The sequence below is a fragment of the Vicia villosa genome, linkage group LG7 (genome assembly GCF_029867415.1).
Source record: "Vicia villosa cultivar HV-30 ecotype Madison, WI linkage group LG7, Vvil1.0, whole genome shotgun sequence".
Classification (NCBI taxonomy): Eukaryota; Viridiplantae; Streptophyta; class Magnoliopsida; order Fabales; family Fabaceae; genus Vicia; species Vicia villosa.
Genome location: NC_081186.1, coordinates 94012732 through 94084820, shown reverse-complemented (window position 1 = coordinate 94084820; position 72089 = coordinate 94012732). Strand labels below are relative to the sequence as shown.

The following is a 72089-nucleotide window of genomic DNA, read 5'->3' as shown; positions in this document are numbered from 1 at the left end:
AGAGAAAAAATATCATCAATAAAAGAACTAGAATTAATACTAGGAATTCCAAAATCTCCCCATTCCCACACACCCAACCGCCACCCACTCATACCTCCCACCGAAGCATCCTTCAAAAGAGACAAAGAAAAAAGATGAGGAAAAACATCCCTTAATCTCCCGCAAGACAACCAAGTGGCGGACCAAAAAGAAATTGCATACCCATTACCAATTCTAAAGAAAGATTTGTTGGCAAAAACATCTTTAGAATCCTCTTGAATTAAAGAGATGATATCCTTCCACCAAACCGATTTAGAATACTTAAAATAACCTCCTTTTTCCCCTTGAAAAACAATTAAATTAATGTCTCCATAACGAGCCTTCAAAGTATGGTACCACAAAGCATTTTCTTCCGATAAAATTCTCCACCGCCACTTATTAAGAAGCGCCAAATTAAACTCCCCTATCCTTCTTAATCCAAGCCCCCCTTTTTCAATCGGAAGACAAAGATCCTTCCAACTCACCCAATGAATCTTTTTAACCTCCTTCACACCACCCCAAAGAAAATTACTTTGAATCCTAGTAATTTCCTTAATAATTTTGACCGGAGCTTTGTAAAAAGATAAAGTAAATATGGCTAAGCTACTAAGAACGGATTTGAGGAGAGTGATCCTACCTCCAAAACTAAGCCACCTCTCCTTCCAAGACGATAATCTTTTCTTTATTTTAGACACAAGACTACTCCACGAAGCAATCCTTCTAGGATTAGATCCTATCGGAATACCAAGAAAGAGGAAATCTTTGTCTTCCACCCTACATGCAAGAAAGAAAATTAGAAGCAACTTCCAAGAAATTATAATTAATATTAAAGCCAATAATTTTGCTTTTGTGGTAGTTTATTCCAAGACCCGAAACAAGCTCAAAACCCCTTAGAACCGCTTTAATAGCCCGAATATGATTCCAACTTCCATCACCTACCAACAAAGTGTCGTCCGCAAATTGAAGGATATCGATATTACACTTTCCGTTGATATTAAAACCCATAAAATCTCCATTTTCCACCGCTTTATTCATGATTTTCATATTATCTTATTGTGATGAGAATTAAAATTTCATAGATTGACTATTTATATTGTTACATACATTGAAGGTTAAAGTCATCTGACGTAATACTTTTTTTTAAATTAATTTATGGACATTTTACTTTTTTTTTTTAATAAGCAATTGATTGAAAAGCTCGCACTAGGGGTGCAACCCTTAAAAAAAACACGAAGCACTATAGATTGCTACTTTCTTTTTTTGTATTCTTTTCAAAAAAACTATTTTTTTTATTTTTAAAGTCAATATTTTATTGATGACATAATACTCTTTTTTTTTTAATAATTAATTTATGGAAATTTATCTTCTTTTTATTATTCTTTTCAAAATTTTGACTTTTTTTTTTTTTTTGTTTTTCACCACTTGTTCAGTGTCAGTTCTGACATCAAGTGATTTCAACCTCCTCTCGATCGGAGTTACAGCGATCAAATCTTGATTCTCCCTACCAAAATCAACGTTAATCTCTACTAGACCAACTAACGGTTGGTTCAAAATTTTGATTGTTTCTTCTCAAAATCTCTATCTTATTAATGATGTATTTAGTTTTCTTTTGCGTCCAAAAAAACATGCATTTAATTAATTTTAAATAATTTTGATATTTTTCTTCTCAAACCAATATCTTATTAATTATGCCTTAATTTTCTTTTTCTTTTGTGTCCATAAAACAATTTATTCATGATTTTTATATTATTTTATTGTGATGAGAATTAAAATTTTGCATATTGACTATTTATATTGTTACATACATTGAAGGTTCAAGTCAAATGACCATCGTAATTAAAACCAGTCCGGCCCGATTTAATCGGTTGGATAGGAAATCAGAATGCTGATCGTTCTTTTTGACCTGAAAATCGGCTTACAGAAAAATTGAGATTTAAATTGGAAATCCAGTCAAAACCAGTTAAAAATCGGTGATTTAGGCGATTTTTAGGGTCGAATCAAATTTTGCTTTTGATTTACAAAAATATGATAAAAAATTTCTTTTTGAATCAAAATAATATATGATTTAATTTTCTTTTTCCTTTTCCAATCACACTAGTACTCATTATATAGAAAAATCAAAGTAAAAACTATTTTAATTTTTTATTATTATTCTCTATTCATCTACTATCTATTCATTAATAATAGATTGACCAAATTGCCTAAATTATCCTTTCACCAAAATTTATTTGCACTAATAAAAGGTCATTTTTGTAACTAACAAATTAAGTATTCACTCTTTCAACTTTATTGAATGGATGCCCCAAGTGTTAGCTTTTCATTGGTCCGAATTAAATAACATTTTCCCTACAACTTTATTACATGAATGATGACATCACATGTAAGTCATGGATGATGGAAGTCATATTTAAATTTCTTTTACATTTTATTTTCCCACACTTTCTTACTTTCATTTTAACTAGTAAAGGACCCGTGCGCCCGCACGGGTCACGTAAAGTCGATATAAACAATAAATAAATATATAACGATGGTTAATAAATATATATATATATATAAAAGATACACAAATTAAAAATAAAAAACAATTGAAATTATAATTGTCAAATAAATATTAATTTAATCTAGTTAGAAATATATAGTTTAGTAGAAAAAATAAATAAAATAATTAAGTAGTCATCTACCCGTGCGTTCGCACACATTATACAATATAGCTATAATCTATCGTGAGTAGTCATCTACCCGTGCGTTCGCACGTATTGCACAATATTATAAATAATAAATAAATATAATATATGTGATTATATTTATTTGATTTGGTAACAGGTACCAAACTTTTTTGTCCAAATTTTGTTTATTGTCACTCATACCCCTATATTATTATAAGCATTTGAAATCTTTTTACTTATTTTAAATAAAAATTTCAATATATTTAATAGATTTATTTTTCCAAAAATATCAGTTATAGGTTAATATGTACATATAAAAAATAAAGGAAATAATTAAGCATTTATCTATCACAGTTGTAAATAAATATAATATAATGATGGTTAAAAATGTAAATAAAATATATACACATTAAGTAGATTTGTCCCATCGAAAAATGTATATTTGAGTAGAAAAATAAAGAAAATAATTAAGAAATCATTTACCCGTGCGTTCAGTTCATACACAATGTTATTATAAGAGGTGTGTAGGTTTCCCAAGAAGTTGTGGAGGCAGGTCATAATGAATTTGGTTTTATCAATACGTTAATGAATTGTCTGCAATAAATAAAATTATTAAAATAGGCTTTTTAGTAAAAGGTATAATAGGTTTTTTTAGTAAAACTTATAATAGGTAATCATGGTACTACCTCTTAATGATTACTTTGAAAATAAATATACTATCTTAAAATTTAAGAAATTTTATATTATAGGCTTGTTTATATATTTTACCTATAATATATTAGTTGACATAGTATATTTTTATTTGTAATTGAATTTGGGAAAAAAATAAAATTTACGTAATTGAAATGAATATTATAATTAAAAAAATTATTTAATATTATATTAAATAATTATTTCTCTTAATTTTTTTACAAATAAGATAGTTATTTTATAATAAAGAGTAAGTTTTTAAAGAATAAGATATTCAATACCAACTCTTTCCCGTTTTATAAAAAAAATTATACAAACAGTTGGCTTTTTCCCGTTTATAAAAATACTTATAATTTATTACCGTTTATAAAAAAAATTGTATCAACAGTAAATTATTTCTTGTTTATAAAAAAATTTGTATAAACAGTTGACATTAGTTATTAAATATTGTATAAAATTAATGTCATTTGTTGATATTGTATAGAGAGTTATTTGAATTCCACCTTTTTAGGATTAATTAATCATAATGATTACTTTTAAATATTGGAATTGTGGAGACAGGTCATAATGAATTTGATTTTATCAATACGTTAATGAATGGTCTGCAATAAATAAAATTATTAAAATAGGCTTTTTAGTAAAAGGTATAATAGGTTTTTTTTAGTAAAACTTATAATAGGTAATCATGGTACTACTACTACCTCTTAATGATTACTTTGAAAATAAATATACTATCTTAAATCAGACTATTAATCATGACATAAATGTAATGATGATTTTAGTTTTTGATTTTTTTTAACTTGTCGACATAATTATTTGCCCTGATCATATAAAAAAATGTTTAAGGCAGTAATAACGATGAAGCAAATTTAATTTTTTAAATTAAAATAGTAAATAATAATAGTAGATAATAATAGTATCAAAAGCATAAAAAAAATCAATATTGATTAAAAACAATTAAAGTTAACGAAATAAAATTAAATCAATATATTAAAACTTGAAATTAAATATTTAGAATATCGTAGTAATGATTATATTAGATAAAAAATATTAATCCATTATATTTTAAACATAAATTCAAAAATATTTTAATATTGATTTTCTTATTTTATTTTATAAAATTAAATGACTTTTTCAAGGACGGTGGTTAACATTGGTATTATTAGCCTCTTATTTTATTTCAAGGACGGTGATTTTCTTATTTTATTTTCTAGTTAATATTAATATTAATTTAATTATTATTAGCCTCTTAGTTAGTATTAATATTAATTTAATTAATGTTAGCATTTTAGTTAATTTTGGTATTAATTTAATTTGTATCAGTATTCTAATTAATATTAGTATTATTACTAAATAACTGTGTTTTTTTCATCATCAGTATCATTATCAGGTGTTTATTATTAGTTATTGGGTTAATTAATATTAAGTGGGATTAAGACTAATGAAGCAGAGTGGGCCAGATTGTGTATGCATTCCGGATCAAGGTAGTGGGCCACGGATCCATTTTTGGGCCAAACGCTCCAGGAGTAGTGGACCGGGTCAAACCGACCCGGATCCTGTTCACTCTCCTTCAACCTTCGAAACCCTAACCCCCACCTCCATCAGCGGCGCCGCCCCACACAAACCCTAATCTGATCAAGATCCAAGCCCAAAGTTGAATCAACTCACAATCATAAAATACAATCAAATCAAATAACTGAAACGAAATCAGAATTTAACAAAATAAAAAAAAATTTATTGAAAGATTCGAATCAATTACAAACAGATTGGAAATCAAATCATGAATCTAATCTAACCTAAACAATTTCTAACCCTAGACTATATAAACTAAGGACCTAAACTAAAGAAGAGGACGGAGGAATTAGAGAGAATTTTCTGGAAAATTTGAGGCGCCGCCGTGAATACGCACAACTTTCGATCTTCATCTTCATACCTGCAAATCACACACACAGAAAGAAATCAGAAGGAGAATGAGGAGCCAACACGATCCAATAATTCAAGAATATAAGGTAACTTCTAAATCGAACTTAGCTTAGGGTTGTTTGGTTGCATGTTGTTGTTTGTTGTCTGGGTTTTCAAAGGGGTAGGGTTCTTATTTGGGGTTAGGGTTCTTACTTTCTGGGTTAGGGTTCATCGTAGGGTTAGGGTTCATGTGGTTTTCTGGGTTCAGTTCAAAGTTGGATGAAGGTAGAAGATGAAGATCTTGAAGATCTTCATCTGGATGCAGCACTTTCTGGGTTGTTGGAGGGTGATTTACGGGGGTTCGCGGTTGGGGGGAGGTTGAAGATGAAGATTATCTTCATCTGGGTTTTAGGATGGTTTACGATGGAGTTTGGGGTGGTGTTACGGTGATTCACGGTGGGTGGAGGTGGTTCGGTGAGTTGAGAGGAAGATGAAGGAATATTGTTTGCAGCAGTGGGGAAGAGAAATTTTTTGGGAGAACCGAATGAGAGAGCGAAGGATTTTTTTACTTTTTGTTTTTTTGTTTTGTTGATTGTCCTTCTATATAATGAGAAGGAAGTGTTGGAAGTGATGAAATGCCAAAATAATTTGTTTTACGCGTGAAACAATATTTGGGGAAAACCAACAGTCCAATTATTAATATAAAAAATCTACAAATTAATTAAGTATTGCTGTATTCCATGCAGATTTGCACAACTATCTACAAAAGCATGACAATAATATTAATTATGGAAAAGAAATTGGACAATTGAAAAGTAATGCAATGATTAAGGAATAAATATTTTTAATTAAATTATTGAAGTATATGCAATTACCGTTGTGTCCCCGATTATCACCCTCAAATTGAAAGATTAGAGGGTTATTGAAAGGATTTCATATGTATTGTACTTTATTATATTAAAATTAGATTTTTCTTAATTTATTTATTATCACAAAAAATATTAATAATCTATTTTTAAATTTTAATCTTACTAAAAATTTCAAATTTCTTTTGCATTTCATTTTTTCATACTTTCATTTTAATTTTTCAACATTTATCTATTATCGCAAAAAATATTAATAATCAATCATTTAATTATTGTTCCCAAAAATATTTAATTATTTCACGGGTCATTATCAACTCAATATTTAATTTTTTTTAATTGATTATTACACATTTTCTCTATCTTAATTAAAATTTCAAATTTCTCTCATATTTTTTCACACTTTCTTACTTTCATTTTAATTTTTTTCTCTATTTATTTATTTATTTATTATCTCACGGGTCACTATCAACATAATGTCTATTTTATTTTAATCAATCATTGTCTTTATTTGAGAGATAATATCTTTATTTTTATTTTTTCTCCATCTCACGATTTTTTATCATTATTTAATACAATTAAATTTCCATGATTATTGTTTATTTTACATTTGTTTTTAAATATATTTTATATCGCATCAAATTATTTTTTTATTTCACGGGTCATTATCAACATAGTTGCTATTTTATTTTAATCAACAATTAATATTAATTGAGAGATAATTTTTATTTTTAAATGTTAATATTTCATTTTTATTATCTCCATCTTATAGTATTTTTTTATATGATTATTTAATATAATTGAATTTATATGATCATTTTTCATTTATAATTAAACCATAGTGGGGTATATCATTTTCTTTTAATTGTTGTTGGACCGTCAATTATTAAATTACCTGACCCAATTTTGCTATTGTGTTCATAAACTATCTTAAACATTTTTTTGTGGATCATTGTTTTCTATATAATTATTGTTAAATTTACAATTAAGTAAATTATTTCATATTTTTCATTTATATTTAAAATTTTACATTTGCATTTGTTAAAATTTTATTTTTTCTCCAACTCACATGTCCTTTTTTATATGGTTCTTTATTACACACAAAATTAGCACATGAATAAGATAATAATGTTTAATCTTAAGGGCCAATTTCAATACAATGCCTATTTTATTTTAAACAATAATGACTTATTTGAAAACTAAAGTATTTATTTTCAAATTTCAAAACGATTCCTATGGATATTAGGTTTTCAAAGAATTGGGAGTATAACAGAGCAATCAATAAAACTCTAACTCTATTCAAATAAAACAATTCCTTTTAGTTATGCATATTGCTTATAATTCCTTTTATTTATATTATTCATATCATTACAAAAATACTACACCAGGAAAAAAAATCACCCGTGCGGAAGCACGGGTCTCTGACTAGTTTAATAAATGAAAATGGATTTTGTATAATAATATATAAAAGATAAATACGATAAAATACAATTAAACAAATATAATTTCTTTACTATAACATATTTATTAAATTAATTAAATAAAAGAATTGTAAAGAAAAAGTGAAAATGTTAATAAAATAATAATAATTAATTATAAAAATTGAGAGCGAAGCTTCGTATTAATAGAATTAGACAAGGTATTTCTTTCATTTTGTTAAAAAAATAAATAAATGTTTTCTTTTACTGTTTAAAAATAAAGAGTTTATCTCTTCATATTAACAAATGCCTTGAGATATTGAATGCAACCACACTTTTGTTTTCTATTTAACACTTGAAAAAAAAAATCCAAATAAGTCTTGTTGCTAATGCATATGAAAGAGAAAAAAATTAAAACTTTGTAGTATAACAATTTTTTAAAAACTAGATTGGTCATTAAATTAAATTGGTGAGGATACTAAGTCATTTGATCATCGGTCGAACTATTGGATTATTAGTCAAATCGTATGACCAAACCGGATTAAATTAGATAAATTGATTTAATAGACTTGTCATTATAACAAAATTATATAAATATAAAATCAGTCGAACTAGATCGTATAATCACCCGCCGCTCATATGTTTTTGTCCACCGTATCTTCATTTCTCTCATCGTCTTTATCATACGGTAAACCCTTCTATATATCTTTTCACTGTCTCTCTAGTTCCCTAAATTTTGATTTTCTTCAAATTGGTATTTAAAATCCTAAAATTAATTTGATTTTCTTCAATTTTCTATTTCTAAATTTTAAATTAATTTGATTTTCATCTGACTTTTAGGGTTGAATGACAATTTGAAGCTCAAAAACTCGCTGACAATATTGTATTGTTTCTTCTTATTCTAGTTAATAGTTATATTTGATTCTCCATTCCTTGAGCTAAGTCTACACAAATTCATTGCATGTTAAATCAAATTAATTTTCAATAACATTGCATCATCTTCTCTTATGTTTTTATCTACTCTTAATTTTTCTTAACAAATCCTTAACAAGCCTACACACTAAAAAATACGTATTGTAAATGCTTCCAATGCTAAGGAATGGTGTCATTTTACCATTAATAGCATTCTATGAAACACAGACACCTCTAGGAGTAGGCGTGTCGCGGTGTCCGACACGCAACGGTGTCCGATATTATTCAAATACTATCATAGTGGTATCAATATCTTATGTTTTTTACATTATCGATGTCGGAGTATTTGTGTCGTATCGTATCGTATGCTGCTGTCCCGTGTCGGAATATGTGCTTGATAGCTAGCACCTCTCTTACTAATAATGCATGAAGGAAAGTGTTTAGTTTCTTTGACTTATAACATTTTCATTAGAGATCAAAGAATCAATACAGTAGGTGTAGAAATGAGAATAAAAAATTTGGGGCCGTGATAAATTGCATTAAGGAAAGTGTTTTGATTAAACACCAACTGTTTTATCTAATTATTAGTGGTTACTTAAAATTATTTTTTGGTCTATACTTAAATTGTATTTTAATTGCCATGTTGGAACTTCTGGCGGACAATTGTCTACATAAATGGTACATTCTTATCAGAAACTTTATGCAAGTCTCATTTATCCACAAAGCTTAGATTTAACCCATGCTTGCTCCTGTATTGTTCTCTTGAGAAGTAGCCTATAAAAAGTTTAGCATACTTATACTCAATAGTGTGAAATTGTTAGGGCACACGGATCGAAGATGATCGAAATAAAGGAATAAAAGAGAGAATGACGGCTACACAGAACGATGAAGAATAAATTGTTGTATTTAATGACAGTACACTACTAGTCTATTTATACAAGGTTGCTACATAGGCCCTAATGAAAAACTTAGTGAGCAAGAATAAAAGGTACATAAATAGAAAATACTAAATTACCCTTAATACCATCCCTTAATTTATATTTTCTAAATAAAACTAACTACACCAATTTCATCTCACATTTCTGAAACCCTTGCTTCTTGAAAAAAGAATCAATCCTCAAATTCCAAGCTCTGGGTCCTTGTTTCAGTCCATACAGAGCTTTATGTAGCTTGTATACCATCCCTTCCTGATTCTTTTTAACGAAACCAGGAGGTTGTGACACGTATACCTCTTCTTCTAATGGACCGTTCAGAAATGCTGACTTCACATCCAGATGCATCAGAGGCCAGTTCCTATTTGCAGCTAGGGCAATCACCAGTCTGATTGTTTCATGTCTAGCTATAGGTGCAAACACCTCAAAGTAATCTAGTCCAGGTTTCTGAAGAAAACCTCTGGCCACTAGCCTTGCTTTGTGTTTCCCAACTGATCCATCTGGCTTAAGCTTCACCTTGAAAACCCATCTGACGCTGATGGCTTTCTTCTTCTTCGGAAGCTTAATCAACTCCCAGGTTTTGTTTCTCTCTATAGCCTCAAGTTCTTCTTTCATGGCATTCATCCAGACTTTCTTCTTGAGCGCTTCTTCAATACCCAATGGTTCAGAATCTACTAACATGGAACACTGAATGATATCTCCCTCTGAGTCAACTTCTGTGTCTTGCAACATGTCATAATCTGCAAACCTTCTAGGTATGGTTCTGATTCTTTGTGGCCTTTGAAATTGTTCTGAAAATTCTCCACAACTTCTTAGTACAGTATCTTCTGGACCTTGTCCAGAAACACTATTTTCAGAATTACCACCTCCAGAAGTTTGTCCTCCAGAACTTACGTCTTCAGAGTTTACCCTTCCAGAAGCATGACCACCACCAGAATCTGAATCATCATCAGAATCTGGATCAGAATCAGATTCATCATCTGAGTCTTCAGAATCATCTTCTGACTCTGACTCTTCTTCAGAACTTTCAACTTCTGACACGTCTTCAGAAGTTATCTCTATATCAGAAGTTGGTTTAGACTTACTCCAATCCCAACCTTCTGATTCTTTCACAATGACGTCTCTGCTGACTTCAACTCTGTTAGTTTCTGGACAGTAAGCTTATATGCACCTGTACTGTGGTACCCCACCAATAACATCACTTTGCTTCTGTCATCCAACTTCTTCCTTCTAGCTTCTGGAAAGTGTTTGTAACACACAAAACCAAAAACCTTCAGATGACTAATACTCTGCTTCTCTCCAGTCCACTTTTCTAAAGGAACAATCTCTTTCAGCTTCTGCGTTAGACATCTATTGAGCACATATGTTGCAGTAGCAACAACTTCTCCCTATAGATTGTGAGGAAGCTTCTTCTCTTTTAGCATACTTCTCGTCATATCAAGCAAAGTACGATTTCTTCGTTCAGCAAGACCATTGTGTTGAGGAGAATAAGGAGCAGTAACCTCATGCTCAATTCCATTAATATCACATAACTCCTGAAATTCTGTAGAGTTATACTCACCTCCACCATCCGTTCTGAGAATCTTTAACTTCTGACCACTTTGATTCTCAGCCTTCACCTTGAACTTCTGGAATTCTGTAAACACCTCATTCTTAAACTTAATGAGTGTTATCCACGTCATTCTTGTGAACTCGTCCACAAAAGACACAAAATACCTATTTCCTCCAAGTGAAGGTTTTAGAAATGGTCCACACACATCAGAGTATATTACTTCCTGAGCATGTTTTGCTCTTGAGGCTATCTCTGATACAAATGGCAATCTAGGTTGCTTGCCTTTCATGCATACCTCACATGACTTCTTAGGCTTCAGAATTTTCGGAATGCCATGTAGGGGTGGCAAAACGGACCGCCCGCCCCGCCTTATGCCCGCCAAAAAACGAGCAGGGTGGGCATGTCCGCCAAGTAAAATGGGCATAAAAGTCATGCCCGCCCCGCCAAGATGGCGGGTTGGCGAGCTTACCCGCCTATTTTTATTTATATTTTTTTAATAGATTAATAGGCTTTTTTTACCTTTTAATTAACTTTTTCACTTATTTTTTAAAACAATTTTTTATAAAAGCAACTTTTTAACAAATTTAGTTAAAAAAATATTACATATATTTTTAAATAAATGTTTAAAATAAATCATCAAGAATTACAATTACTAGAATTAACTAAAAAAATAGTGAGTTTTGGAGGAGGGGAGGGCTTTGGCGGGACGGGTATGGCGGGTGGCGGGTTTTGGCGGGGCGGGTTTTGGCGAGCGGCGGGCCTAAAATTCCAACCCAACCTGCCATTTTTTGGCGGGTGCGCGGGCCGAGTCGGCCTGGCGGACCACGACCTTTTTTGCCACCCCTAATGCCACGTACGAGCTTCTTAGAACTTAGATGCCCTAGGCTTCTATAGTTCAGATGCCCCATCCTCTTATGCCACAACTTACTATCTCCTTCAGTGCCTTCCGCACTAAGACACTCTATTTTAGCTGTTTCTACATTCACCTTGAATGTTCTATTGCTTCCCTATTCAGATTGCATAATTAACTTCTGATTAGAATCATACAACTTCAGAAGATTGTTCTTCATAACAACTGAGAAACCTTTTTCAATAAGCTGAACCACACTCATCAAATTGCTTTTGATTCCAGGAACATACCAAACATCTTTGATCAAAACATTCTTCCCATTCTTCACTTTAACTTTGACATTTCCAATTCCTTCTGCATAAAGGTACTTATCATCAGCACATCTGATCTTTTTCCTCCTTTCAGAGTCAAAATTTATCAGCCATTGTTTGTTTACAGTAAAGTGATTTGAACAGTCAGTGTCCATATACCACCAATCTGACAAACATCTTCCATCAGACTCTGAAGCCATCAATAACACAGGTTCATCATCTGAATCTCCTTTGGCTATGTTCGCTTCTTCTGATTTCCTTCCTTTGTTTGACCAACAATCTCTAGCAAAATGGCCAAACTGCTTACAACAGTAACACTGAACTTTCTTCTTGTCAGACTTCTCCTTCCCCTTCAGATGTTTCTTCTCATCAGAAGTTGATGCATCTGACTTTTGGAATCTATCACCACGTCTATTCTTGGCCTCTGACCAAGACTGCTTCTTATCCTTCTTGACAAAAGAAGCTTTCAGAGCTTGCTCAACTTCCTTCTCAGAAGTTTTTTCAGTTAGAAGCAACTCATGCGCTTCTAGACTACTTTTCAGCTCTTCTATTCTCATGGTTTCCAGGTCTTTAGAATGTTCAATTGCTACAACAATGTAATCAAATTGAGTAGTAAGTGACCTCAATATCTTCTCTATGATTACTTGTTCAGAAAGGGTTTCTCCACAAGCCTTCATCTCATTAGTGATCACAATCACTCTGGAGATATACTCTGAAACCTTCTCATTGTTCTTCATGTTGAGATTCTCATATTGCTTTCTCAGGGACTGAAGCTTCACCTTCTTCACTGATGCGTCACCACCATAACATCTGACCAGTGTGTCCCACGCCACCTTTGACGTCATCGAATCAGCAATCTTCTCAAACACATTCACATCCACACACTGATGGATGAAGAACAACGCCTTCTGATCCCTCTTCTTTGTGTTTCTCTGCGCCTCTTTCTCTTCTTACGTCGCATTTACTGCAACCGGAGTATATCCATCCATTACAAGCTCTAGACCATCTTGAGCCCCAAATAACACACGCATCTGAATCATCCATCTGTTCCAGGTCTTGCCATCAAAAACTAGAAGTTTGGTACTCAAACTGCCGTTTCCGTTCATCTTCTACCTTATGCAATACACTCAAATCCTCACTCACAGTGTTTCCCAAACCCACGGAATCAGAAAATGTGATTCTGTTACGATTTTATTCAAAGATTCAACACGAACCCATAAGCAAAATCAAACACACAAACTCACGTTCACTCGTGTTTCCCTGTGTTTCTAACCGGAGCTCTAGATACTAATTTATCAGGGCACAAGGATCGAAGATGATTGAAATAATAGAATAAAAGAGAGAATGACGGCTACACAGAAAGATGGAGAATAAATTGTTGTATTTAATGACAGTACACTACTAGTCTATTTATACAAGGTTGCCACATAGGCCCTAATGAAAAACTTAGTGAGCAAGAATAAAAGGTACATAAATAAAAAATACTAAATTACCCTTAATAGAAATGTCTTCTGTTGTTTGTTGAATTTCTAGGTAGAAGAAGCACTCAAATTCTCTAATGACATTCTTCTTAGCATGGATAAAGATCAGAATGATCAACTAGCATTAGACAAAGATTGTTTTCTAACTAATCATAAAGATCTCATGCAGAAAAGCTTGGGATGGTTGTGTTTCCCATGTTAATTGAGGTTAGCCAAATACTCTTGCATTTTATTACAATCAAATGGTTATCTCATATCTACACAAATGTTTATTTTTGGTGCAGATTTACATGTTTGCCATAGATGTCTAGTAGTAAAGTACTAATTTGTTTGTGGAGCTTCTTATGTTTTAGAGTTTTTTAAATCTCATATTTTTTTTAAAACTTATTTCCTAGGACATTGATTTTGAAGACATATAATCCTCATTGTTTATTAAAATATTGTCATTTTTTAAGCTAGGGTAGATTTTATATATAAAATTATTCTTTGGCTTTTTTAAAAAATAAAATTGAGTTCAATTATATTTTTTTATGCTAGAAGTTGGAGAAGTATAATAACTTTTTTTATATATATTTTAAATTGTTTAACAAGAACCCCCAGAACTAATCTTCCGCATTTTATTTAGCTGGATACCAGCGGTCACCGAAAATCCCCTCAATTAAAATATGGGAATCCTATAAGCGGGAGTTTTTACAACTCTCGCAAAACACCTCGCGGAGGTTTAAAACCCCCGTAAAATGGCTTAAAAACCCCCACAAGACAGGCGTGTGTTTTGTAGTGCTCAAATTAAATATAACTAGCACTTAAATTTTTTGAAAATATCATATCATAAATTCACTAGTTCATAAAAAAAATTAAAAATTTAAACATAGGTATCAAACATAACAAAATAGTACAGAATTACAAAGTCTAATTGCAAACAAAATCTAATTGCAACATAATCTAATTGAATAGTTTATAACAAAATAACTCCAATGTCTACTAAGTTTAGTTCCAAGGAGATAAAATTATTTCAATGTTGGGATCTCCTTCAATATCAAAACCATCTGTAGCAAAATCAATCTCATTTACAACATCTTCCTCATCAATGATATCATTACTTGGATTGTTTTCTCCAGTATTAAGTTATGTATCACCCTCAATGTCAACCTCATCCAAATTTAATTGATCTATAATAACATCAATTTAAAGAGTTTAACAATTTACATATAGTAATAAATTAATATAACAAAATTGCAATCACAATAGCTAATACAGTACCAATATCATTTGAAATAGGTTTGATTGTCATACTAGCAAGATCTTTGCGTAGTGTTTCCACCTACTCAATGGTCAAAAATGGTGGTGAATCCTCCAACACCCAATTGGAATGATCATCAAGTGTTTAAAATTTGATATGATCGTAATTTTGTTTCTTCTTGTTCCTATAAATCATTAACGATAATCTCAAACATAGAACAAAATAACATACATTCTTAACAAACCAAGCAATATCATATATTCTTAACTATAGAACGATAGCATATTCTTAATAAACCAAACAATATCATAAATTGTTTACTATAGAACCAATATTCTCATTTCATCAAGACGAAAACAAAATAGCCTTGTTTATAAACCAAACAATAACATATTTCTTAACTATAAAACTATATAAAATATTCTTAACCATAGAACAAATATTATAATGTCACCTAGACGATAGAAAACCAAAACAATAACATATATTCATGTCATCAAGTATCGAAAAATAACATATAAAGTATAATAAGTGAAATATATACCTTGTATTCCTAAGTTGTATCGAACAAAGACGAGATCATTAAGCTTTTGATGCTCAAACCTATATTTTTTTAATGAATGTGCTCAAACACACTCCAAGTTCGTTCACATCCAGATGTATTACAAGTTTGACTCAAAATCCGAATAGCCAGCTTTTGCAAATGGGGCGCTTCAGTTCCATAAGTGTCCCACCATTGATCTAGAATAATGTATGTGAAATTGTTTTAAAAAAAAATTAAATACATATTAACATTCTACTAAAATGTATAAATTTTATCATGTAATTTTACCTGGCAAAAACTACCTTCACAATTTTTGAATGATCTAAACTCAATAGTTAATTTAGTTCTCATGTCCTTACCATCATAGGCATACATTTTAATGACATTCAAAAGATCTTGAGTGGTTGAGAACACACAATAGTCGAGTCCCGTGGAGAATCCGAATTCCACAAGAAAGTCAAATCATGATGCAAACATCTGTGGCTCGTGTCTTTTGTCCTAGACGTAGGCTTGACCGGGGAAAGATGTTTGGCTGTATTTTTGTATAGTGAATTATTGAGTTGTGTGAAACTCAAGTTTACATGTTCCTATAAAATAAGAAAATCCTATATATAATGAATTACTTCTATATTTTGAAAGAGTACACACATTGATTGTTCCTATGCAATCATATCTTCAAGGAATTAAACCGAAAGCACTGTCAAGATGTTGCAACATCTTGCTCAAAATCAAATAAGAACCATGTTTTAGAAAAATTTATGCTAACTGTAATACGGTAGGAGAACTGACTTTTGTTTTGTTATTTCGTAAAACATGTTGCGGTAAGCAAGAGTCGCCACCGACTTTTATTTTATCAAATTAGGAAAGGAAAAAAGAACAGGAAAGACCTTTTTAAAGATTTTGAGTTCAGGGGTAGGTTATACAAAGGGAAGATGTTAGCACCCTTTGTATCCATGGTTATCCATGGGCTCTTAATTGTTAAGCTCACTTTTGAATTGTTTGATTTGTTTGAAACAGTGTAGTGTGTGTTTAGAAAAACATATTGAAAAAAGGACTTTAACTTTGTAAATAAAGTGTAGCCTTTGAAATTATTTTGAAAAGAGGTGTATGAAGTAATTTTAAACTTTGAATTGAGCAAGCAATTAGGAGTTACCTACCCTAAGTTCGCAAGGTCTATCTTGTTCTTAAAGACTTTCGTTTAAGGGAAAGAGACTATCCACACCATTAGTTAGTGGGAAGTCCTTTCATTGGATGTAAAGGGTAATCGAAAAGTCATAGGGGCTATCCATACCATAAATAGGGTAGGAAGTCCTATGCATTGGATGTGAATAGTCATAAAAGACAATAAGTAAGGATACCTTAGCATTCGAAGGGACTATCATCATTTAATCGAGGGACGAGATCATTTATATCGTAGGCAACATCGAAGGGACCATGATCTTTAAATTGGAGAGACTATGATGATTTAAATCGGAGGAAACATTTGCTAAGGTATCCCTACGCTCGAGGGACTTGACTATTATTCGTCGAAAGACAACATAAGAGAGGATTACCCTAAAGGTGAGTGTGTGAACAAAAGTGGTTGATTTATTTAATCCTGAAAATTAGGGTTATTCTACTTTGATTTTATCTTGCCATACAATCCTATTTCATCTAACAGTTATATAGCAGTTATAAGGGTGCAGAAAGTAAATGCGGAAAAGTAAATCTACGCTATTACAGGGATTTGAAATGGGGGATACATAACCAAAAAACCGGGGGAGTGCGAAAAGTAAAGTGCGGAAATAAAAGCAAATCCCAATTACTATTAAATCAAAAAGAATTTGCAACCTATACACCTTTTAAAATTTAAATGAATAAATAAATAAATAAAAATTAAACACACATGCGACAATTATAGAGTATGAGATGAGACGAAAAGATCGCGAAGAAGAAATAAGGGTTAGTAAAAGATTTGGATTAGTGATTAATTGAAACCTAAACTAAATTATTTATTAAACTAACCTAATTCTAAGTTAATTATTAAATTAAAATTAATTCTAATTAATTATTTAATTAACCTTATTAATTAAAATAATTAACTAATCCTAATGTCTAATCAATTTTATCCTAAAATTTGTCTAAATCCTAATTTATTAAAGTTAATAAAAACTATTTCAAAAATTAAATCCATTAAAACCTAAAAAAGAAAATAATTATTTTTGTATTTTTAATGATTTTTAATGAAAATAATTAAGTGAAGAAAACTAATTCTAATCCAATTAAAATTAAAATAAATTTTAAGAGAAAACAAATTGGTTGATTAAAACCCTAATCCTAGTTTTGTCTATTGGTTAGTAGCTAATTATGTGAATAAATTAGTTTAGTTAAGGTTTCGTTAATAAAATTAGAAAATAGAAAGATAGTTGAAAAAAAGAGAGAAAAAAAGGTAGGCGACGCTGGGTATCGAACCCAGGTCCTAAGAGTTACCAGTAACATCACTTTGCAAACTGCGCCGCATCCGTGTTGTTGATAGTGAACTGAAGCCATACGATTATATCATCATCATGCGTGTCCATTTGGGTTTCAAAGTAGTCAACCGTGGGCCCAACATTGGAAAGGATGGGCGAATCAAGACGCGCGAAGGTGCAATATAACACCCTTCTAAACCCTGCATCAATTAAATAAATAATTCAGAGTAACATGAAAACAAGGGTGCCACAATTAAAATAAATCAATTTATCATAAGTCATTTGTCATGCTTCACTTATAAACGAATCATCAATTTAACAAAATCATGTCTCTACACAGCGGAACATTCATCAACGGATAAGCATAACATCATCTATGCAATATCTTACAAAATTAATCCGATAACAACAAAATAGAGTATCATCATAAACTCTAAACTAGCGTTCCCCCAATGTTACAATATCAGAGCATGACACCTGACGCTATACTAACACACTGACTTATGAGCTAATCCTCACCAAGTCGAAAGCCGTTATCCTCAATCTGAAATAACAACATGTAAGGGTGAGTCTCATCGCAATTAACAAATATTATTGCATCATAAATAATAACACATCATAGTTATATTATTCACCCAATTGTATCATATTCAGACAATTCAACATCATACAACCAACACATCATCAATTCATAACACTGAAACACATTCAATCATGTTGTGAAAATCATGCATATGAATGACCTGACACTATGCATGTGGTACCAAACATCATCAATGGGAATAACCCACCGACCAATCCAACATCATCAAGATACGGCCCTGCCAGCATAAATTCCACACAATGGGAATTATGCCCTTCACTGAATCCACAACATCATCTGGATTCAGCCCTCGACACATGATTATGAATGAATGCAAACATATATGAAACATACTTATACCATCGTCAAGTCTATGAGTAACATCATCTAATACTCAAACCATCATCATCATCATCAAAGTATGTTTATATACATTAGCATCATTCAAATACAATCAATCATCATCATCGTCATTAAGAACATACATGTATTCACATTAATCCTCATCATCATCATCATCCATAAAGGACATACATGTATTCCCATATTCCAAAACAAATCAATCATCGTTATACAATTCTCATCAATCATCACATCACATAATCATGTTTTCAAACACATCTTATATTGTCACATTTCATCATATATGTCAACAATACATCATCCATCAAACTAACAATACATCATCCATCCTCGCATAGAGTATCTTATAAACTTCACCATCCAATTAAACAAATCATCATAGACTCATATTTTAAACATAGCATGTATTGTCATATCTCATCGTATATGTCCATAACACATCATTCATCAAAACAAGCAAATTATGGTTTAAAATAATCAAAAGTTACACCTCATTTCATCATTTAAACACATGAGATATTTTATGAGGTTCATCATACTCAAAACGACACTCAAAACAGGCCAACAATTCAAAAGATACATCATATTCAAGTTTTGAAAATTTCTGCACAGCAAGGTCCGCTCAGCGGACCACTAGCGACCTTTGACATAAGCTAACTAGGTTGGGCCCTCCGCTTAGCGGACCCCCCTCCGCTTAGCGGACGTGCGATTTTGCAGATTCTCAGGTCTGCGATAGACCCTACGATCTCACACATTCTAAGTCCAAAATCGATTCTAAACATCATATACAGCCAAATAATCATCAATTGCATCATCATACATCTTTATACATCAAAACAACACATTATTAACGAATAATCTATGCAATTTCATCAATTATAACCTCCCTAAACCTAACATATAATCCAATTGATCTAGACAATATTCCTAATCAATGTTATCATCCAAAACACGATAAGAAATGTTAACCGGAGAGTCCCCCCTTATCTTAGCCAAGGGTTCTTGATTGGTCTCTCCCTCTACTTCTCCTCTTTCACGTTCTTGAGTTCCCAATCCTTCAGTCTTTTCACGTTCCAACCCTTTTCTCCAATTCCCTTATTATTTTATAAAAATAACATTAAAATAGTAATGGGCTTTACTAACTTAACACATCATTCTTACTAACATCACACATGGCCCAATGCCATAAACCATTCTTTTCCAATTTATTTTCATAAAACCTAAATAAGTCTAATTATTAATTCAATTTCCAATTAAATTAAAAATTAAAATATACGGGTGTTACATGAAACGCGTGAAGTCAACCCAGTCAGCGCTACTGTTCATCATCTTCTTCCTTCTTTCCTGCGGATTCTGCTGCGGTTTTTGCCACGCTTTTACCAGCGGATTTTTCCGCCAGTTCTTCTCCTTTATTGGCAACAATTTGAAACCTGCGAAACAACAATCAAACGAAACAAGAGATAACCCATATCCCCTAATTAGGTCCCTACAAACGCAATGGTGGGGTTTATTTTCATTGAAACTGTCTGTTTGAAGGAAAACAAACACTAAGTGTTCTTGAGCCCTAGCCATGGTGTTTTGTGATTCACACGTCAAACCTTGCAAACGATGGATCAAACTTGTTCTGATGAGTCTCTGGAACACATTAGTGATGTTAGTTTGAATGAAAACGTAGTAAAAATCAAAATACGAAAAAATCACAAGTATGGTGCAATCATGATTCATGATGTGTACGATTCAGGGTGTTTTGGACATGGATAATGATCCATTCTTACCCTATTATAACTCAGGAACACGAATGAATGGCTGGAACGGCTTGAGAATTGCTGAAACTTTGTGATACAAACTTGCCTCAAACCTTGATATTTGAAGAATTCTCTAGGGTTTTTTTGTGGCAGCCTTCCTCTCCTTTTTTTCGTCTGGGATTACCAAGTATATATAGGAGAATGATTAGGTTAACAAAAATGCAAGAATATCCTTGATTGGCAATAGAAAAGATTTGATTCAAAAATCACATGAAAATTTCTAATATTGAACCCAATCTTGCCGCTTTCTCTCTCCACAAATTTTCAATCAAATATTTGATATTTTAGTCACTCCATATGATTGGAAAATAAATCCCCTGATTTAATTCATTATTTCACTATTTTATTTGATTTAATTTGGGTTTAAATGAATAAAATCCAAAATAAAAGAAATAATAATAAAAAATAATGGAATGGACATATGGACGTGGGATAAGCTTAAGATCATGCTTCGAGACCAAAATTTAGGCCCATGGGCTCAAAAGATCAAAATTCTTCACTTTGCACTTCATGCACTCTCATAAAATTTCTCAATTTAGCAATCCATAAATTTCTCAAATTTAGTCCCGTGAAGATGTTTTTGAGCATTTTAGAAAGCTTAGAGTGTCCTCTAAAACCCACTTTAGAACATATTTTTTGTTTGGAGATTTTATCTTAATGATATTGGCTTTGACAAAAGACAGATTTTTGTTGACTTTCAAAAGGACCTGTAATGTTTGAACTCATATCTTCCAAATGATGCAATTTTGGCCAAGTCATGTGGACACAAAATTGTAAAGCATTGAATTTCCTTCAAAATGAGCTTTGGTTAAGAATTTTCTGATGAAGCATGTGAAAGTTATGACCAGACAAAATTCAGTTGACTTTTAGTTCCAAAACCCTAATTTAGAAACTTTGAGTTTTATTGATTTCTAAACTTTCCTTGATGAATCATGATCAACCCTTGATCAAATGATGAATGGGACTTCAAATCCTTGATGTTGACCAAAAATCAGGAGTTTTGACTGTATGTTGACCACATCTAATTTTTAGGTCAAGCTAGTCGACTGTTGACTTTTTAAGCATTTGACTGGGCAATCTTGTGAATCAACGCTTGAAACTTGGTATGAGGATGAAATCCACTTGAGGCCTTGATACATCCATTTCCTTTGAGAAAACCAAAACCCTAATTCTGGAGACCTTGGTTTAGGAAAAGAGTATATATGCTTGCTTCTTGCACTACTTTGAACAATTAGAGATCTCAGTGCTTGAGCCAAATTATTTTGAAATATGGTGGGAAAATTTTGGGGTATGACACTATCCATAAGACCATAGATCTAACGGAAACCATATCTCAAGATTTGTTGACGTATTTATCATTCAGATTTCCTATGACATTTTTAATGGGATGATCCTTCTGAATTCTAATAGTTGGCCCGCTGTTGACAATAATTTCTTTAGAATTTGTGGTTTTAGACTCAATGTTAGACCCCTTGTCTAGGACATCTACTGGGACATCAGTTTGTTAAGGAGACACATCATCTTCTTCTTCATATTCTTTCTTATATTTAGGTGTATCATTAATGAAAACATTTATTGACTCCATCACTGTCTTGGTACATTTTTTATAGACACTGAATGCTCATCTATTGATGGAATATCCTAGAAAAATTCCCTCATCACTCTTAGGATCCATCTTCCTTAGTTGATCACGATCTGTCAAGATGTAATACTTACTACATTTTGTTGAGGTGTGATAAGTGTTGAGAATTCATGACCAATTCCCTCAGATGAACAAAACTCAAGGAACTTAGAGTTTTCAAACTCTTTTCCATGGTCACTTCTTATCCCCACTATCACTCTCCCTTTTTTCTTTAGAGATGTTAACATAGCTCTTTGAACACATCAAAAGTGTCATATTTCTCGTTAAGGAATTTGATCCAAGTGTACCTTGAGAAACCATCCACACACATAAAGAAATATATTTTCCCGCCCAAAATTTCAATTTGCATAAGTCTCATGAGCTCTATATATATGAAGTAATAATAAAACTTTGGTGGTAGCAAGGTGCTGGAGCTTCTTGTGGGAAATCTTGATATGCTTTCCTCTTTGGCATTCACCACATATTTTGCCTTCTTCAATCCTGAGTTTAGGCAATCCCGTGATAGCATCTTCATATATGATATTTCTCATACACTTAAGGTTGAGATGACCAAATTTCTAGAGCCATAACTTAATCTCATCAACCTTGGATATCAAACATGTTGAGGGCTGACTTTTTTTTTAGATAAGAAATATCCACAAGTAACAATTGTCTTTGGATTTGGTTTCTTTTACTAACACCTATTGATCTTTGCTGGAACCAATTCATTCATACTTGTTAAAGTTCACATTCATACATTGATCACGTAGTTGACTCATATTGATTAAGTTTGCAGTCAATCCTTCTACCAACCGCACATCATCAAGACAAGGGAAACCTGGACTAACCAGTTTTCATGTATATTTGATTCTTCCTATAGCTCCATCGTCAAAGGTAACATAACTATTAGAGTAGGGATTTAACTCTTCAATAAAGTTCTTCTCATCAGTCATGTTCCTAGAACATAAAATATCAAAATACCAATATTCTTTGGAGGAAACTCTAAGATATGATTGAGCTATGAGGCAACTGATAGTTTCCTTGGGTTTCCACACTTTCTTTGCTTGAGTTTTCTTCCCTTTATTCTTGTAGAGCCATGGTTGACTATGAGATCAAGGATAACCATATAGTCTATAGAAAAAGGGTCTTATATGACCATATCTACCATAATGGTGACATCTCCTAGATGATTTTTTGTTGCCTCTATTATGAGGGTACACATGTTGAGCATGATGTTGGGACATATGTCCTTCATCATGAACTCATTTTTCTTAGGAGAGAAAAACTTCTTAGTCGGGACTTTGACCTTTTTGTTCTTGGAAATTTTGTCAAACCCTATAGCTTTCATATTTTTGGACTTCTCCCTAACTTCTAATATTTCATCTAGCATATTAGAACCATTGTTCAACATACGTACAAATTTTGTCATATTGTCAAGTTTGAACTTTAATAATGTGACTTCTTCTTCCAGACCTGGAATGGTTGAGCTAAGCTTGTCCTTTTCTTGAAGTAGAGCACTTATGGTATTCTATTATCTTAAGCAAGATTCCTTCCACTGAGTGAGCAAAAGTCTGGAAGTTTCTACTTGTTCTTCTTCTAAGATATCTTCATCACTAGGCTAACTACAAGAGTCATATTTTCCAGTGAAAGCCATCACCTTATTAACTATCTCTTCTTCACTTTCAACATTAGAATCAGACCAAGGTACCATTTGACCTGACTTTTTGTTGACTTATCTTCTACTTTAAAGGTGAAGAGGGCCAAACAATATTTATAAAAAGCTCCTTATAAAAAAATGACTTTTATTTTAAGAAAAAAATATAATTTAAGGAGCTTCTATTAAAGTAGTTGAAAGTAACTTTAAACAAGCGAGATTTGATTTTCTCCCCTTAAAATAAATTTGTGATTCCCCCTTGAGAAATCCAAATTCCAAATTGCATCCTCCTCATCCTGACTTGACTATGGAATCTTCAAATTGCATCCCCCTTGATAAATTTGTTATTTTTTAATAGTTTTTTTATGTTTTTTAAAATTATTTCTATTAATATTTTTTATGAAATTATATTTATAAATTTATTGTTAAAATATTAATTTGGGTCTTAAAGCCCAATATCATTTTATGTAGTCCATTAAATGAACTTTTGAAATGTATTGTGTGAAAGGGGTTTATAAACTCTTCCATTTAGAAATTATTTTTCGATGTGTACCTTCCAGCATACTCTGTATCTCATTTTTACAGCTTGTCTTCTACTTAAAACCTACTGCTTGAATATATATATATTACATGGTGTGCTTGCACTCACAAGAAGAAAGTGATGGCGTTGATAACTGTTTTTTTTTTTCACTTGCAGCTTTTATGTTGCTGGTAGTATTCAGATACGTAAAGCAACATGGTCTGCATGCATCACACTTACATCACTAAAAAAAACCCTATAGTAACTTATACTCCTAATGTTTCTAATCAAACAATCATGAAAACTAAAACTTGTTTGTTATTTTGAAGAGAAAAAAACACATGCAGTGCAAACGGTAACAGAAGCAGTTCTTTAAGTCCGTAGCTGTTGTCCATTGGGACCAGGATCAGTCGCTCTATCATGCCAAGTTGTATTCAATGTTGTTTTCATGATGGGTCAACACTGTTATGGACATATTTTTGAAGTGTTTTCATGTTTTATCTTTATAGCATTAGGCTTCCTTTCTTAAACTAGTTATTGTACCAGTTTTTTTTCCTTGCTCAAAGATGTAGACCTGTATCCCAAGAGCACTTGTGCACTCAGCGTCACTTCCATTGTGTTTGGGTACTTATTTATCAGTATCAGTTGAGATGGAAGATAGGTAATAATGGATACGGTTTTTTTTTTTTTTTTGAAGGGAAGAAATGCTTAATATTAAACAGCAGAAACATCAACAGACATAACAGCAGAGTCCCTAGAGGGAACACCATCAATCCAAGTTCTTGAGCCTAAAGAGTGCCCCAAACCAACAAGGTTGTGAGCATCAAAATTCAGATTTCTACCAATGAACATAACAGAACCAAACTTAAAATTCCTAAGGAGAAACCTACAATCGACCGCAATTGGCTCGATAACCGCATTAACCACTGTGGAATTGACACAATCGACTACCGTCTTGGCATCCGATTGTAGGAGGATAGCTTCAAACCCCAACGAATTGGCAATGTTCAGACTCCATCTCATAGCTAAAGCCTCTGCGACCTCAGGCTGGATATCCAAGACTTCTTTGCGGCTGGCAGCATACACAAACCTGTGGTCACGGTCCTTGAACACACAACCGTAGGCCACACTACTGTCCGGGAAAACACCAGCATCACATTGCACAATGGCCAGGTTCACAGAGCCCTCCGGCCAAACCTGATGCTCCACCGTAGGCAGACTTTCCTCTGGCCTCATATTGCCACTGATGAACTCAGATACGCTACCCAAAGCCTCCCGGGCCACTCTCACCGGCGAGGAAACCTTGTTCTCGTAGACTAGTAAATTCCGAGCCTGCCAAATTTTCATCAGGATCGAACATAGCAGTTGCTTACTGAAAATGTCCCTGCACTTCAGAATCGAATTAATCCAATCCCGACAGTCAGAATCACCAGGGATGCGATACCCCAAGGAAGAAGAGAAGAACGTCTGTTTTGCGAAAGGACACTCCATAAAGACATGACGGGCAGATTCAGGTTCAGTACTGCAAAACGAACACGAAGTGTCAAGCGAGATACCTTTTTTGGCGAGGTTGGTCTTCACCGGTAGAATATCCTTAGCCAAGCGCCAGATGAAATTACGAATTCGAGGATGAATGGGTGCTTTCCAAATATTCTTCCAAAGACCACCATGCTGACTGCTCGAGGTACTTGGAACAGCAGCCCGAGCAATTCTTGCACAACACCGATAAGCTGACTTCACCGTGTATTCTCCAGATTTGTCATGATGCCAAATCAAAGTATCTTGCGAATCCCTTTGTGAGAGGGGAATGCTAACCACCTGAAGAGCAATAAAGGGATCGAAACAATCGTAAACCATCGTCCTATTCCAGCAACCAAGGTCCCTGTCAATAAATTCCCCCACTTTGGTATTCTGATCAACTCCTCTGGCCGTTCCTAACACTTGAAAACCAGAAAGATCTGGCAGCCATTTGTCCCCCAACACCCTGACCCTGTTACCGTCGCCGATTCTCCACCGCGTCCCGCTCTGAACTAGGTCCCTAGCACTAATAATGCTCCTCCATGCGTAACTTGGGCAGAAACCTACAGGGCCATCCTCAAGAGAGCATTTAGGATAATATCTACTCTTAAAAATCTTCCCCATCAGCGAAACCTCGCCCTTCAACAACCTCCAATAATGCTTTCCCAAGAGGCTGGAGTTAAAGTCACGAAAACCTCTGAAACCTAACCCCCCTTCCTCCTTAGCTCGAGAAAGTTTTCCCCAGTTCATCCAGTGTACCTTTCGCTTCCCCTCCTTAGAGCCCCACCAGAAGTTTGCGAGCAGAGACTCGATTTCATGACACACGTTCTCCGGGAGCCTGTAACAACTCATGATATACGCAGGGATTGCTTGCGCCACGGCCTTGATTAAAACCTCTTTACCAGACCTAGACAGGAACCGCTCCTTCCACCCTTTTAGTTTCTTCCACACCCTCTCCACCACCATAGAGAAAACCTCCTTCTTCGATCTGCCCAGCACCACAGGGATTCCCAAGTACTTCCCATGACTCCCAACCGAATTCATATTCAAAATGCCCTGAATCATCTCTTTATCCTCTTCCTTCACGTTTCGGCTGTAGGACACCTCAGATTTGTCGAGATTTACAGTCTGTCCGGACGCCCCTTCGTAAGCAGCCAAAATAGACATCACTCTAGCAGCTTCCCCAACATTCGCCCTAGCAAAGAGCAAGCAATCATCTGCAAAAAATAAATGTGAGATAATCGGAGCTGTACGTGCCACTTTGATACCATGGATCTCCTTTTCCTGCACACCACGCTTCAGCATCCCCGAGAGAACATTTGTGCACAAAATAAATAAATAGGGTGAAAGGGGGTCCCCTTGGCGAAGCCCCCGCTCCGGAACGAAGCTCATGCTAGGCTGCCCGTTGATCATAACTTTATAGGAGACCGTTGAGATGCAATTCTTTATAAGGCTGACCATGTGAGCCGGAAAGCCCATAGCAATCAGAACCTGAACAACAAAGTCCCACTCCAGCCTGTCATACGCTTTTGACATGTCAAGTTTCATCGCCATAAATCCCTTCTTCCCCTTCTTCTTGTTTTTCATCCAGTGGAAACACTCCATTGCCACCAACACATTATCAGTGATAAGCCTCCCCTTAACGAACGCGCTTTGTTCCTCATCCACGATGTCGGGCAGAATGTGTTTCAGTCTGTTGGCAATCACTTTCGTGACCAGCTTCATAACCACGTTACACAAGCTTATCGGTCTGAAATCCTTCGGTCCTGCCGGCTTCTTGCACTTGGGGATTAAAACAATATGGGTGTTATTAATCGGGGACGGACTTTTGTTGGAATTGAGGATGTCTAGCACCAGCTTGCACACATCATTACCCACAATGCTCCAGAATTTCTGGTAAAAAAGCGCTGGAAGTCCGTCAGGACCCGGAGCTTTAAGGGGATGCATTTGATTTAGAGCCTCCTTGACCTCCTCCTTGCTGAAAACTCCGGAACACCACGCAATATGCTCCGGCTTGAGTTTGCCACTCACCACCGAGCACGTCTCCACAACATTGGAAGGCAAACTGGATGAAAAGATCTCAGAGAAATAACCCACAAGAATTCTTTCTAAGTGTTCAAAGCCCCTCCACCAATATCCGTTGTCGTCCTTCAGCTTCTGGATAGAGTTTGTCTTCTTCCTCTGATTGGCCTTACTATGAAAGAACTTAGAATTTTTATCCCCATGTTTAAGCCATAGAGCCCTACTTCTTTGTCTCCAAATGATTTCCTCCATATGCATCAGCTTGTTTCTTTGCCTTTCTAGAGACTGCTGAAGTTTTATACATTCCTCGTTCGCATCCCAACACTCTTGTTGATTTAATCTTTCCTCACATCTCCTAAGCTCTTTTCCAATAGCACCTGCCCTGTATTCCTTAAACAAATCATCCAGGCCCTGCATTGCTAAGAATCTGTTCAGCCCCTGAGCATTTGGTCCGTGCCAAAGTTTAGCCACAAAACCACCACATCTCGGGTCCCTACTCCACACCTCCTCAAACCTGAATATGCGTCCCCTTCGTTCAATAATGCCTCTTGAATTATCTTCTAACAGGACCCTAAGGACCGCATGATCGGAGCCGTGACGAGATAAATGGCTCACCCTGATAGGTGAGAACCTGTTGATGAAGCCCATAGAAGCGACACTTCTGTCCAGGCGGCACTGCACATTATCACGCCCCTGTCTGCCATTGGTCCAAGTAAACCGGTGTCCCTCGAATCCCAAATCGGATAAACCACATGTGTTCAGAACGTGTCTACCTCTGGAAAGTTGAGATAGGGATCTTTCATTACCCCCCTGCTTTTCGTCATCAGCCAGGATATCGTTAAAGTCCCCGAAGCATATAAGTCTTTCTCCACAGCACCTAACCTCATTTTCAATTAAGCTCCAAGTCTGCCTCTTATTCTGTTCCTCAGGAAAACCGTAAACTCCAAGAAAACACCATCCAGAATTATCCCCGTCGTCTGCCACCTCCCCCCGGATGTGATTGAGAGAGAAAGCATTAACGCTAATCTGCAATTGTTCTTTCCACAACAGCACCAGACCTCCCCCACGTTCCTTTCCTTCCCCCCTGCACCCCACCACCTGACAGCCTTCAAAACCACATTTAAACTGTAAATTCAGAACCTCCTCCTCCTTAAGTCTTGTTTCCATAAGAAAGAGCACGTCGGGATTTTCAATACGGATGAGCCTTAACAAGGCTCGAATTGCACGGGGACTCCCCAACCCCCTGCAATTCCAACTGAGGAGTTTCATTGGGTTAGGCGGTGTTGGGGCTCCAACACCACCTCTGGTATCAAGTTTGTGTTCTCCTTCACCTCATTGTCATTCTTTCTCTTCTTTTCGCCACTACCTCCCTCCTCTATCGTACCGTCCACTATCATGACGTCAATGAGTTGTCGCTTACCCAAATCCACGCCTACTTTATCCTTTCTGGCTCTTTCGGTTTTCCTAACGTATGGCTTCCGCGTCCATTTCTTCTTCTTGGTCCCTGTAACATTTTTAGGATCTCCTTTGCCCCCTTCCATCTTAGATAGCTCCACTGCCCCCAAAGATTCCGCCACCGCCTCAATCTCCAGGAAGTTTAAGGGTCCCGACTGTCCACCCTTCTTCTGGGTCTCAACCTTCCCTACCTCCCCACTATCCTTCATCCCGTTCTGATCAACCTCTGCCTCCCCTTCCTTTCCTTTCTCCTTAGATTCGCATTTGCTCTGGCCTGACGAGATGTTGAAAAGACTTTTTGAACAGGAACTCGATGTTGACTCTCTTTTTTAAGTAGAAGACAAGCTGCAAAAATGAGATGCAAAGTATGCTGAAAGGTTTTGCGTAGGGGTGGCAAAATGGATGGATCGGATGGATATGGATTGGATTGCTAATGGATGGATCTAATCAATCCATTAGTCCATTAACAATCCACTAAATTTTCATCTAAAAAATCCAATCCAATCCATCCATTAAGGTTAAAATCCAATCCAATCCATCCATTATCATCTTTTTAGTGGAGGGATATCCATCCATCCAAAACATTTATTTAAATATTTTAATTAACTTTTTAAGTAATTTAGATTTTAAAACTTTACAAAAACTTTTTTTTTTTAATTACTCTAGAATAATATTTTTACAATATATAGATATAATAGATTCTTGTATTATATTTATTCATAGATTATAATATTTGATAGATAAGTTTTTGATAATTATTTGGTAGTTATTCTATTTCATTTTTCTCTTTTTTTTTCAAGTTATTTCTAATTTTTTTATCTTTGTATGAATCTAATTTTTAGTACTTTGGTCCTTCTAATTGTGAAATGACAATCACCATCATCTAGTTACAGTTTCATTTAATAATTGGAATTGATATATTTCTTCGTTGTTAAATTATTACACCCTTGCTTTCTTATTTCTCCTTCATTACCTAACTACTGTATTGAATTGTAGATTTTTTCAATTCTATTATGAAATATGATTTCTAATTCAAATGAATTGAACAAATGCACAGTGCTTTTCAAACTGAAACTCCACCATTTCCACGATTTTCAAATTGACATTCTTTTACTACCACTCTCTTTTCTCTCTCTCTCTACAATATATATATATATATATATATATATATATATATATATATATATATATATATATATATATATATATATATATATATATATATATATATATATTAATTTTTAAAATAATTTTTTCAAGAAAAAGAAAAAAAATTATGAAATTAGAAAATAAAGTCAACAATTTTATATGCAACTAAAAAAATCCATTGGATTTATTAAATGAGATGGATGGATTGAATCCATCCATATAGTTAAATGGATGGATTAAATCCAATCCGTTAAGTAATTATTTGATTGATGGATGGATTGGATGGATAAATTATTGGATGGATTGGATGGATTTTCCCTTAATGGATTTTATTGTCACCCTTAGTTTTGCGTCCCACATCTAAAAATAGTTTTTAAATGGGAGAGTTTATAAACCCCTTTCACACGTACACTTCAAGAGCTTATTTAAGGGAATATATGAAATGATATTGGGTTTTAAGACCCATGTTAATATTTTAATTAAAATAAAAAATGACGTGAATTTTAAAAAACAAAATAATTAAAATGCCGGGCGACGCAATTTTCAACCTGGGTTAATTTTTCATTCCAGTCAGCACGAGGGTATTTTTTAAGGGGGAAAATTGTTTGGCATAAGGGTATTATAAATTTTTCATTCCAATATACAGTCAGAATGAGGGTATTTTTTAAGGGGGAAAATTGTTTGGCATGAGAGTATTATATATTAAATTTTTTAATTTTTCATTCCAATATATATTTTCATAATTCTTTCCATATTATTTATTTTATCTAATTTAAAAGAAAATAGTATTCATTCACGAGCCAACGAGCCAACATTATTTTCAAATATTTATAAAAAAATATTCAGTTCAATTTTTAACATATTCATATCTTTTAGTAGTATAGTAGTATTTTATTTTAATTTGTATCCTTTTTGTGTTATATATATATATATATATATATATATATATATATATATATATATATATATATATATATATATTTGTGTTATATATATATATATACATATATATATATATATATAACACAAAAATATATATATATATATATATATATATATATATATATATATATATATATATATATATATATATATATATAATATAGTAGTATTTTATTTTAATTTGTATCCCTTTTTGTGTTATATATATATATATATATATATATATATATATATATATATATATATATATATATATATATATAAATAAAAATCAGTATTTTCACTCGTAAATATTTTACATTAAACACTATTAAATTTAGACGAAAAATCATATTTTATTATATCCTCACTTTTTTAGATTATTTCATCAATATATTAAATAAAATATTTTCATAGATAAATATCAAATGATATAGTTTAAAAAAATTTTAAAGTTGAAAAATTATAAATATTACCAAACAGCTTAAACTTTATTTATAAAGCTCTTATTTTCAACTTCAACTTAAAAAGTAATTTTTACAACCGAAAAAAGCTCGGTCAAACGTCATCCAAGTGTTTGAAAATTTCTTTTCTGCTTCTTTATAAATGTATGACAATCAGCTTAATGTGTCAAAACCTTTCACATTCATAGCATTGTGCTCCTTTGAATCTATTAGGTTTATCTTTGTTCTTGCTTTGGGGACTGATGTCTGATACCTTATCTGAGGTATTTGTCCTCCATTTTCTGTCCAATTTCTTCAAGGAGTGGTTAAACTTTCTGCCAATAAGTGATATAGAATATGATATATTTTCTTCACCTTGATCTTCACCCTCTTCAGTGTTGGACATAAAAGTTATACTTTTGTTCTTCTTTTCAGTCATATCATTTAAAGCCATCTCAAAGGTTTGAAAAGAGACAACGAGTTCATCAACTTTGATGTTACTTAGGTGTTGTGCTTCTTCAATAGTTCTAACCTTCATGTCAAACTTCTTTGGTAAAGATCTGGGGATATTTATGGTCAGTTTTTCTTCAGACATCTTTTCTCATAAAGCAAAGGAATGTTGGCAATGTCTCGCAGTTTGATGTTGAAGTTTGAAATAGATTCATCTTCATTCATCCTTAGATTTTAAAGAATTTGTAGTAAGGAGTTTCAACTTTGACATTATAACCTTATATGTGCCTTCATGTGCAATTTTGATAATCTCCCAAGCATCTTTGGCTTCAGTACATGTGTTAATCAATCTAAACGTATTTTTGTTAATACTTTCAAGATAGCATTCAAAGTTTTGGAGTTTCCAAGATATTTATTATCTTTAGTATTAGTCCAATCAACTTCTAGCTTTAAGGTTGATGTTCAATATTGATAAGTAATCATAGGGTGTTTTGATAAGTGGTTTTCATATCACTTTTAACAGTTGTTCTACTTTGTTATTTCCTCAGTTTTTCAGTTTTACTTCATTTTATCGCATTTTATTATTTAGTATTATGTTTTTGGTAATTCCAGGCTTTAAGAAATATCTCGAATAAAAGAGGAATAAAAATGAACGAAACACGAAAAAGGGTGAAAAAGCATATTTTCTCCCATACATTGACTAGAGGGCTCCTATGGGTGGTCGTAGCACCTGATACAGGCCGTATCACACAATTTCCTAAGGCCATATGTAGCAGTTGCTACGGACCGTAGCAGGCGCGTGAGATCTTCCCCTGATTTGTTTCCTTTTCCAAATCTCTTGTTGTTTTCGTATTTCTGCAATATTTGATTCTATAATAAACCCCTTTGACGGAAATTGAATGTGATTTATTTTATTTCTCATTTAGAATTAAACTCCTTTGATAGGAATTAAATAGGATTGATTTTTTCTCATAAAGCAAAGGAATGTTGGCAATGTCTCGCAGTTTGATGTTGAAGTTTGAAATAGATTCATCTTCATTCATCCTTAGATTTTAAAAAATTTGTAGTAAGGAGTTTCAACTTTGACATTATAACCTTATATGTGCCTTCATGTGCAATTTTGATAATCTCCCAAGCATCTTTGGCTTCAGTACATGTGTTAATCAATCTAAACGTATTTTTGTTAATACTTTCAAGATAGCATTCAAAGTTTTGGAGTTTCCAAGATATTTATTATCTTTAGTATTAGTCCAATCAACTTCTAGCTTTAAGGTTGATGTTCAATATTGATAAGTAATCATAGGGTGTTTTGATAAGTGGTTTTCGTATCACTTTTAACAGTTGTTCTACTTTGTTATTTCCTCAATTTTTCAGTTTTACTTCATTTTATCGCATTTTATTATTTAGTATTATGTTTTTGGTAATTCCAGGCTTTAAGAAATATCTCGAATAAAAGAGGAATAAAAATAAACGAAACACGAAAAAGGGTGAAAAAGCATATTTTCTCCCATACATTGACTAGAGGGCTCCTATGGGTGGTCGTAGCACCTGATACAGGTCGTATCACACAATTTCCTAAGGCCATATGTAGCAGTTGCTACGGACCGTAGCAGGCGCGTGAGATCTTCCCCTGATTTGTTTCCTTTTCCAAATCTCTTGTTGTTTTCGTATTTCTGCAATATTTGATTCTATAATAAACCCCTTTGACGGAAATTGAATGTGATTTATTTTATTTCTCATTTAGAATTAAACTCCTTTGATAGGAATTAAATAGGATTGATTTTTTCCGCATTTAGAATTTGGTCATAAAAACTCATATGTAGTCTTGAGTTTTTCATCCAGATTTTACTCCAGCAATTTTGTTTCATGTATTTTACTTTTCCAAGTTTTGTACTCAAGTCTCAATTGGAGCAATAGATCAAGTTTAATTCATATATTTTCTTATCATTTAGGTTCCGTTTATCATTCTTATTACTATTTCTTTATTATTTCTGCCGTTTATTATGTTTTCTATGATTAATGTTGCTCTGTATGTGTTATTTCTCACCATGAGTGAGTAGTCCATTAGGAACAAAGGGTCATGAAGCACTTCAGCTAAAATATTAGTGAGAGAAAGTAAAAGAAAATTTTATAGAGAGAGAGAGGGAGAGAGAGAGAGAGAGAGAGAGAGATAGAGTGTGTGTGTGTGTGTGTGTGTGTGTGCACGCGCGCGTGTGTGTCTGTGTGTGAAGTGTCATAACATGCTTCTAGATGATATGAAATGAAGGAAATGACATATATTTATATGCTAGAGGTTGGTTCAAAAAGGAATTCGAATTTAATGCTTTTTAAGACATTTTAATAGATTAGTACATAATTCTAATCAATTAGATATTCAAAATCTATTCGATTATAAGTTTAAAATAGGAAAGAATAGACATCTCTCTGTTGCACATCATTAAAATGCTTTCCTAATTGTTTAGAGCTTAATTTTGAACTGAACTAACCGATTAGGTTAAGGTCCCAATCGATTAGAAAAATCAAAACTTTGCCAAAAACTATTCTGACAGCTCCCAATTCATTTGGCACAACTTTAAGACATCTTTAAATATATTTTCTTGATAAAAATTAATTTAAAAAGATGTTTTTGTGTGTGTGGCTGTGCGCTTTAGCCCGACTTTTTTAAGTCTTAAAAGTTACTTTAAAGTTAAAGTTAAAAATAAGAGCTTTTAAAATTAAGTTAAAGTTGTTTGGTTATGATTATTTTTTAAACTTTAGAGTTATTTTTTAATTTTATTTTTTTCATTAAAGTTATATATATAATGCGTATTGATTAATTGTTCTATTAACATCTATAATATAGTGTATAGTTTAATAATATTATTATTGAAAATCATTATACAATAAAATAAGATATAATATACAAAACGAATAAAAAGTTGGACAAAACTAGTATCTACAAAAATGATGATGTAAACAGAAGAAGAAAAAAATAAAATAAAACATAACTCTAGATGTTATGAACCGTAGAAAAAATTGAAAAATTGCCGTTTACTGCACTAGCGCAATTTTTTTAAAGAAAATGCTTTCGTTGGGATTCGAACCGCGGCCACATGTTTTAAGCTCTGAAAAAGTTAGTTTCAACGCCTTTTTTACAAGCTCCTTTTATTTAATTTTTTGCCTTGAAAAAAAAGCTACTTTTTTTCATAAGAGCTTTATAAAAAATGTGTTTGGCCCTTCATCTCCTTATAAGGAGAAGAAAAGTAGATAAAAAGTTGGGCCAAACACTACCTAATAAAGGTAGAGCTTTCTTGCACATTAAAACTTTTCAGATGCTTTCTCTAGCAGACACTTGCTAGACTTCACTTGAAATGAGGATTGGGCTTATTTTTCAATTGGTTGCCATCATCAGATAGTCAAACTCATCAAACTCTAATACTTAGGTTTGCATATTTATCTGCTTAACTGCTTATACTTGATTTGTCAAAAGACATTTGTCATCATTAATTATTTATCATCATCAAAATTTGTTGTTCTTATTAAAAGCATATCACCTGCAAAACAAGGTTCCACATTCTACCCCTTTTTGATGATGACAACACATCTCTCAAGGGAAGTTGCAAAAGAAAACAAGACATATATGTTTGGAGTAATTAAACTCTCCATGGGTTAAATAAAGATTATACTATACTCCCTTTGAGAGTATACTTCCCCTCCTTCGTCGAAATCAAAAAGGAGGGTTAAGATCCATTATGGAAATTAAATATGCAAGGGCTATTTAGATATATAGAGAAGGAAGGCATCACTCATATTATTTCTAGGAATTCAAATTACATTAAAGCATTTAGAAAAAGAAAAACATTATCTTTTATTAAAGAAAAGATGCTTAGAAATTAAAGTACAAAAGTGCATATTATTAAATTGAAAATTGTAGAAAGTAGAAAATAACACGAAATTTAAACACGTGGGTGAGACTATTATATTCCATAAGCATCGCCCTTCCTTTCCATGAATTTATTTGTGTCCTCGGTTAGATTTTGGAAATTTTTTAGCACTTTGCCTATCTTGATATCTTCTTCCTCAATTGATTCATCTTCCCCTTCTTCCTTAAATGAAGAATCTTCCTTTATTTCTCCATTCTTGATGTGAACTATAATCCCTTTTAGGGAAGTGTGTGTGATTATATGGCTTGTTGAATCTTCTATTTTCTCCATTGTGTAAACGTTGAAGATGGCCAAAAGTGTTGTGATTATTGGTCCATAGGGTAGCCCTGCAGATGGGATTTCTTTGCATCGAATCATACAGTTGAATATGCCTTCTGCCCAATTGGTTGAGATTTATTTGATTAGGAGCCACATGAGTACTAAATCTTAGATAATTACATAAACATGGTTTATGGTCCTTGGGAAAATAATTCTAGTGAGAAGGTACTAGAGGATTCTACCCTTTGGCTTCAGGTGAATGGATTTGAAGGGATCATTCTTCTTTTCCATAAGGTTTGGTTATGAGGATGTTAATGGCAGTAGAGTGCTTGAAGTTTTTAAATTCTATTGGCTTATCAGGAGTGTAGGTTATCCCTTCAGTGGGCAACTCAAAAGTTCCCCAAAAATGATTCATGTGAAGTGCAATTTCTACTGCTCTCACAATTGTTCTCAAGGAAATTCCTACAACTTTCAGGTTTAGGTAGAACTCTTTTACTAAGCTTGGGAAGGTCCTATCATAAATTTCGGTAAAGATCTAATTGATGGAGGCTTGGAAAATATGGTGATAAGGTTTATGATTTTTCAAGAGACTTGGTTCCAAGTACCAAGGTTGAATTACTTTCTTGGCTAAAATTTCCATCTTTTCTTCTTGCTTGCGATTTATCAAACACTGAGTAAAAGGATTTCTTTTCGGTGTTTCTCTGGGTTTTTGGCTTAAGGAAGCCATGATGATACTTATAGAAAGAAAAAGAACTCACATGACAGAAGATGCAAGAAGGAATGAGATGCAAGAAATAGTGAGGAGAAGAATACCTATTTATAACGTGCCATCTGAAGACTTGATCGATATTCCTAGAAAGCATTTAATGTACATTATGTAGATTGAAAATCAAATAAATTTTTTTCTAATTTAAGTGTGCTAATCGATTAGCTAAGGAGTCTAATCGGTTAGATAGCCAGATTTTTCAGGATTTTTGTGCAATCTTCATGAATGTTGAGATTTTATTTGCTTGAGTAACAAGCTAGGCTTGGGTTTTATTTGAAAATCTTCATTCCAAGCTTTTAAAATCGATTATCATAACGTGTCAACCGATTTGGCCTTTGTAAATCGGCCTCCTTAGTGCATGTTGGATCTTGTGCTGGATTTTTCACTTTTTTGCACCTCCATTTATGATAATTTACCCCCCTTTGCTATAAAACACTAGAATACTCATCTTATAGATTATAAAAAAATTATTGAGATGAGAAAATTTTAACTTTATTATTTTAGGATTTAATCCGAGTTTTCCGATTACTTCACCTTAAAGTAGTGTATACCTCTTTTATCAAGAACTCTCGATATTATATTTCCCTAAAGAGGGAAACACCAAATATACTATTGTGTATCCTTCACTACACATTGTTGGATGTGAGAGTTGGTATAAACAAAAAAGTGAACAAGTCTACTACATATATGTTCACTCAACTGATCACTAAGAATCATAAGCTTTGGGATATTATTAAATACTTTTCTTTGATAATCACGATTGACATTTTCCATCATCATTTATCCTTGGGTCAGAGACTTCATAAATGTTGTATAATTTAAGCGTATACTCTTGCTTTCTACAACTTCATTAATAATCATCAAGTCTCTGAGCTACAAAGCATACCAGTAAAACACTAAGGTTTCACCTTTGATGCCCATATCCTCTTGGACCCAGGTGCATTAGTTCTAGAAGATCTAAGGTTGTTACCTTTAGATCTTTTCAACTTATCAAAATGAAAAGGTTCTAAATGTCATATTCTTTTATAATGAGTGCATTTATATAGTAGACGCTTATTTTCCTTATGATCTACACATTTCCAAGGTTTCTATCATTTTTAAATCCTTATCCATTATTGTTTATGGAAGATCTTTGACTCTATAATATGAGGGAGAGCTTATCTCTTTATTGGGTAAATTTCCTACGATTTCACGTAAATCAGTTACTTATTTTATAAAGAAGTCAAACCGCTTACATTCTTCTCTAAAGTTTCTAATCCTAGTTATCTCTATCCTTAATGAATTATTTATTTCTTTAAGACCTCTTAATGATTTCTTAAGACCTAAGATACACTCTCTCAGTTTATCATTTTTTGCACTAATTTACCAGTCATTATAAATAGTTAAGCATACAATGGTTTGATACTTGGAATAGTATTTGCCTCGTAGGATGCCTTTAAGCATATTTCTTCTTCTTTATTGGAGTATTGAAGAAATTTCTTCTTCTTCTTCTTCTTCTTCTTCTTCTTCTTCTTCTTCTTCTTTGATACTTGAAATAGTATTATCCCCGAAGTTGATGTATTTCCTTCTATTCTTCATTCGAGTATTGAAGAAATTTCTTCTTCTTCTTTGTCATTCTTTGAACAAGACGACCTTTCATTTGATGTTGAATCTCCTGTGGAACATTTAACTACTAAGTATGTTCTTTCGAAGGATTGAGCTTGAGTTGTATGATAGAATTATGATGAATTTGCTGATTCTTCATTTTGTATTCCTTCATCTTTAAGTATTTGAACTAGCTCGTTCAATTTTTCTATAATTTCCTTTTATCTTGATTTTTCACTACTGATGATTGTGCATTATTTGAATCGAGTTGAATTATAATTTTACAGCGAATTAACAATACAATTGTACCCAATTCTTTGGTGTACAACTAACTAATTAGAATTACAATTCTCTAATTCCTCAGGCGAATTCGAAGTGAAATTAGGCGATCTAAGAGCGTTAATTCTCTAGCTACAACTTAATTACTTATTCTTAGTTAATTACATAGTTAAACAATTGCTTTATTTCTGATCGATAGAGTTACAATCAATAATTCCTACTCATCTAAATTCACTTTGCGCGCTCGTCAACAATTAAAGAGCAGTACACATAAAAGCAATTGAATCGAAATTATATAATCAAAATATTCAAATAACATCAAACAATCACATGATCCAACAAAGTAAAATCAAGTTCATATACTAAGACCTAATAAATCAAAATCTAGCTACTCAAAGTGATATAAGTCATTACCATGAGCTTAGATGAAGAGTACATGAAAATCAATGAAGAAATATGTCAATAATGACTCAAAAACTCTAAAATCCTTGTTGTAGAACTCCTTGGCGTCACTTTCTATTGTCAAAATATGAACCCTTGAAAAAGTCTCAAAATTTTCCTTTTAAGATAGCAGAAAACGTGTCAGTCAAGTGAACCACTGCGACCATGATAGACAGTATAGTGATCGCAATACTCTTAACTGCGACCACTATGGGGACATCACGATCGCGGAAAATCCAGGGGCCAAAATTACTTTTCGCTTGTTTTTTCTTCTTATTTTTTCTGATTCTATAATTTCTTTCTCTTTGGCTATTTTTCTCATTTCTTCATCACTTTAGCTCATGTTTTTGCTTGAAATTTCATCGATTCTATTGAAAAAACTCATAAATATTATGCAATTATAAAGTGTTATTAGTGCCTGTGTTAGAAGTTTTGATTCTCCTCTTAGTATCACAATGACCTATTTACTGGGCTTATGAAAATTATTTTGACAATTGAGCATACTTTTCATTCAAATTGGTAGAACATTTAGCTAACATTAGCTTACAAGTCTCTTAATTTAGTGCATTGGAAAATCAAAACAAGATGGAGTAATTGTATAATTGTTGTTGAACAACACCGTTACATAATTCTCACATTTTTAGAAAAGAAAACCATTGTACGAATATCTTAACCTGTGGTCATTCTCTTCCCAATTACACTTGGTGGAACAATACTCCCCTCATTATTAGACATGAATTAGTTAGAAAAGAAAATTAAATTTGCTTAATTTCAGATTCTATTAAACTTAAATTAGACTTGCAAAATTTTTGTTCTTTTTTCCATGTTTCCCTTTGTTTGGGGCCTTGACCTAGTCCTCCCCTTCTTCACTCTTTTTTCCTTTCAATTTTAGAAGGTGTTTATAAAATAATAAAAATACTTGTATTTATTTAATTATATCTACGAGCATTGGTTGAGTTGTATGAATTTTAGTTTAAAGATGTGAAATATAGTAAATGCTTCTAAGAGATGTTTGCGGTGAGAAATGAATTGATTTTGAGATAAAACAAAATTGTTCAATAAAAAATCTAAAATCATATGTACCATATGATATTATTCAATAAAATTCATTTAATATTAAAATTATTAAAAAATAATAAATAAATAATTTTTATGTAAAATCTATCACATAATACACTAAAAATTAGTATTACAAAATGATAATAGTTTTTCTTTTTGTATTATTTTAATATATTTTGTTCTGATCCATGTCATGTCCACTCTATTAGTTATATTTTGCCCATTTCAAAAGAATAACTCAGCAATAGAGACTAAGGGATTAAAGTGTTTTAACCTTGAGCGTGCGGGTTCCTCCTCTTTCTAAAGATTACATATATTATTTATATATGTATATAATTCAACATATACAAGTTAGGAATTTATTTTTAAAAAATTAATAAATATATCTAATAATTTCATTTAAAAAATTTATATTAAAGATATTTTTTTATCAAATGGTATTTATATTTCCCTTATCAACGTTGGATGTATGTATACTGGTCAACAAAATCATTAATTTAAATTTAAATTATTTTATTATTATTATCAATAGTTTAAGTGTTTTCTATTAATTGAATGGAAAGGGATAAGCATGAAACGATGGGTAAGAGATGTACATGAACGAATTTAAGAAACTAAATTTCATATTATATTTGGAAAATATATTTTAATAAAAAATAATTTCATAGTATATTTGGAAAATAAACTTTAATAAAACAGAAACTTCGATTTCCTTTTATATATATATATATATATATATATATATATATATATATATATATATATATATATATATATATATATATATATATATATATATATATATATATATATATATATATATAAAGAAACTAAATTTTATATTATATTTGAAAAATATATTTTAATAAAAAATAATTTCATAGTATATTTGGAAAATGTACTTTAATAAAACAGAAGCTGAAAAAATGTACTTTAATAAAACAGAAGCTTCCATTTCATATATATATATATATATATATATATATATATATATATATATATATATATATATATATATATATATATATATATATATATATAAAAAAAGAGCATATCAAGTGAGAGCATTTTTAAATGAGATATGAGAGAAAAAAATATATCAATCATTGGATTTATCAAGAAATCATATGAGAATGTTTTTTTTATATGAGAATATGAGAATGAATCTTAACCATTGGATTTTAAAATAAATGGTGGAGATTATGTGTGAATTTTTTTTCTCTATTCTCCATTATTAAAATAAATGGTGTAGGAGAGAGAGAAAAAAATATTCACACATAATCTCCACCATTTATTATAACTCCAAGAGTAAGTATTGAAGCTTTACTCCAAATCCCAATCGTTGATTATCATTAATTTAACGGCTTTAATTAATTTTTTAAATAGAAAAATATTTCCAAAAATAATTTAATTAAATGATCAATTAAAATCTAAATTAATGAAAATCAATGGTTAAGATTTAGAGTAAGTCTTCTACGCTTACTCTTGGAATAAATATATCTCTCAAAACAAAAAGTTAATTGTATCTCTTATCATAGTGTTTTTATTTATGCATTGTGGATCTTGTGTATTCAATTCTAGAGACTAATTTTTCTAAGACAACTAATATTTTTTTAATGTTAAATATAAAATAAATTGAGATAATAAATTATTAAAATAAATAATATAATATTAAATTGTTTTTAGCTATGTTATAAATCTCAAAAGAAATATAAATACTCTATCATTACCAATCTCTTTTTCACAAAACACATTATCAATCTCTTCTTCATATAACTTTTATAATGGAAAACTCAATTGCTAACATGGAAAATATTTTTCTTGAGATACCTATTGGAAATGATGTTGTGGAAGCTATAATCGACTTTGCTAAGAGTCGTGAAGCTAGCATAGTCGTGATGAAGGGTTCCGGTCTTGTATCTGACATTACCCTTCTCCAATCAGATTCTCGTATCCCAACTTATAAATTAGATGGCCCGTTTAATGTGTTATCTCTGGCCGGAGTGTACTTAAATCCCAATTGTTGTCGTGTTCCTGATCATCTCATCTATGATCCATTATGTACTGCTTTTGCCCTTCAACTCTCTGGATCTCGAGCGCAAGTGTTTGGCGGAGTGATTGGAGGAAAAATTATTGCTGCCAGTGACATTCAGATTTCAGCCTCTCTCTTCAAGAGGCCCGATTTCCTTAGGCTGGTCACCACTAATGGGAATGTTCAAGTATTTGAAGATGATGACGTCCCAACAATTGTTGGTGATGTTGATGCCGGTGATGGTGGTGTTGATGGCAGTGAATCTGAATCTTAATCGGAATCAGAATCAGATGATCAAGTTCTCCCTGCCATGCCATAATTTTTCACTACAGTCAAGACTCATGTCTTTTTCCTCGTTGTTTTATGAGCTTTTCAAATCATAAATAAAATAAGTTTGTTTTTTGTATTTTTAATTTTTATTTGAAGAATTAAATATGGTGAATTTTTAATCACTGATAGTTTTAAAGAGAGATTCACTGGTGCTTAAAATTTTATGTCTGAAAATCATATACTAGTAAAGAGACGACGGTTGGCCGGTGACGACAGTATAATTGTTTACGTGCATGAATGAATATATGAAACTGAATTTCATATTATATTTGGAAAATATACTTTAATAAAAGATAATCTTCCATTTTCTTTTCCTTTTATATAAGGAAAGTTACAATTATTTTAAGTTCTCTATTTTAATTATTTTATATCATGTATATTTAGTTAGGTTGAATATAACCATATGAGAAAACAAAAAGTTTACTGTATCTCTTAGTTTAGAGTTTTTATTAGGGATGTCAACGGGGCAGATATTGTTCGGAGGACGCTTCTCCGCTCCCCGCCCCGTCCCCAAATTTACTCCCCATTCCCATCCCAATCCCCGCCACGGGGAAATATTTCCCCCCATCCCCATCCCCACAGATCCCCACGGATATCCACGGAGATACAATCTTAAGAAAATTTCTACACTTTTTGTTAAAAACTATGACACTAGTATTTTGTTATTTTTTTTTTTTTAGTTTTTTTTAAAACGCATATATTTGCATCTTTATTTTATAAAAAAATAAAAATACATCTTGCATCAATAATAAATAAAAAAAGCAAAAGAACTTTTTTTTTAACAAGCAATTTGGACCTAGCGGGTTTCGAACCTGAGACCTTGAGAGGAGCAAAAAAGCAAAAGAACTTGATGTTGCTAATATTTTTTATGTAAAATAAATAAATAAATAGTAACATAACTTTTGCTACCGTGCTTCCACTAATTTACTACCACAATACCGATGTCATCCAGCGCAAGTGGTTGATTATGTGTGACAAATCTATAACTTCTAATGACTCTTCATTTTCTAATACATTAATATTTTTATGTAAAATAACTAATTATAATATATATATATATATATATATATATATAAAGTAAAAAAATTAATATATATCTTCGGAGTCGGGGAATCCACGGGGCGGGGGATACTTTCCCAATCCCCGCCCCAAAGTATTATCGGGGGAACTTTTCCCTCCATCCTCATCCCCACGGGGAAAAAATCCCCAACTTCGGATCTCCGCATAGATATTCCCCACAGGATCCCCATTAACAGATGCAATTGACATCCCTAGTTTTTATTTATACATTGTGGATCTTTTGTTTACAATTAGGGGTGGAAATAGACCAGGCCGATCAACTTACGGCTCAGTCTATATAGGCTTAGGTCAGATCAGACTTTTATACAAATAGAAAATGTCTAGGCTCTTTTATAAGCCTGTTTAACTAGAAAGGTTAGGCCACAGACCATATAAAAAGTATTTTAAGCTTATGAAATCGGCCTATTTAAATAAATATGAATAATTTTATTATTATTATTATTATTATTATTATTATTATTATATTGTATTTTATACTTTAAATTAAAATATAAAAATAAATCTTAGTTATTTTGAGGAAATTATGAAAATAAGATCGAAAAAAATCTTATCAACAATGTCATAACTTGCTTCCATTAGTTCTCTCAAACAAATAATATCACAAAATTTATGCTAGTAGATAAACTCAAATAAGTCAATACAAACAAACATTTAATCTCTCTGATCTTTTGATTTGTTAGTCTATAAAGTTGAGTTGAATGACTTATTTGCAAATGTTCAAATAAAATAGGTTTTTAAGTAGGCCAATAGGCCAATCAGACCTTCAAAAAGGCCAGACTCAGGCAAAAAAAAGTCTATGATAGGTTACAGGCTAGACTTGGACTTTGAATTTTTTAGTAGGTCAGACTCAGACTTAACAAAGTCTAGTTCGACCCAACTTATTCTCACCCCTATTTACAATTCTAGAAACTAATTTTCAAGATAGATAAAACTAGTAAAATTTATGTTTGAGTTTAAATATATAACAAATTTAGTAATAAATTATTAAAATAAAAAATTTAATATTAAATTGTTTTTAGCTATGTTATAAATCCCAAAAGAAGTATAAATATCTATTATTATTGATTTCTTTTTCACAAAATATTTACCCTAAATATTTTTAATGGCCGACGATAAAAATATATCATCGTCTTTCTCCCTATTCTCTAGGAAGGCACTCTTTAATTCAATTTTTTTTTTAAATTATTTGTTTTAATAAAATACTATTTATTATATTGATTAATAGTAAATACAGTATAATGTATAATGTATGTTTTAGGTGTAAGAATATTATTTTTCTTGTTGAATTTGCTTTATAATCCGGTCTATTAGCTATGTTTGAAACATAATTGATTCTCCTTAAAAGATATGCGCCTGGTTGATACTTGTTGTCCCTCTTTGCATTGGATGAATGTATTTTTCTTGTTTAGATTATGAATTCTTGTAATTATTTGAAACTAATTGATCAAGTTGATGGTCTTTACTTGTATTTGTGAATTTGTAAGTTATGATTCTGATTTGATTTTGTCCGTTCATGTATCCTCAAGAGGCATTATATGTTGCTTGTATACTTTGATCATGTTATTATAGAATAAATTTGAGGTAATAGAAATTGAAAGTATTTTATCTTTTGCTGTAGCCAACCAGAATCTAACTAAACAATATTGTGAATAAATGTGTCTCCATTAAAAGGCGTTAATATTTGCATCAGTTAAACTTTAGCTAACTATTTTGCACATAAAGAGATAGCCTCTCTATAAAGATACATTGAGAATTAACCTTGGTTATAACCGAAGCTAAATATTTATACACCAAAGAGGTAAAGTCGCATTCTCCGAAGTTAATATCGTCAACTTTTCAATCATGTCTCAACTTTGTTATAACGTCTTAGATTGCCGAAGCTAATTAACATTGGCTAAATGCTATTATTAACTTTAAGGCTGGAGGAGCTGTCTAGACCTCGACGCTAGGAGTGAACTTAGAAATCCTGGAAGGCTGCTCAAAACTAGTCGTTTGTTAGGTAGAGGAATGTTCATGGTCGACAGGGACGTTTTAACAAGCAGGGGTTATTCTGCTCCTCGACGAGGAGCAGGATGTCTGTTTTGTTGATAGCGAGGAGGTTGATCGAGTCGAGGGCAGTGATAGTGAGTTGTCGTCGACATGAGGGGGTAGCGAGCCCGACAATGGGGCAGGGGAGATGGCGTTCCTATTGCCCTTAGGTGGTTAGGCCAAAGCTTATTGGGCCATCCTAGGAGCATGAGCGGATTAGGCATTGCCTAGCCATTGGACCAGTCCAGAACAAGATCTCTCCAAGTCGTTGCTTCGAGTATGGGAGTGACGACTTAAGGTATGCCCTGATTTCGAGGAAGAGTATACCGGGACGTGCCCTTTTTTGAGGGGGTTGCTTTTTTAGTTTGCTCGAGGAAAGGGGATTGTCGAGGAGATCAAGCGTTGTCGGGGAGATGAATAGCTAAGGGAAAACGAAGGGGTGGCGTCGCCTGTGTGCGTTAACCCACGTGTTGTCGTAAATGTGTAATGATGGCTAGGCTAGGCTAGGTTAGGTGCGTGCTCGGGCACGAGCTGGGAGGACTCTTTATAAATAGGAGGGATCCCAGCTATTTGTCACTTTCTGTTTCTCTCTCTTCTCCAGTTTTCTGTTCGACGCTGCTTCCGTTGTCTCCCACCATGTGAAGATTTTGACCACCACTAATTCCTTTTCGACCATGCAAGTATCGTTGTTTCCTTCACTTTATTTGCTTTCGTTTTGATATTTTTGTAGAATGCATGTGGTTTAGGATAGGAGAAACGTATTTTAGGAGTCTATCTGGTGGATTGGTGGTGTTTGACGGTGGTTGTGCCATTTTTGGACGTCGACATCACCGAGACGAGAAAAAAGCCGTCGTTTTTGTGTTGCTTTAGGCGTTGTGGTCGACGCGATAGAGCATAATGCATGAATCTTCCGATGAATAGCTATCAAATTTGGGTTTGAGCGGTGGTTCACGCAAGTTTCCAGATGAACTTCAAGCAAAGCTTAAACCCAGGAGTCGAGGAGACATATCCTCGGAGGAACCTAGGGTTTTAGCTTCCCGAGGAGACCCCTGGTGTCTTTTGCCTACTGTTTTGAGTTAAGGGCTTTGGCCGAGGACGCCGTCCTCGTTGCCTTTGCACACGCCTTTCACTTGATTATTGGTGGAAGGGTGGATTTGATTTTTTGAAGTCAAATTCACTTTTCTCCATTGCTTTTTAGGTATAAATGTCTAGTTAATCCGAGGATGAGACGATGAGTGAGGAAGTCGCTCGGAAGTTGGGAGCTAAGCGACGCACATCCTTTCGGAAGAGACGTCTTCTGCTCGGGATGACCCTGTCCAGGAGGGAGCAAGTGACCCCGTCCAGGCACAGGAGGCAGGAATTTCCGAGGACGAATGGGTGGTCACCGGCCCTCGGAATACACCTTCGTACTTCGTCTTGCACCCCGACGAGGCCTTCACAACTATAGAGGTATAAACCTATCCACCTTGGGTCGAGGCGAAGTGGAGGGTTCTCTCTCCCGAGCCGGATGGAAGGATATGATCGGAGAGTACCCTCATAATCTTCTTCCCATATACGATAATTGTTTACGATAACTAGGGCTCCGACTTCCCTTCACCGACCTACAGGTGGCCTTGTTTGACAAGCTGCAACTTGCTCCTTCCCAACTTCATCCGAATTCAATAGCCTTCCTGAGGGCATTTAAGCTCGTTTGTGACTATCTGCGGATTAGGGCCACGCTGCCCCTATTTTTTATTGCTTCCATCTCTAATGGGGAGTCGAGGGTGGTCGATTTTCGTGGGTATCATTGAAGCAGCCGAGGAAGCTCTTCAAAGCATTTTCCGAGTCTGTCTGTGGTTTCAAGGACAAGTTTTTCCTTGTTCGGCCTTTGTCGAAGGGGGCTAACCGCAACGTCTTCACCTTGGAACTCCGTCGTCGACCGGATGGGACTTCTTTGACGACCAATAGCGGGGAGTTAAGGTACGAGTTGGCCCAGAAATTTACCTTTCAGTGGAGCCCGGTGCATTACGGCCAGGGTACGGACGCCTACATAGTGAAGGAAGAGTCATTTATTTTCGAGGATCATGATAGTTATGATAAGCTTGTGGCGTATGTTGGGAGTTCGAGGTTCAGGGGAGTTTGGATCGATAAGCTTGATCCCGTTTAATTAGTGTCAAGCAGCTCCTTGAGTGCAAGACGACCAAGGATGTTGAGGATTATCAGCGTAGTCGTATGTATAGTTTTACTTGTCTTTTAACGTGTGTTTGACTTTTTCCTTATTTACTTATTTTTCCTCCTTTTTTTTCAAGCAAGATGCCAAACCCTCAAGAGCGCATGCGAAGGAACCTTGCATCCAAGGCCAAAAAAGGGAGAAGACTATCAAGGCTCGTGTGGTGGACGGGGCTTTTTTTGCTCAGACTGGGTCGGGGGGCTCTTCCTCTGCTCCTCGGGTTTGGCAGCCCTCTCCTCAGGAAACGTCGTCGAGGCCGAAGTGTCCTCGCTTTGAATATCTGGTCGACCTGACCGCAGATCGGGGAAGTCGAATTTCTTCCTGCCCCCTGTGTTTCACCAGCCAAAGTTCTTTGAGGGTTCATCACTAGAGATGGAACGGATGGATTCTCTTCACCTGGAGGAGTTGGACCGTCTGGAGAGAAGGCAACTGCTGGCCTAGGATGTTGTCACCGCACTAAGGATCCTTGGTATGGTCGTGGTATATGCTAACAGGGCAACCTTCTAAAAGATCAAGTTACGAAAGGTTCGGGCAGCTCTTTCGGATGCTGAAGGGAAGCTGAAGAAGGTCGAGTCTGACCTCGAGGATATCTAGAAGGCAAAGGACGACCTTGCCAAGGCTAAGGAGGATATGGGGACCTTGGTCTCGAAAATGCAGGTTGCAGCTGCTCTCGGCAACGATGAACCTGAGGATCTCAAGGGGTTGGTCACTCGGGTAGAGCTTGTTGCTAAGTACCTGGTTGTTATGGACGGCGGTCTTGTGAATGCTCAAACGATTTTTGAGAACATCGTGGCTCAGATCAAGATTCTGAACCCTGAGGTTGACCTATGTACCGAGGGGTATAGTTTCATGTACCAGGTCACTGATGGGTAGGTGGTGGTCCCTGAGTACTTGAAGGATTTTGACATGTCGAGGGAGTCGCTGAGGCCCATCCCCGAGGAGCCTAATCTGAAAGAGATTGCCCAACAGAAGTTTGGTACTAAGGATCAGTAGGATTGAGATGCCCAGTTCGTTACCGAGGAGCAACAATCAAACGCCTAATTGATCTTTTCTATGTTTGTCTGGCCTGTGCGTTGTTAACTTTGTAATTTTTTGTTATTCAGGCTCTACCCGTTAACTGTAATCTGCAAACAATTGTGGTCCTCGTGGCCATTTTTAATTTTTATTGAGGCTTCGGCCCCGTTTTATGTAATCAAACACAATGGTCCTTGTGATAGCGTTTTTTATGGATTAATTCAACCTTGGTGGTCGTGTGTTTTGTTTATGCTTACGTAAATATGCATTCGCGTCCTTCCGTCGAGGACGGTATATGTTTGAATTTTACTAAGTATTTGAGCATTGCTCGCCATAGGTGCATGTTGATGGGTCACACTAGTCGGGATGTTTTATAAATTGTTTTTGGAATTTTCTCGATGGTGGCTATAGTCCGGCCGTGTTGGGAACGGTTGAACGACCATGGTTATTTCCGGGCAGCGGGAGGAGCTCGGGCCCGTTTTGTGGCCCGAGTTCCTCGGTGTGAACGACCCATCACAACTTGAGAGTTCTGCCAATATGGTACGACGATGGTGGGGCACGATTGAGGATTCCCCGTCGGACAGAGGACTTACTCGTTAACTGTGTTATCTTGCCTTTTGTTTTAAGTCGTGATACAACACTTGTACCTAGGCCTGCATGCTAGGCCGGTTCCGCTCGGGCAGTCGTTTGGCCGAGCAAGTCGACGATTTTATGGCCTTACGTGTAGTTTTGTTTTAGTTTTTCAGCGTTCCATGGTCGAGCAATTTCTTCCCCGTCGAGACGTTCGAGGTAGTGGGCCCTGTTTTCCGTTTTTTCCCGGACTCGGTATGGGCCTTCCCAATTTGCAGTAAGTTTTCCCTCGCGGGAATCTTTGTGATTTCTTTTTAGAACGATACTGCCGACCTCAAAGTCTCTCCGTATGACTTTGGCATCGTACCTTATAGCTATTTTTTGTTTAAGTGAGGCTTCTCGAAGGGATACCCCTGACCTGACCTCTTCGACTAGATCAAGATCCTCTCTCAGGACTTCGGTATTTTCTTCCATATCCATGGGAGCTTCTGTCTGTCTGGAAGGTATGTGTATTTTGACAGGGATCACCTCCTCGATTCCATACGTTAGTCGGAACGGGGTATCCCCGGTTATCGAGTGAGGTGTCATGTCGTAGACCTAGAGCACATAGTAAAGCTCCTCGACCCACATCTTCTTGATCTTGTAGAGCCTTCGTTTGAGGCCGCGTAAAATGACTATGTTCGTATCTTCGGTCTGCGCGTTTGTTTGGGGATGCACGACCGAGGCAAAGTGTTGCGTAGTGCCGAGCTTGGCGACGAATTCATGGAAGTTTTTGTCCGTTAATTGTGTCCCGTTGTCAGTGAAAATTTCCTAAGGGATGCCAAAGCTGGCAAGGATGATGCGTTTGTAGAAGCACAAGATGTTTTGGGTTGTGATTTTGGCCAGGGCCTCAACTTCTATCCATTTAATGAAGTAGTTTACTCCTACGATTAGGTACCTGTTTTGGTTGGATCCTACTACGAAGAGTTCGAGGATGTCATGGCCCCACCAGGCAAACGACCATGGAGATGACAAGGTCTTGAGCTCGTTGGGTGGCGCCAGGTGCATGTCTGTATGGTGCTGGCATTTGTCGCATTTCTACACATGCTCTTTGGCATCGAGCTACATGGTCGGTCAGTAATATCTAGCTGATAAGGCTTTTTGAGCTAGGTATCTATCGCCGAGGTGTTGGGCATTTATACCATCATGGATTTTGCGTAGGACGTGAGGGATTTTGGACTCCTCGACACATTTGAGGAGGGGGGGTGTTGAATCCTTGTCTGTAAAGTTTATTTTCGACCAGAACGTACGAGCAAGCGTTGAGTTTGACTATTCTAGCCTCCTTTGGGTCAGAATGCATTTTGTCTTTTGCGAGGAAGTCATAAACTCGGGTCATCCAACAGTTGTTATCCCCGACAGCGTACACGTCGAGAACAACAACTGTTTTCTTGATGCTGGGTCGAGGAAGGATTTCCTGGATGACAGATTTGTTCTCTCCTTTCTTTTTCGTGCTCACAATTTTGGATAGGACGTCCGCCGATATGTTATGCTCGCGGGAAACATGTTTCACCTCTACGGATGTAAATTTTTTCATCTTTTCTTTTACCAGTGTGAGGTACTCGAATAGGTTGTCGTTCTTGACCCGGTATTCTCTTTGCACTTGGAGAGCGACAAGTTAGGAATCGATGCAGATTCTGATTTCTTCTGCTTTCAGGTCCTCGACCAGTCGTAGGCCTGCGAGGAAAGCTTCATACTCTTCTTGATTATTGAATGTTAGAAAGGTCAGAGATAAGGAGACTTCGACTAGGACGCCTTCCCTGTTTTCGAGGGTGATGCCTGCGCCACTCCCCGTAGAGCTGGATACCCCATCTACGAAGATGGTCCATTTGCGTGCCCATGGTATCGGGGATGCTGGTGGAGTCATCTTGGTGATGAAGTCGGCTAAAACCTATGCTTTTAGGGCCTTCCTACTCTCGTATTTGATATCGAACTCGGAAATCTCCAACGACCATCTGATCATGCGATCGACCATGTCGGGTAGCCCCATTAGTTGTTTTATTAGCTAGTCGGTACGTACTATGATGGTGTGGCCGAGGAAGTAGTGGCTCAACCTCCTCGCAGTGTTTATAAGGGCAAGCGCTACATTCTTTATCTGTTGATATCTGAGCTTGGGGCCTTATAAAACTTTGCTCGTGAAATTTATGGATTTTTGTCCTTCGGGCGTTTCCCGTGTGAGGACGGCGATTATGGACTCGATGGAAACCGCGAGGTAGAGGTAAAGGGTTTCCCCGTTATCCGGTCTGGTGAGGACCAGGGGTTTAGATAGAGCTTGTTTGAGGTGGAGGAGGGCCTGCTCGCACTCGTCCGTCCACTCAAAAGTAGCTTATTTGCGATGAAGTTTAAAAAAGAGAGAGCGTGCTGGGAGGATTTCAACATGAATATATGTGATCATCCCGTTCAGGATTTAAATTAACTTTTTTGAGCTTGACTTTGGGAGCTCATAGAAAGCCTTACATTTATTGGGGTTGGCTTCTATTCCTCGTTTTGTCAGATAGAATTCGAGGAACTTTCCTACCCGTACCCCGAACGTGCACAATTCTGGATTAAACCGCATTTTTCATTTTCGAGCTTGGTCTAAGACCTTCTTTAGGTGTGGAGCGTGATCGGATTCCTCTTGGGACTTCACGATCATGACCCCCATGTATACTTCAAGTATGTCTCCAGTCTATCCTCGAAAGACTTTGTTCATCATCCGTTGGTATATTGCTCCCGCGTTCTTCAGACTGAAGGGAATTACGTTGTAGTAGTAGCTTCCCGAATCGGTGATGAAGGTCGTGTACTTCTTGTCCCCCTTTGCCATGGGGATCTGTTTGTACCCAGCATATGCGTCCATGAAGGACAAAAGTTTGAAACCTTCAGAATTATCATCGATTGTATCTATCCTAGGCAAGGGGTGAGCATTTTTCGGGCAAGCCCGATTAAGATCGGTGTAGACGATGCACATGCGCCATTTTTCGTTATATTTCTTTACAAATACAATGTTGGACAACCAAGTGGTGTACTTGGCTTCCGATATGAAATTAGCATCTAACAAGTCCCTAACAGCCTGCTCGACAACCTTCATTTTTTCAAGGGACTGTCGGTGTCTATGTTGAGCTACGGCTCTAACAGTCGGGTCTAGAGTTAGATGATGTCTATGGCACACCATGCGAAGAGGTCTGCATTCTCCTTGTGGTAGGCTTTCATTTTTTTCCTCGCCAATTTGGGGATACCTTCTCTGATCTTCACGCCTCTGTTTGGATCGTCGCCGAGGAGGATGATCTCTAATTCTTTGTCAGGGATGGGGCATAGGGGATCTACGTGCTCTTGGTTGCTGTCTGTTGCGGTCGGCGAGGCTTCTTGTTCTTTTTGATCTCTAAAGTTGTCTTTGGAGAATCGGCCGTTGAGGTCGAGGGAGTTAATGCATGGCAGCGGTTTGGGTACCTCTAAGATGTTAGGGAGAGACGACTTACTTTTGCTCGGTGTGCTTATGGGGCTTAGTCCCTTCGAGGCAGCCTCAAAGCATCTCCTTGCAGCCTCAATATCCCCGTGTAAGGTGGCAATGAAGCCTTTCAAGGTGTAACACTTCATCTTCAGATGGACCATGGAGGGTGCAACAGTTAGTTCGACGAGAGTGGGTCTCCTGAGGATACATTGATACCGAGATGGGCAGTCTATTACCAAGAATTAAACTGTGATAGATCTGGTCGTTTCAGCTGCTCCAAAGGTGACAATGAGCTTTACGTAGCCCTAGGGTTTGGTGATGGCACCGTTGAAACCCTGCAGGTCGGAACCTACGTAGGGCGTCAAATGGGTCTTGTCGAGAAGAGCTGCGAATACATGATGTCTACCGAGCTCCCTGTTGAAGCAAGCATATCGGCAAGCAACAAAAAAGATGTGGAAATATTGATCCGGGAATTATCGTCCTCAGAGATGGAGAGATGCCATTCAACAGTTTCTACGGTTTCGAGCTTGGGTTTGAATGAGCAAAAAGTAAACAAAGATATAGACAAGAAAAGAATAAACACATTCTTAGAAGAGAAATAACTTATTAGGAATGTAAATATATTCACTCTTCACAAACATACACTTACCAACCCGTTATACTCAACCTACGATACTCATCTATGTTATCACGTATCTCTCACATAAGCGTCCATCTCTGGAGCACAAACGAGATCATCTCACAACTAAGGCTATCTCTAATGCAAAGTCACGAGAACATCCGTGTTCTCGCGTCGGCGATCTCTCGCATGCTGCTCAAACACGAAAGCATTACGGACAGATACCCACAATGAATGCTAGCTCTAAATCTATCTCTAGAGTTCAGAACCAACAGATTATCATCCTAGATAAGGATTCAAGAAGCTTATCTCTAAAGCACCCCAAATCCTCAGCATAGAGCAAAAATCCAGGATAATATCAACACAGATTTGTAAAGCAAGTTAAACATAACATTATAATCGGTAAATATACATAAGATTCAAGTAAATATACAAACAAAACCCAACCAAAGAGAAATACACAAAGAAGAAGAGAAATGAACCGAAAATCTCCCGGTTTGTCAGCTCCGTTCGACGCTCAATCCACCCCCGATCATCCGTATGCAACCTCCGAAGTTGTTTTCTAAGCTAATTTTGATCTAAGAATGAAAATGATGGAGTTGGGACTAAAACTTTCCCAAAACCATAACCCTAAAATGTCTCAAATGAAGAAATATAAAGAAAATTCTGCGCAGGTCCGCTCAGCGGACTCAAAATTGCATTCAGTCTCTGATTTGCTCCGCTGGAGCTCCGCTCAGCGGACCCCCTCCGCTTAGCGGATGACAACAAAAGTGAAATCTTGTTTTCTCCATAAGTTGAGAACCGTAACTCCGAATTGCGCCCGGTTCGAAGCGTTGGAAAGCTTATTCAATGCTCTATCCAATAATGAATGAATGGAAACCAAAATGATAATTTTTATAATCCTTATTTTGAGCCTTATTCTTTGATGAATTGGTAGAATTTGCATTCTTGAAGCTTAGCCTTTGGTCTTTATTACTCAATGCTCCAAAGATGCATGAATACCTATAAAATGAATGGAAAACTATTAATTGGTATAAAAGTATATGAAAATACAATTATTCACAAAGTATACGTATTTATACACAAAACGGGGAATTATTCAAACGCTATTAACAAAAGTATCGATAAGTGCCACTATTTACATACACAAAATAAGTACATTTTGGCAATTATCACTCCCCTTGTCGACCAAGATTCGGCGCACGTCGAAATTCGCCATTTGACCACGGACGAGCAGGGGATGCTCGCATAGGAGGAACCACCCGGGAGATTCTCTTTGTAAGATGCTATTGGAGTGGGATTTCCTTGACCCGTGTCAAGGGTGGAGTTCTTGGCCGAGGTCGTTGTGATCAGTTCCTTGAATTTCCTCTTTACTGATCCGAATGTCATCTCGCTTCCTCCACCACCCGATATGACCATGGCCGAGTGGAAGTTTCTCCAAGGGTTGTGTGTGGCTAGATAGGTGGGGAACGCTGCTTCTTCGGGACGTAAAAGTCTTCGGGACGGGTGATGCTCAGCGCCACGGGCATGGACCAGTCTTCAGCCGGAGTTTTCTCCTCGACATTCTTGGTTTCCTGGGCTTCCGGACGAGCATCGTCCCTTTTTTTGGTATACTCTTTCAGGTGCCCGTCCCTGATCAGAATCTCTATGGCATCCTTCAGGTGGATGCAGTCCTCTGTATTGTGCATGTGGCTCTTGTAGAATCGACAGGACTTGGACTTTTAGTTATTATGTGATAAAAGAGAAAGGAAAATGTTTTTAGTTTTTCATTATTGGGTCTGGCGAGACTTTAGATCTCACTCTTATGTATCTCCAGATGCAATAGAGAACTAAAGGCTACATATTTATTAGTTGAAAGAACTTTGTTTACTAGTTGATTTTATTTGTGAAAATGAGTCTAATCGCACTTGGGCGGAAAAGACTAGTTGCTTGAAACATATTCACACTTGGGCAAGATTTGCGCTAAGGCAATGAAAAGCTCAGCGCTTGGGGAGGAAATGATTTGATGAGTTTGAATTGTTTTTAATTGTATGAAAATATGTCATGAAATGTTGTTAATTAATATTGTAAAAGACACAGTGTTAACCAAGTGTTTAATTGTTTTTGAATTTTATTGTGAAAATGACTTGATGTTGGATCAAGTGTTAGATTTACATTTATTTGAAATTGGTTTTATTTAATAAAATACTTGGTGTTGATTAAGTATTGAATTATTTTGAAAGAATGATTTTAAAGGTGATTTGATTACTTGAAATTAACGAAGATGGGCGAAACACTTTTTAAAAATCACTTGATGTTGATAAAGCATTTTTATTTATGAAAGGTTCATTTTAATCGCTTTTTTCTTGAATTAACAATCATGCATTAACTAAAGCAAAAAGATAAACTAAAAATAAAGCGATAAAAATAAAGGGGAGTGTGCCACACTATCAATACAAGAGATGATCCAAGCTAAAGAAAATAGAAATAATAAAAGAAATAATAAAAGGGGGAGAGATACACTATCAATACAAGGTGAGAAATTAAAGGAGATAAAAGAAAATGCGAAAAATAAAATAAATAAAGCATAAAAGTGATAATAAATGGATAGGAGAGGCAATATCAATACATGAGTAAGAATAAATGGCATAAAAGATATATTAAATTGAGGGGATACATTAATAATACAAGAAATAAAATAAGACAATAAAAGCATAAAAGAAAATAACAAAAAGAAGTAAATATGCAATTAATTAATTATTTGAATAAAAAAATAAAATAAAAATACTTTTTGGTTTTTTTAATATGTGAGAAATTGAAATTAATAGGTGCATAAGAAAATATAAAATCAAAATCGCAATTAAAATAGCAAATTTATAAGTAAAATAAAAGAAATTCATTGGGTTTGTTGGGAAGATTTGTGTCGGCCGGTTGATCGGGGAGGTCTCGGTTTACGGAGGTTGGAGGACTTTAATTTGGCTCTTTTAAAATGGAAATGGAGGATTTTGGTTGGATCGAATTCTTTATGGCTTGATATTTTAAGGCTCGATATGGAGATGTAAAGCTTAGAGTTGCCGTTAAAGGAGGGAACTCTAATATTTATAGTTCCAAGTCTATTTGGTGGTCCGACATTCTTTCGTTAGAAAAGAATATTCCGGAGAATTTTATTGGTGCTAAAAAAATTTTCGGGTTGGGGATGGTTTTTCTACCTCTTTTTGGCATTCCTTGTGGTTGAAGGAGGGAATCATTAAGGAGTTATTTCCATCTCTTTTTCTCTTTCCCGTTTGCAGGACGTTTATATAGCCGGTATGGAAGGTTGGATTGACGGCGTTTGGCATTGGAACAATTTCGGCATTCCATTTTTGCTGGATTCGGAGATTGGGGCAGCAACTATGTTGCGGCATTTCCTGGGACAGCAGCACTGTCCGTTGCCTGGCCGTGAGGGTGCTGTTCCGGAGTGGACAGCGGACGAGTCGAAGCGCTTTACGGTCTCCTCTTGTTACAAAGTCCTTTTCTCTAGGTACGTCACTTTTGGTCCTTCAAATCGCTTTGATATAGAATTGGAATCTATATGGAAGTGTGATGTTCCGTTGAAAATAAATGCGTTCGGTTGGAGGTGTTTCTTAAATAGAATTCCTACAAAAGATTTGCTTGCGAATCGAGGTATTTCTTTTTCCCCTCCGGATTTGGGTTGCGTTTTTTGTGAGGTGGATGGTGAAGCTCCAATCCACTCTCTTCTCTTGTGTCGGTTAGCGGATGAGGTTTGGTTGGATATTTCAAGGTGGATAGGAATGTCGGATTATAAAGCGGGTGATTTCAAAGAGAGCTTTTGGAAATGGAAATCGTTTTGTAATTATAATAAAGTTAAAAGAAGGAAGAAGGGGTGTATTTGGTTGGCCACTTTGTGGATTTTATGGTTATATAGGAATGGTATTATTTTTCAAGAACTTGGTTTGGAACGCCCGTGATGTGGTTTGGGGCGTTAAAACGTTGGTTTGGAGGTGGTCGTTCATCGGGAATATTTCTCAGCCCAATTGAAATTTTTATGAGTTCGACAAAAACCCTTTGTTCTACTTAAGTTAGGTTTCAATTGGTGGGAAATTTTCCCCCTCGATTTCGGCCGTTTCTTTGTAATCTCGATTTGAGAACTTTGTTCTTATCAATATATCTTGCTTACAAAAAAATAAATAAAAGGAGTGCACTGGGCTTAAAAGGGGTGAAAAACAACAAATAAAATGTGAGAGAATTAGGCCTAAACGTTGGCCCACTAAAACCAATTACCAACCCAAAGAAAGTCAAAATAAAAAATATATATTGGACGCATGTCAAACCTGGATACATTATGGGTTTGTGCATAAATGTTCATCCATGTTCTTCACCATTTTGGCTATAACTTGCTCAATTTTCCATGAAATTTAGCAAATGAATATTGAAAATTCATCTAGTTGATGTCATGATTAACATGGATTACTCAAAAAAAAAAATTTAAAAATTTAAAAAATGAAAAATTAAACAACAACAACAAACCACTTTTGCTTATGGATGTTCAAGAACACTTTTCAACTCTTGATTTAAAATTAATTAAGCAAGAATAAAAATGCAATAGAATTAAATAAATGACAAAGGGGAAATGATTTCACTATAGAGAAAATGATTCAAAGAGTGGAAGTTAGTAAGAGACTGTCACTCGGTTTTTTGAGGCGAACTGACTCCTTGCTCTTTTTTTTTTATTATTTTTTTTTATTTTTGCAAGAGTCGCCACCGACTTTTATTTTATCCAACATTTAGGAAAGGCATAAAAGAACAGGAAAGACCTTTTGACAGATTTTGGGTTCGGGGGGTTGGTTATACAAAGGGAAGGTTTTAAGCACCCTTTGTATCCATGGTTATCCATGGGCTCTTAATTGCTTAACTCACTTTTTAAATGCTTTATTGATTTGAAAATAGAAGAAGTGAAGATGGACAATAGGTCACATAGGTCTCTGAAGAGTTTCACCGGGAATAATGCCCTTCAAATACCAGATGAAAGTTTTGAAAATAGATGAGAAGTTTTGAAAATACGTTGTTTGAAAATGGAAGTGTTTGAGCAAGCAATTAGGAGTTACTTACTCTCAATTTATAAGATCTTTCCTGTACGTTAGCAAAATAGACAAATAGAAAATAGTAGAAACATAAATAATATGTCCAATTGGACAAAGAAAAAATAGCATAAACATAAATAACACTACAAGAAAAATGTGTTTTAGCCTCCAAAATTTAGCGTCGGCCCCGACACCTACGCCCATTGCGTTGGATTTGCGTAACCATTTACCGACGCTAAGCAGAGAATACAACTAGTTTTTTATTTTTTATAGTAGCGTCGGAAAAAACCGACGCTAATGGTAATAATTTTTGGAGCCAAAAATATTTCATTTCCCCCTTTTTTTTTGGATAAAGTAGCGTCGTTTTTGGCGGACGCTAATTTAGATTTTCATTCATAGATAAATTTGTTCAGTTTAGCGTTGCTTTAGGCGGACGCTATATTATTTCGTGTTTTGGAGCTAAAAATATTTCATTTCCCTCCTTTTTTTTGGTAAACATTGTGTGTTCTCTCTATTTTTTCTGAACAAATTAGCGTAGGTTCTGTCCGACGCTATATTAGGTGCGAAAATTTTTGCATTTCCCACCAAAGTTTCATTTTGCCTATTTTTTGTTTATTAATATTAAAATTTAACAAAACTTAAAAATATTTGTTGTTATAATTTTCTATAAATATTTTCTTTACATCTTTTTGTTTTACTATATTATTTGTATTTTTAAAAATTATAAACAATTATCATAGAATAAAATAAAAATAAAAGTAATTTTTTTAAGAATTAGACAAAATTAAAATTATACATTATTAAAATAAAATCAAATAAAATTAAAACAAAAATTATATTATAAGTTAAAAATCATAAAATATATAAAAATAAATCAATTACAACTTAAACTAAAATAAAATAAAAAATTAAAATTAAAATTTTTAAAATTAAAATTGAAACTAAAAATAAAAATCAAACTATAAATTAAAATCAAACTATAAATTAAAATCAAGACTAAATTAAAACAAAACAATAAATTAATTAATCCATGTAGTATTAATAATTATTGCCGCACTGAATAGTAATCTCATTTTTTTTTTGTGTTGACAATTTCACTCATTGTTCATCACCGTCTCATTTTCAGAAACATAAAGAAAGAATAAAATAGTTTTTTTCTAAACATAAAATACTCCATGCTAATATAATGAAAGTAACATCAATTTAAATAAAACTAAAACTATATTATTAAAATGAAAAAATTATATAGTTTTAGTTTCTCCAAACTAACTCAGTGTTAACGAAAGTGAGAGAGAAAAAATCAATTGCGTTTCTCCAAACTCCTTTGCCCTAGCGCCGTTTCCTATTCCAAGCTCCCTGGCGCCGTTCTTCAACTCGTGTTAACAAAGAAAGTGAGAACTCGTGTCGTTCTCAGTGTTTTGTTTTCTGATTGTTTTTCCCTCGCGTCGTTCTGATTGTTTCTGTTGTTTCATGTAGCTCAAGCTCAATGGCGTAGTGAAGAAGTTCTTTGATTCCGTTGATTTCTTTGATTCGGTAATGTGATGATTCTTTCCTCTTTCTTTTTTTTTGGGAAATTTGTTTGTTGGAAATGATTCCGTAGTTTTTAGTGTCATTTGATTCTTTGATGTTTTTCAAATTTGTGTTGAATGAACTTTTTTTGGATTCACATATATAGTGTTTCTATACTGATTTGTTGTTCTTTGTGTTTTTAGAATGTAATTTTAAAGTTTATTAATTCTGATTAAGTTTCAAATTTGTCGGCTTGTCGGTGTTTTTCAATCTCTATGGCTTGGGATTAATCCCTAGCTTTCGTTGGGGGAATATACATAAAAGGTGATTTATAATTGATATTATAAAATTGTTAACATTTTATATAGATTTGATCTGAATTTAGGGGATGAAATAATACTTGTGAAAGAAAAGGTGATGAAGTAGTACAATTATTAATGATATTTGAATCCTTATTAAAACAGAAAAATGTGTTAATTTGTAGTTGTGAGTACTTTGAGTTGTAATTTGTTTGATCTCTTGCTTGCAGTCAATGATTTACACTTTTGTTACATTTTGGGTTCTATGATTATGATTACCCTTTGTTGTCATGTGCTGCGTGATTTATTAGTAATGGTAGTTACCGTTAAGTTGAAATTTGGTTGAAGTTTTAGTTTTAGTTTTGATAAATGCTTAGGTGTGCTTAGGTGTTTTTGGTATGATGGCTTTGTCAATTCGTGCAATTAACAATAATGTTAGTGTGCTGAATTTTTCTATGTGTAGTTAGTCGAAGAACATCAACAATTTGAAGACCATCACCGATTCAAAAACATCGCAGCATCTTTCTCTGGTAAGTCTCTCTCCTTTGATTTTGTTTGAATATAATATGCTTAGATCTAAGCTATTTTTGCTTTCATTGCTAATTGCTTGATCCCAAAATTTTGTCTTTCACTTTATGTTTTTCTCTTGATTGCTTGTGATGTGAATGCTTAGGATTATGAATCAGGAATTAGGAAGTAGAAAGAACTGAAATGAACTTTGTTTGTTCAATATCAGTTTCATTTAGTTCATTATAACCATGTTCCATTTCTTCCAGTGTTATGTATTTAACTTTGTATTTTATGGTTGTCTATTTATTACTCCCTCTATTTTTAAGTACTATAATACCTCATTGACTTATCTAAGATGGGAATTAAGGGACCACTTTTTTTCTTCTCTAAAATAGATTTTTTTATTACTACTCCTATAAAAGGGCCAATTTTTTAAAAGTGTTTATTATTAAGGATATGGATACTACTTTGGAATGATTTTAGTTCTACGATAATAGATTAACTTTAGTTAAAATAAAATTGAATGTAAAAAACTATTGTTTGGTTATAATTATGAAAAAGTGATGAGTTGAATTATTAATTTGGATATAAAAAAACTATTTGGCGTTAGAAGTTAATTTTCAATTAGAAATTTCTAAAAATGTTGGTTGATCACATTTTGTGTACGAAATTACTTTTGGACCTCTTTAAAAGTTACACATTTTAAATATTTGATGGCTAAGATTATGGAAAAAATGTATATTATTTTTATACTTTTGGTGCAAATCAACTAAATCCTTGAAGAAACATAGAAATGTGTTGACAACTTGAGAACTTGGTTATCTTTATGAAATTTTATTTAGGATATCATGTGAAACGATTCTTTTATTTTTTAAGCATTTAATTCTACTTTACCTATATTTGTCATATTTATTTTACTTATATATAGTAAAAAATTTGAACCTTGAGTTCAAGTTGATCTAAAGGCTATACTATATATAGCTTTGGATTAAACATAGAAGTCTATTGAACAAATGAAATATTAGAAACTTATGTTTGTTTTTCATGTAGAAAATGAATCGAAGTTGGATGTATGATAGAGTAAACTCCAATAGGTATGGTTTGAAAGATGATTTTGTTAGTGGAGTTGAAGATTTTGTCAATAAGGCCATGAATCGACCAGAATTTTTAAATGATGGAGGGATAAGATGTCCTTGTGTAAAATGCGCCTGCATTCCCTTTAAGGCGCCTAGTGAGGTTAGACATCATTTGTACAAAGATGGTTTTTTGCCCAACTATTACACATGGACTGATCATGGAGAAGATAATCAGAATGTAGGCTTTGATGTTCATTCCAATAGTGGCGGAAATGCTGGTGGGGATAATCTGGATGATGAAGAACAATTTGATGCAATGAATGAAATGGTCTATGATGCTAGTAGGCAATTTGTTAATGCCCCAAATGTGAATGCTAATATGGAAAATGAAACGGTTGGTGAGGGCGAGGTACCAAATGGAGAAGCTCAACGATTTTATGATGTATTGACCTCTGCAAACCAACCCCTTTATGAGGGAGCTTCTGAATCCAGACTATCTATTTCAGTTAAGTTGTTGGCTGCCATGTCTAATTGGCATGTTCCTCAAAAGGCCTTGGATTTTTTCACTCAAATGCTTATAGATGTTTGTCCAACAAATCAACGCTTACCTGAAAACCATTACCAAGTGAAGAAGTTGGTGTCTAAGTTAGGATTGGAGGTTGAGAAAATTGATTGTTGTGTGAATGGATGCTTATTATTTTATAAAGAAGATAGCACTTTAACTCAATGTAGAGTTTGTGGGGCTGCTAGGTATGTTCCTCGAAAGAGTGGAATGGGAGACTACAAAGATGTGGCTGTGAAGAGAATGTTATACTTTCCAATCATTCCTAGGTTACAACGACTTTATGCTTCAAAGGAATCTGCATCTCAAATGAGATGGCATCGCGAAAACACGAGCAATCCAAATGTTATGCGTCACCCATCTGATGGAAAAGCATGGAAACACTTTGATGAAGTTTATCCTGATTATGCTAGTGACCCAAGAAATGTAAGATTAGGTTTATGTACTGATGGGTTTACACCTTACATTCAAGCCTCTAGTTCTCCGTATTCATGTTGGCCGATAATAGTCACACCGTATAATCTCCCTCCTGAAATGTGCATGACCAAACCATACATGTTTTTGACTTGTCTTGTACCTGGACCGTACAACCCAAAAGCTAAAATAGATGTTTACTTGCAACCTTTGATTGATGATTTGTTGCGCTTGTGGAAAGATGGCGTTGTGACATATGATATCTCTATGAAGCAAAATTTTGTCATGAGAGCGCATTTAATGTGGACAATCAATGATTTTCCAGCATATGGTATGTTGTCTGGATGGGGGACACAAGGTAGATTAGCATGCCCTTATTGCATGGATAGTACAGAGGCTTTCACCTTAGACTATGGGGGAAAACAATCTTGGTTTGATTGTCATCGTCGGTTTTTACCAATGGATCATCCGTTTAGAAAAAGTAAAAAGAGATTTGCAAAAAACAAGATTAAGAAAAAAAGACCACCTTACATGTTTACCGGCCATGATCTCTGGGAAGTTGTCCGTGATTTTCCAAAAGTGACAGATAGTGATTGGGCCACCAAATTTCCAGGGTATGGTAAACAACATAATTGGATCAAAAGAAGTATATTTTGGGATCTTCCATATTGGAAGGACAACTTGTTAAGGCACAACCTTGATGTGATGCACATCGAGAAGAATGTATTTGATAATGTGTTTAACACCGTCATGAATGATCCTGCAAAAACAAAGGACAATGAAAAGGCAAGATTGGATTTACCTCTTAATTGTTTACGTGGGGATTTAGAGTTGCGTCCTCTACCTAATGGAAAGATGTCTAAGCCAAAGGCAAAATTTTCGTTGACAGTCGAAGAGGCAAAGCTAGTCTGTAGATGGATTAAGGAACTAAAAATGCCTGATGGCTATGCTTCGAATCTTTCTAGGTGTGCCGATGTCACCAAGGGTAGGATGAAGGGGATGAAATCCCATGACTGTCATGTATTCATGGAGTGTTTGCTTCCAATTGCTTTTCGTTCCTTGCCTAGTGAGATATGGAAGCCGCTAACTGAGTTAAGTCGATTTTTTAAAGACTTGTGTTGTAATACATTGAAGTTGGAAGACCTTGTTAGGTTGGAGCAGAACATTCCCATCATCATATGCAAGCTAGAAAGAATTTTTCCACCAGGTTTCTTTGACTCGATGGAACATCTCCCAATTCACCTGCCTAATGAAGCAATCCTTGGTGGTCCTGTACAATATCGTTGGATGTATCCATTTGAAAGGTAAATAATGTGTAATTTTTGTAGATTACTGTAATGAAATATCATCTTTTAACAATTTCTCTCTTTAGATTGATGGGAGACTACAAGCGTTCAGTGAAAAATAAAGCCAGGGTTGAAGGTTCAATATGCACTGCCTACCTGCATCGTGAAACTACTTATTTTTGCTCTCACTATTTCAAGACCGTTAGTTTGTTGCCAAGTACAAGTTCTAGAAACGATCCTGGATCATATCATGAGAATGTCCAACAAACACTTTCTGTTTTTAACAAATGTGGTCGTCCTAGTGGAAAGCCTCGAGACTATTGGGTGCTTGATAAAGAATGGGAATCTGCTCACATGCACGTCCTAATCAATTGTGATGAGGTTAAACCGTACCTCGAGTAAGTACATTTTATAAAACAACTACTTTGTTCTCAACCATTGTGTATTAATACTTTATAAATTTTATATTCGGTGTCAGATTGTTCATGCAATATCATCGTATCAATGAGGAAGATGCTTCTGGTCTTATACACGAGCAATTTCCTTCATGGCTAAAGGAATATGTAAGTGTACTTATCACATTGATGTAGTTTTCCAATGTAATGTAGCTATCTAAGGTTATATGTATATTTTTCTTAGGTGAATGATGAGAGAAATGGAACACCTAGTCCATACGTGAAGGCATTAGCATTCGGTCCTAATCCTAAGGCAACATCATGGCACATCTACTTTGTTAATGGGTACAAGTTTCACACTGAAGAATGGAGTCATGGTAAAAAGACTACTAATTGTGGGGTACATGTTAAAGGAATTACAAATGGAGGAGAAGATGATTTTTATGGTATCATCCAACGTATCCTTCAATTGGAATACTATGGCTTTAGCAACAAGATTTCCCTATTTTACTGTGCTTGGTTTGATCCAACAAGTAATAGTGGCACAAGAGTTAATAAGGTGTACAATATTGTTGACATTAAGATGAATAAGCGATATCGTCAATATGATCCGTTCATTCTTGCACAAGAAGCAAAACAAGTGTATTATGTCCCATATCCAGATATGTGTAGAAACATGCGTGGATGGTGTGCTGCAATCACCACTAAACCAAGGGGTTATGTGGAGATAGATAACACCAATGATGAAATTCCTTATCAATCCGATGAAATGTCACCAGTTGTACCTATTACAGAACTTGAACAAATACGTGGTTTAGCCGATGAAGGATTAATTGATGTGGTCGATCCAGTAGTAGTGACAAATGATCCAATGATTCAAGATGGAGAGAACAATGATGTAGATTAGTTGCAGTTTTAGTTTATAATAGGCCATGGTAGATTAGTTGTAGTTTTTGTTTTATTATTGTTGCAATATATTGTGTTTTGAAGATATTGATGCTTAGTTATAAGTTATATATTGTGTTTTGTTCCAGTATTGAAGTTATATATAAGTTATAAAATGTAATTTATTAAAGGGATGTAGCGTTCAACAAAGCCGACGCTACAGCAGTTAAGCCAAAATTAGTGTCTCTCATAACTGACGCTAACGCATTGAAGAGAACGTTTTAGCGTTGCTTCTAACCCAATATGTTAACGTTACCGTCGGAAAAAGACCGACGCTACGTTGATAAATTAGTATAGCTAGCGTCGGTTCGCTAAGGTAGCGTCGCTCTAGCGTTTTCCGAAACCGACGCTAATCTTAGCGAAGGCTCGTCTCTATGCTTTGCTTCCACGTTTAGGGTGTCTGCTGGGAACCGACGCTAAACCGACGCTAACACATAGTAGCGTCGGTTTTTGCCCAGTTAGCGAGGGTTTTTGGCCGACGCTATAACGCAGTTTTCTTGTAGTGAGCATAATATATATTTTATTTTAATCAACAATTATTTTTATTTGAGAAATAAAAATTTTATTTTCAAATATTAAGAATTTCCTTTTTTTCTTCCTCTCACGAGTTTTTTTATATGATTAATTAATACAATTGAGTACATTCATTTCAAATTTACATATAAATATAAATATATTTATATTATATCTAATATATTTACATTTGCGCCTGCACGAATATCTTATTAGTTGTTGACAATAAGCAATGACTTTTGTTTTCATTGGTGGTAACTTCCATGATATATTTGAATCGCTTTTATGATTTTTATCAATTACTAAAAACTCCCACATAATTGAGAGTATTAGGGTATGAATCATCATACTAAATTATAATCCTACAACTTCTTCTAATAAAATTTCCCGCCAAAACTTTTCATTAATTTTTTTATCAATTAATAAATTAAAAAATTAATAATATCTAAATGATAATAATATAATTAATTCAATTTAATTAATTAATTAAAATAATACCATTATCATCATACTAAATTATAATCCTACAACTTCTTCCAATAAAATTTCCCGCCAAAACTTTTCATTAATTTTTTTATCAATTAATAAATTAAAAAATTAATAATATCTAAATGATAATAATATAATTAATTCAATTTAATTAATTAATTAAAATAATACCATTATTGTGGAAATTAATTATAATCCTACAACTTCTTCCAATAAAATTTCCCGCCAAAACTTTTCATTAATTTTTTTATCAATTAATAAATTAAAAAATTAATAATATCTAAATGATAATAATATAATTAATTCAATTTAATTAATTAATTAAAATAATACCATTATTGTGGAAATTGTGGAAAGTTATAATACTATTTGGTAGTGTAACTAACACCATTATCTCACGTTTCTCTTCATTTTATCAATTAATAATAAATAAAAAATATCTAAATAAATAATAATAATATAATTAATTCGTTCTTTCCACAATACAATTAATTTTCCCCACGTAGTTTGTCATGATCCACCCACCTCTCCAATAATCTTTTTCACCAAATGCTATTTTATTCAACATATTAACTAATATTTGTTTAAATAAAACAATATTTCATCATACATGATTAATATGATAATATTTGATTTCATTAAATCAATTTAATTAATTAATTAAAATAAAATAATCAAAAACATTTCTATGAGTAACACATACTCCCTTCATTCCTTTTTAAGTGTCGTTTTAGAAGAATTTTTTTGTTCCTATTTAAGTGTCGTTTTATAATTTAATGTTATAATTTGTCAATTATACCCTTATTTTTTTCAATAACTCCACCTCTTTTCAATTAGTTGTTGGAAAAAGAGAGTATATGAATGAATTTATTTGGAAAGAGAAAAATAAATAAGGGTATAATAGAAAAAGTAACTCTAACAATCCACTATCTTGGTTGAAGAACTTTTTACTAAAACGACACTTAAAAAGGAACGGAGGGAGTAATACTCAGTGGGAGTTGTGGGAAGTTATAATATTACTTAGTTGATGTGAATAGTGTAATTACACCATTATCTCACGTTTTTCTTCATTCCATTAACCCACAATATTTAGCAACTATATATATCTTTATTACTCAAAATTCACATCACCTACATTTTAGTAGTGACAATAAATTTGTTTTCATAGCTTCATTGGATCAAGATATAGAAGGATCGCAATTGTTCACATTTTTAGAATACATGTTATTGATATAAACCATTTTTAATTTTGCGTTGTGTTTATTATTATATTTAGTGATTTCATTGCATCTGTCTATTCTTTTTCTTTCTCATTGAATGAGTCTTTTTTTCTTTTATGTTATTTGGATCATTACAGGAAACATAACAATGTAATTTATTATTTGGATCATTAGAGGAAACATAACAATCTAATTTATTGCATACTTTCTTCTTTCATTTTAATTGTCAATGATTTCAGGTTTATAATTCAATACTTTTTTTTTCACTTTGGAGTTCAATGATGATTTCAAGTTTTAGATAATGTCTTTAGTCATCCTACTACATTTCACAAAACCACTCACAAATATTCATACAATGTTTTTATATTGATGCACATTTTGCTATACCACTAATCTTCCCTATATTCTCAAGTTGTTTAAAAATGTTTACTTCCCTCTTTTATTTGTATGGATGTTATTTCTAATTTTTTATTTTATTTGTAGGTACATATATCTTTGAAGTATAAGAAAATATGTTCTTTTTGTAAACATTTTGTTGAGTATGTTGAATTATGGAAGATTGAGAATTAGAAGATGAATGTTAGCAAATTATTTTTTAATTTTTTATAAGTCAATACTATATTATGTTATTCTAATTTTATTGACTTTTTTTTTTTAATTTTTGATTTTTTTGGTAGGTATTAATTTTTAAGTTCTTTTAATTTTATTGATGTTTATTAATTTTAATTTATTCTATCATTCATTTTGTTTTTAATTTTTGGCTATTACTTATGTTTTATTTTCATATTTTACTATTCTTTTCTTATTTTGCTTATCATGGTTTTTCTAATTATTGTAGCTTAATTTTAAATTTTATTATTTACATATGTAAGATAATTAGTTAATTTCTAAAAATTGATTTGTATATGAATTTCGGTTTATATACAATTTGTATTTTTCAATTATCTTATAAATATATATTTTATTTTTTCATTTAATTCAAACTATTACATCGATATTTTTTAAAAAAATATATACTCATTAAGAAATACTTAATTTTTTTTTAAATATATATTTCTTAATACAAATTTAATAAGATTTACCGTGCATCGCACGGGTAGACGGCTAGTTTTGATAAAGACGTTTAATTTAATAATATCAATTTTTCAATTGAGGTAAAATACAACTATTTGTGTCTATTTGATTAGACCATACTTCAAATGCTATTATTAGACCATACTTCAACTACACATGCATACACAATGTGGTGTAATTATTAAACTCTATTAACTATATGTAATTTACATAAAAAGATGAAAATTTGTTAAAAATTAGAGTATCAATATAAGGAGAAAAAAATGATGAAATTAAACAACTTACATGCATTACATTATTGTTCTTTATTGAAAGTGCGTTTTTAGAACATGAGTACAAAAGAATTGTCAGAAGTCTCAGAAGCAATGACCACCATAATTTTCCTTTCTCTTTTTCTCTGAAGAACTTTGTTTGTTTACAAAGAAAAAGGTGAAAAAGTAGTGGGTAGTACTTAGTGGAGACTGAAAATTTAAAAGACAAAAATACAAGATAGGAGGACCATAGTCTTCTTTTCTACCTAGGAAAGACAACATTTCATGTCAAGTAGTGAAGAATATTAAGATTAATTCATTTCATCATGATTTGTGAATTTAAAAGTAATTGAAAAGGGATATTCCATAGGCTTTTTCAAGTGTTGGGTATTAGAATCATTACTTAGAGTTCGATTCTATTCTTAGTCATAATTTGATGAAATTTCAGTGTTACTTTCGTTGAGAGCTTGCTTTTATGATTAAATATTCACTTGATGGCACAAAACTTAACCTATAGTAAAAGTAAGATGGCTTAGTTGAATTGAGTGTATAATAATAGATGGGACAAATGAGAATGTATATTTCCTACAATGATGTTTGGGGTTGGCCAAATGTTAAACCAATTAAGTACTCCCTCTATTCTATAATGAATCGTTCATTTGGAATAAAATAGTGTCTCAAAATAAATGATTCATTTTAATTTTCAACATATTTTTTTCAATTCTACCCTCTAATTAATAAAAATTTCACCATTCTCAATACAAGATAAGGGCACTATAGTAAAAATATTATTTTCTCTCTTACTTTTATACACTTTTCTTAATATGCGTGAAATGACTCAATGGGTCACTAATTATGGGACGGAGAGAGTAATTAAATGTGATATTTATCTAAAATGAAAATTAAAAATTATGACTGTGGGGTTCTCAGTAAATAAAAGATTTTCAGTACTTCATCACATTTATGGATGATTACAGTAAATATGGTTATGTGTGTAATATGGTTATGTGTGTTTAATAAAACACAAATTTGAATCTCTTAAAAAGTTCAAAAAATTCAAAAATGAAGTACGAAACAAATAGGCAAGAATATTAAAATCCTACTATCACATCGAGGTGGTGAATGTTTAAACTTATAATTTGAGGAACAGACAAACACCAACACCAACTTCACATAAAATTAAAACACTTAACATTACATAGATAGTCATTAAAATAAATTCAACATTACATATTGTTATAATCAAGACGTTGCAACATAATGATTATATCCTGGACGGATCTTTGAATCTTCACATCCACTTCAATCGGACCCTTTGATTTGTAATGGAGAAAAACACTCCGCAAAACCTTTAAATCATCATATGTCTTCAGTTCAAAGTTGGTGAAATGTTTCTTCCCTTTGTTGTCAAACGAGGGTGGCCAGTACTCGAGCTTGACAACTCTGTGATTTCTTGGAAAGCATAAGAGAGTATTCAGTTTTGATATCAAATCTGAGAGGGATGTTTCCTTCGTGACCCTAAAAGGAAGTGGCGGCTACTCGCCATTGAAAAACACAAATTCAAAGTGGGGATATGAACTTATTTTCTGGTTTTTGTGTGTTGTGTAGAAAAAATGGGTTGAGAGACACCCTATTTATATAAGTATCGGGTCACTTTGGACCTTAGAAACCTTATCATGTCATCAAGTTACATTTCGGATATGTATCTCCAAATAAACCATAACTTTTTTTACAAAAAGAGTGACTTCGGAGATGAATATCCGAAAAGTATCACTGATTGTTTTTTTAAGTACGCGAGGTTAATTCGGATATGTATTTCTAAAACATACTTGCACCAGAATCAAACCAAAAATTTGGTATACTAGCACATACAATGAAAACCATAAGCAAACCAGAAAATTAATCAAGAATTAAACCATCATTGTTAAGATTGTATTTTAGTTATGTATTAAATTGTATCAAGATTATATCGTTGACGATAATACATTCAAAAAAGTGTATCGATTACAATCTAAAATGCATCAAAATATCCAATACCACATAAATCTACAATTGGTTCCGCCTTCAAATTTTCCTGATTTGATTCTCTTTCAAGCTCGCTCAATTTGGTGAACTCTATCATCCTCTCCAGAAACTGATTCGGTCAAGTTTCCGCCTCATTTGTTGAATGTGACGTCCAATCCAATGATGTAGCTGGTATTGGACACCCAGGTTTCAAATAAACCTTAACAAAATGTAGTGATTTTGAAATCCACCTTATGCACATGATGCGTCCGGATGGGTCTTTAGGTGTACCACTCCAAAGTAAAAAAAATGTCTCCAAAAACCTATATCTTGTCAGATTGAAACACACTTTGTTATATGCACTTGCTATAAGGTGGCTTATATTAGGGAAGTGCATCCATTTTGAAAATAGTGTGGGACCGCTAACACAAGGAATAAGTGCATCTTGAATTGAATCAAATTTTTTTGTCTTGTATAACTTTGTGTAGAATTCT

At 33.9% G+C, this 72089-nt stretch overlaps 2 protein-coding genes across 2 annotated transcripts; both read left to right on the top strand.

Moving 5' to 3' along the window:
- The first annotated feature begins 42427 nt into the window (after positions 1-42427).
- LOC131619731 (AT-hook motif nuclear-localized protein 28-like) lies at positions 42428-42949 on the top strand. Its single transcript, XM_058890798.1, has one exon. The coding sequence runs from the start codon at positions 42428-42430 to the stop codon at positions 42947-42949; it is 522 nt and encodes a 173-aa protein (XP_058746781.1).
- Positions 42950-49777: 6828 nt separating this feature from the next.
- Positions 49778-66124, top strand: LOC131619730 (uncharacterized). The gene is made up of 9 exons (XM_058890797.1): positions 49778-49876; positions 57011-57166; positions 57258-57630; positions 61087-61172; positions 61324-61386; positions 62417-64722; positions 64791-65102; positions 65183-65267; positions 65344-66124. Exons 1-9 carry the CDS (start codon positions 49778-49780, stop codon positions 66004-66006), a joined length of 4143 nt encoding a protein of 1380 aa, XP_058746780.1. The 3' UTR covers positions 66007-66124.
- The last annotated feature ends 5965 nt before the right edge of the window (positions 66125-72089 follow it).

Bases quoted from the DNA above. Each gene is read 5' to 3' on its own strand.
- LOC131619731 (XM_058890798.1), top strand. From the start codon at position 42,428: ATGGAAAACTCAATTGCTAACATGGAAAATATTTTTCTTGAGATACCT.
- LOC131619730 (XM_058890797.1), top strand. From the start codon at position 49,778: ATGGTTATTTCCGGGCAGCGGGAGGAGCTCGGGCCCGTTTTGTGGCCC. The intron at 57,631-61,086 runs GTATTTCTTTTT...TCTTGCTTGCAG, and splicing joins AGATTTGCTTGCGAATCGAG to TCAATGATTTACACTTTTGT. The intron at 64,723-64,790 runs GTAAATAATGTG...TTCTCTCTTTAG, and splicing joins TGGATGTATCCATTTGAAAG to ATTGATGGGAGACTACAAGC.